At 38.6% G+C, this 66,089-nt stretch overlaps 1 protein-coding gene across 1 annotated transcript; it reads left to right on the top strand.

The window, feature by feature from the left end:
• The first annotated feature begins 5,483 nt into the window (after window positions 1-5,483).
• Window positions 5,484-51,019, top strand: cntn3b (contactin 3b). Its single transcript, XM_020632735.3, has 23 exons — window positions 5,484-5,884; window positions 11,734-11,869; window positions 13,831-13,966; window positions 22,333-22,508; window positions 26,226-26,324; window positions 28,536-28,739; window positions 29,740-29,842; window positions 30,142-30,326; window positions 30,756-30,892; window positions 31,424-31,553; window positions 32,152-32,302; window positions 35,118-35,245; window positions 36,650-36,825; window positions 40,079-40,196; window positions 41,289-41,447; window positions 41,740-41,889; window positions 42,993-43,063; window positions 43,454-43,688; window positions 44,088-44,197; window positions 44,983-45,169; window positions 45,817-45,929; window positions 46,028-46,193; window positions 47,643-51,019. The coding sequence occupies exons 2-23, from the start codon at window positions 11,779-11,781 to the stop codon at window positions 47,732-47,734; spliced, it is 3,117 nt and encodes a 1,038-aa protein (XP_020488391.1). The 5' UTR covers window positions 5,484-5,884; window positions 11,734-11,778; the 3' UTR covers window positions 47,735-51,019.
• The last annotated feature ends 15,070 nt before the right edge of the window (window positions 51,020-66,089 follow it).

The raw sequence follows: 66,089 nt of genomic DNA, 5'->3' as shown, positions 1-66,089 counted from the left end.
GGCTAGAAGTGCACATGGCTTCACTGCAAGAGTTCGCCCAGCAGCCTTTAGTTGTCAAAAGAAGCCAGTTAGCCCGTCTGGGTACTGATACAGTGGCTAAGGCTAAGAGACGGTTGCAAACTGGTTACACTTGTCATCAAATGCCCCTGCAAATATGACCTGTCTCACTGCTAATGGGCAAGCAACAATCATTGTCTTTGGCAACGTCTCATGTTAAGCAGCTTTACCTGGTGCAGAAAGTCCTTTTGTCCAAGTTGTGTCTCAAATTTGTATACAAATAAATAACCACTAGAGAGTGTAGTTAAACTACTAACAGCAATATTTGTAGCGGAGTTACTGTCCCACACTGCTTATTGCCTTTATTTCTATTATACATTTTTCTCGTCAAGCTGTCGTTTTTTTTATTTCTTTTTACAAGACCATTGTTGTTGTTGTTTTTGTTCAATATGGTAAAAATAAAAAATAAAAAAAAAGATTCATACATTGTTAATAAAGCTGCAACAATGTATTTCCAAAGTACATGAGTGATCGCCGCATGCAGATGTAGTAATACGTTTTTTAATCAATGAAACATTTTTTGAACACATTTTCTCATACAATAAATTGTTGTGTGTTGATGTTCAGAATGCCTAAAACAACGTAGTGGAGTGCACTTACTGTGTTAAATTTGCATGACATACATGTTTCAACGTCTATTTCGAGCATCTAGTGGCTTTGTTGGAGTAAATAAGTAAGTATAATTGCACTTATTGTACAATGTATTGAAATATCACAGTAAAAAGCATGTCACCTTGATCCTCATGCTAAGAATTCACCTTGAGCGAGTGAGAAGGGGCGGTCACATTTATTCCCTGCGATCGGTGCAACGATCTCTGTGGATGTAATTAAACTGCTGCATTATGTTTTCTGCTCAGCAGTATGTTCTTCACGCTCTTTGGTTGACACTGTGATTCTGTCGAACTGCACGTAGAATTGGTATAAAGGCAAATATTCCCATTATAGCATCATATAGCAGACTCCGTATGTCTTGTGTCCCGCTGCCACCCCTACCATCTGACCGAGATAGGCTCCCGCTGTAAGGTGCACGTGAACAACCAGGTCAGGAGAATTTCAGCAGCAGTCCTCCTGACATTCTATAGAAATTTTCAGAAGTGCTTGTGTGAAATTGGCTATGCAGAGAAAGGAAATTGAAATGGCCGCTATAGTTGGGGCATTTGCGGCGGCTGTGGCTCAGTTGGTGGAGTCGGTCGTCTCTCAACCGTAAGCTCCTGCAGCAGCATCTCCGCTGGGTCCTTTGGAAGGACACTTAACCCCAAATTGCTCCCGCTGCTTCGTCGGTGGCATATGCATGTGTATGAATGGGATTAGTTACTTCTGATGGTCTCACTTTACATAGCAACCTCTGCCATCAGTGTGTGAATGGGTAGGTTTGAAATGCGGTGTAAAATGAGCTTTGAGTAGTCAGAAGACTAGAAAAGCACGATACAAGCTCAAGTCCATTTACCAGAAGTCTGCAAGCAATTATTTTTACCCAGCAAAGAACACTTCCAGCATTTACCTCATTGCAATGTTGTTGACATGACAACCTTTTTATCAAGTTTTTTTCATGTCTTCTGTGTCAATCAGGCAAACTGAATAGGATCTTTGTGGTATCAACTTTTGATCACTTCTTGGCATGAAGACAATGCCTGTGTTTCTCAAACTCCTCCTTTGAACAGATCATTATTATTGTACAGTGTGGCTCAACTTAGCTTTGTCAGACTGTTAACAGTGGGTTGCTTACATGTCAGCAAGTCATATTTCTGCTTTGTAGCTCTGTCAAATACATGGATATGATTGTAAATTGTGGTCATGTCGTTATAATGCTATCATAATGCTTAAAAATAGTGTTTGTTTTTTCTTATATAGCTATAGCCAATGTGTTTCTTATCCTGATTCAAAAAATAATGTGTGTCATATCAGTCTTTATAAGATTATGTTTTTAATACAAGTAAAACTCAAATGTACCTTACATTGTATCTTTTTTACATTTAAACAAATATAATTAATTTCTCCAGCAGCCTTTGCAATGGATTGCGAGCACCGTAGAGTACATTACACTCTTGCTTTCCTTTTTCTTTGTTCTTTTACATTTTCCTTCTTTTTCACTTGTTCCACCTTGGAACAAAGTTCACTGAGAGCTGTTACCCACGTCTCTCGGTTTCTCTGCAGCACAGGCCCAAAGTGCACCAATAAAACATAAACTGGTATTCTCGCCGGTGGATGTTGTTATACCTCCAACTTTAGAGAATTGGCAGTAACAACAATGCGAGCAGTACTGTATACTGCCAAGCCTGAAGCTCTAAAAACTCACGGTCGCTCAGTAAAAACTGTGTATCTCACTGGAAACCACTGTACACCTTTGGGTAAATTTCATCACTTTCCTCTGGTTTTTCTTTGCCTTTTTCACATAATGCAGTTTTCTTTCAGAAGATGAGTTTTAATTAAAAAAAGAATGAGTGGACCTTGATGATTAGACACACTACATTGTTTTTTTTTTCCTTCTAAGAAATGTTGTCTCTAAAATGGCAATATAAGAAATGCCCCCCCAAAAAAACGCATTCACATTTCTATCAGGAAATAAAGAGAAAAAGTCCATAGTTCAGTGCTTTATCAGTAAAGAGTCACACTCTTTTATGCCTTAATCAAAAGTTTTACTTTGACATTCTGACATTTACTTTAAATGTGGTATTCCTCGGTGTGATTGAAAATAGCTTTGAAATACACAGGGCTTCAGTTTGATTGTAAAAGAGCCTCCATTGTCTTTTGAGTGTGATCCACATGAGGCCAGGTCAGAGTTAAGATTTAGCAATAAAGGATCCTGGCTGACCTACAGTGTCTTGGTCCAAGATTGTTCAGTGGGATTTCTGCTCGCTGAACTGATGCTTAAATATACAGAAACGTCTCAATACTCATTTTTGCACCTTATGAATGATGGTGTAATATCTGCAGTGGCAGTGAATGTGGTACCCTTACATCTTTGCTGACCTTGAATTGTCATTTTCATAACACAGACCCCCACTCGTATACCCCCCCCCCCCCCTCCCCCCCCCCACAACCAATATGATACCGAATGACCTTAATTAATTACATCTCTGTATTTCCATCTGTCTATCTGAAACCCCCTCTGGAGTTATCTGCTGCCCAGAAACATTAAATATTCATTTCTTCATCATTTTAATATTTAAGTCAATCAAATGGATTGCACCAGATAAAACTAACAGCAATTATCTATGCAGTGATGGGGATATTTATGTAGTGTGATGAGTGACAGTTGGTGAAATATGAGGCTGAATGTCTGCCGCTCTACCACTTCTTTGACAATTTTTCATTTTTGTGACAACAGTGCGTCTGTCAAGTCTTCCCTTAACTTGAAAGAGAATTGCTGGCACAGCTTATGAAGAGTTTTACAAGTGAGATATCCACTTCTAACAAAAAATGACACAGACCCTTCAACGTGGCTGACAACATAAGATTTAAAAGATGTGGTGCTACAAAATATAATGCTGTGGGTAAAGTGGCTAATGAAGCTAAAGGAGCAGATTAATATTTGTATTGAGAATGAACAATACTAAGCCTTTACAGTTTTGGCCTCGATGTTGTGTTGGCTACTTGGATGCCATCTACACTTTATAATCCTGAATAGAGGCTAAAATAACTCTGAATTTCTGCAAATATTACAAACATAGCAATTGTTTGGCACTTCCTCTGTTTGCAGGAACAAGTAGTACGATACATCTATTGGAGAAAATGTCTTCCAAGTTTTCCAGATGATCTGCAAAAAAAAAAATGGAAATCATAAATTCTCTATAATGATAAATTGTAATTATGATCAATGTTGTAGTTGCTTTACTGATGCTCAAAGGTTTGGTTTACTTTTACCTATAAATCATTTATGACTTGGTAGAAATAACTGTGGTTTCAGGGGCACTGACTTCTTCAGATCCTCATTATTTATTTTGAAGATAAAGAAAAAACAACAATATCTGGCATCATATTTTACTCAAGAAATGTATTTCTAGCTTAGTCTGTCATAATGAAAACACAAAAGTTGAAATTAAACTATAGCAATGAGCAAAGATGCTAAAATTCTCCATATAGCTCCAAGAGTGACAGGTGACAATTTTGTACTTTTAAACAATCAGAGCACTATTTAAATAAAACCTAGATTAAGTTCACAAAATATATCTTTCTTCATCCATGTGCTTGGCAGAAAACAAGACTAGTATCTAAAGAATTATGTATCATATGTGTAGTAATAACCATGTGGCTGTGGGAAAATATGCTTAAGTTGGCAAACACTCGGCAACATTCAAAACCACTAAATGTAAAGAAAAACCTGTAGCAATTTCAGAAACGATGCAAATTCAAAAACCACATGCAATAGTCCAAAAAAAAGCAACTTCTGAAATGTGCTGCAAATGAAAAAAAAGAACGTGCTGCAAAAGGCAAAACAACTCCATTCACACCAAACATGCTGCAAATCCATAAACTATGTATAATCACAAATATTCAGAAGACATCTGCTTTAACACAAACTCTGCAAATCAAGTTCATTATTAACAAGAGAGACTGACGGGGACAAGAAAGGGATACCATTTGTTAGATTGGGAAAATGGCATGCTGACAACTCTATGAGGGTAACATTAAATGTACAGCAACTAAGAACTTTAAAGCAAGTCTGAAAAAAAACATTTGAAGACTGGATTTATAGTGTTTGTCTTTTTGCAGTCGTATTCTGAATAAGTGTGTTTTTGATTATGCATCATTCATTTACTTGCCTCGTGTTTGGTGTCAATGCGGTTGTCAACTTTTTCAGTTAGTAAGTTTTAATTCAATACTTTTGTTTTGGACTTCAGCATGTGCTTTTGATTTTGCATTGTTTCTGAACTCTTCTTAATGTAACTCATTAAGGCCGTTGCCGAGCCTTTACCCTCATTGGCCACTGTACACAAGTGCACTGCAAAGAGCTGCAAAACTTCCACCAAAATACACTGATTTCAGGCGGTTGCATCATGAATACAATTAAATTCCAATTAAGTGACTGACGCTTTATTCAAAGGCTTAAAGCACCTGCATGTGTTGTCTCTTTGCAGCTGTCAAAGTGCAGTCTTGCAAAAGGGTAACCAACAAAGGCTCAGACTCGCTTTAATCAAGTTGATTCCAGATTGCTTGATTTGGAGGCATAAACACCTCTTGTGATCCAGTTCTGTGCATCACATTTCATTTCTGCACCACCTACTCTCATCTTCTGCGGTCGGTTACTTTCATTTGGTCTCCGCTCTTCATAGCATGTAAATATCTACAAATCAAATGTGCATTCACTAACGCACTTGGAATGGCAGGTGCCCATAGGCTGGTGGTGCATTACTGTGCTGCGATGGGTGTTTTCACGCGTCACCAGTGGGCGCTTCTTCCTGCGCACAAAGAGAGCAGAGCCCGGGGATGCGCACAATGTGAGCCTCCTCTCAGAGGCACCGCGGGTCCTCTGTGCTTCTGCTCAGTATCTTGTTAGTGTAATGCGAGGAAGTCGAGTAAACAGCACGTTGTAGCGTGTCGTCCCCAAACAGAAAACTCGTTGATTGTGGAATATACCGCGAATGAGGATTACGTTTATCACATCCTTAAAGACCGAGAGGCGCGTTTCAGACGGAGCAAAAATTAAGGGCAAACCAGCAAATCACTGCTGGAGCAGAGAACAACCTCTTCTTTGGCTCATGAGAGGACAAGAGTTGCTTTGAGAAATGTTATCCGCTCACTTGAGCCGGAAATAACACAGCCCCAGGATACTGGAATTACAATCAAAGCAGTTTAATGAAGAGGAAAAAAATATATTCTATTACAGGTAAGTAACCAATCATTAGACGTCTCTGGCGTGCAAACTCCTCATTTTACTTTTTTTTTTTTTTTTTTTTACATTTTATTATGAAATGAACTCTTAAGTTTGTCATCTTTATCTTGTCAAAAAATGTACGCTAGCAAAAAAAAAAAAAAACTACATGTGTCCAAAAAAGAAAATAATCTAAATTAGTAGATGCTGTTTCTGTTACAATTTAAGAAAGCGGCAATAACACAGCTTGTATGCTTAGGTGGGTCACACATGCATGATGCTGATAATTGCGTTTCCAGATGAGCCTCAAATTGTTTGAATGGTTCTGTTGGGATTTCTACTGTTGTGGCTCATTTACCTCATCTAGGACAAAGTCCATATGGTGCTGCTGTCTTCTGTCCGGATGAAAAAACAGCATCAAGAGCCGGCCACCTGAAGAAAGGCTCTCTCTCTCTCTCTTAACTTACTAGAGACAGAGAGCTTTGTGCTCATTCTTATTTATTTTATTTTTTTTAAGAATCTGATTTATTTTTTAATTGAATCTGTACTGTGAAAATCTAAATTGTATTATTTGTAATGCATTATTTTTTAAATCTTGCAGGACTTCAATAGCTGTGAAAAAAAAAATAGAGGAGTGTGAAAATAAATGAATGAAACAGCTCAGGTTCATCAATTTTTTTTGAAGAAAATATTAGGCCCCCAGCGGTCTGTATGCAAGTATTTGTTTTCCCACCCAGACTGTAAAAGGACAGACCCAACAGAGTGAAAAATACCCAGAATCCTCAATCTTCAAAGTATCCTACTGTTCAGCAGGGACTGGAATCATTCTTCCCTCTATTCATGTTTATTTATAGATCCTTTGCACATATTTTGAGCAATAGCCAAATGAGAGGTGAAACACATCTTTGAAGCCATGCAGTGAATTATTTTATTACACAGCAATATCCAGGACTCCAGTGCAGGGATGAGTTTGTAGCACCATTTGCTTCAAAAACCCTTCTTTTTTTTTTTGATTGAACCAGAGTGGCAATTACATGCTACAGCCAGTTTCTCTTCCAGGGAGGCGGTGAAATGGATTCATAGCACAGAAAATATGTAAAAAGCCTGCCTGAGTGTCTCCTGCTCCTCATCCTTGACCTCCAGTCATGTATTTGTGGCTGTATCTAGAATAAGGTTGAATGGATGTGCCTGATGGGGGTATAGAGAAATGGATTGCTGCTCCCCTCTCTTTTAAGTGCACTTACTCTCCTGCCCCTGTGTTAGGCAGCAGCTGAGGGATGCAGTTGTGTTTAACGTTGAAGGGAGTCTTTGGGGGGGGGGGGTGTCCGGCTGTCTTCCAGGGATTCTATCATTTTACGCATGAAAATACACAGCTGTATAATGTCTAGAGAGTGTTCTGTCCAGATGCTTATTTCTACGGTGGTAAACAGATATTTGGAATGAAAAAAAAAAACAGGTTGAAATAGGTTACCAAAGAGTGGGAGAGAACAGATTGCATGTGTTTGTTTAAATACCTCACAATGAACTAGAAACACTAAGAGGAGTTTCACAGGCAGATATACTTGTTCACCCTTTTATTCATAGCTGTGTGTTGTCCTCAAGCATTCCAACGTGACCTTAGCCTCAGTTCTAATCATGCTTCCTTATTCATACATGCAGAGTGACATGTCAGTCACATGTGTGAAGTGTGTTCTTTTTTTTTTTTTTTTTTTTTTTTAGTGTGCAAGGCTGTGCTTGAAATGAAGTGAAATGAAATGGGGGAGGATTGAGAGAATATGCATTCAAGCAGTTCTTTTATGAAAGTTAATGTAAAAGGATTTGAGATTGGATTTATAGAATAATAACATGAAATGTCCTTGTATTGGAAACCTCATTAAATGTAATTTACCATGGGGGTCATTATATAGGCCTATACTCTAACAAGATTATGCAAAGTTACTGTACAATCAATAATACTGAAAACCCTCTCCTACTTTGCTTCTTATGTTCATTTCACTTTTTTTTTTTTTTCTGTAGCCCATGCCATGAAAGGCAGACATTGAAGACGGCCTTTGTTTTGTTTATAACTCTTTTGAATCCTTATTGGCTCATGTGAAATGGACTTTCACAGTCAGCCAGAGTAAATTAGGAGGAATCAGTGCACAGTTGATGGTGAATTCTTCATTCACTTGCCGAAGCAGCTGTGTATTCAGATGGAGCCCGTCTCTGGTGACTGATCCTGCTCTCACTGATTCATTTAACGAAGATGGCAGCAAATGGTGATGAGGACGATGAATTGTGTAAATGAATGTATATTCTGTTTTGCATTCCATTGAGTCTAATCATGACACAGAGATGTGATATATCTAGATCTCCCAACTCTGTGTACCATGTGTGATCTGAATACAGACCTTAAGCATGCACACCCCCCTATGATACTACCTCTCTCCTCCCTCCCTCATTGCAATTATGCTGCCCTCGCGGTGGGGAATGGATGCCTTTAACCACCTTTCCTATCAATTATGTGCCAGACAACAGCCCCACTAAGCAAGAAGTCATCTAATTTACTCTGCAATGTGTTGAGCCAATGACTTTTATCAGGTTTAGCGTCTTTGAAGGGGAAAGTGTGACGCCTCATTACTTTTGGCATTGCATTTTGTTGCTCATCATTTAGGTTGAGAAAGCCAGAGAAAAGAAAACACCATATCACCTTCATTACCACAAAGCCCAGAAGATTTTTTCAGTGTTTCTCTGTGTCTAGGTTTTTTTTCTTCTTTTGCTTGATGTAGAACTATACAAGGCATATACACGCCCTTAAACTGGTGCTGCTCTTTTAGGGCTATAAATGATACAATTCTGTCTGGAATTGTATTTGTTCTTGGCTTTTGGAGCATAATGAGACACTTGAGTTCTCCCCTGACAAGATGTCCTGATAAGAAATTCTGCAATGTAAAACTGTCACACCCTGCCTACACAATGACTGCAAAAGTGGAGAATAGTGTGCCTTTTAATGAGCTATCAATTCAGGAACTAAACCGACAATGAGGAAAATGCAAAAAAAGAACACATTTACAAACTCCAGAATGAATGTGCTCATTCAAAAAAACACCCATTATATCAGCAGAGACACTGTGTCATTAGCAGTACTGTATAACCCAAACTTGTAAACACGGTCTTTTTGAGGAGATTTCACTCTGGAGCATTGAGGCTATTGTACCATTAGGGCTGGTATACCGCTGTTGGATTGTACAGAACAAGAATGACATTTAATACTGCACTAAAACTGAAAAATGCAGCACCTATTTTATTTTGCTCCAGTAGAATCCCAAACCGTGTAATCCAATGTGATGGGTTTTCAGAGTGGCAAAACGCCCCCTAAATCTTGAAAGACACAAGAAATTCCACTCTGAATCACCTTTTGCCTGCGATTACGGAAAATGAGGAACAATTACAAGCAGCACAACATTCAGGCTTAACCATCTCTGGCTATTAAGTTGTGATAAGGAAAAATAGGTTGATTTTTGCCCCCTGTAGTTTTCTTCTTTATGTCTGCTCATCGTTATGACGCTGCTTCTGCCTCCTTCATTTGAGACTGTTGCTATGCTTTTTACGTAGCCACATTACCACAGTTACAAGTTGCTGAAACAAGTAAGTGGTTAGTATTTAGCTGTTTCAAGAGTTCCAAAGATAGCCCTGGGTTAATCCACATAGCAGTGTTCTGTGTAAGGATGAGAGATTGGGATGAATTCTTAATCCTGAGAGGCGTATCAGTTTCCATTTACTGTGATGTAGGTCAAAGCTTGTGCAAAGCCCCTCTTTTGCCACTGATACTACAATTACAGTCTTAAGGCTCTCCATTCCATCCCTCTATCAGAAAAGTTTTAACGGGGTTTAGGTCGTTGCTCACGCGTTGGATTAGGCATCTTTTGGACCGGTATATCTGTTTATGTTCAGTCTTTATTTCCAAAGAGTTATTTTTGGGCTTTTTATTTCTTTATTTGAGAGACAGGTCAGAGGACAGAGTCGGATTAGGGAGAGGGAGAATCAGGGAGAGAGAGTGGGGGAACGACAGGAAAGGAGCCGCAGGCCGGACTCGAACCCAGACCGCCCCTTATGTGCAGTCTTGAAGTTTAGATGCAACTGATACTAATATTTATGGGGTGGGAGACTGTTGGAGCTATGAGAATAAAATCACAAAATTCATTAATACCAATGTTGTGTTGTGCCATCGAGATGTCTGTCTTTTTGGCTAGGCAAAGGAATTGAATACCTCAACAAGAATATAAGAGATATTCAACAAGAAGATATACAAATACAGAAGTCTGCTCATGCAACATGGCAACTTAGAATGTCTTCATAAGGCTGATATGAAAACTGTTCTCCTGCAATCAGGTACCATTATATGATTGCATTCTCAAATGAACTTGGTTAATTAGTATTGTTTCTCCAACATTAGCATATATTCTACTAAAGATGGTAACAATATCTTTTTGTTTAATGCAGTGTTGGGAAAGTTGCTTGAAATCGATTCATTTATTCTAACTACTCACTGAAAAGGTCATTTACTTTTTTGATTCTTTTTCTTAACTCAACCAAGAATCTCCAACGAAATAACACACGAGTCAATTGATTTGATTTGTAATTATAGTTTTCAGAATCAATGACCCACTTTAGCTCTATCCGTGTATTTATTATCTTCTCAGCACAGCTTCTAGTTTTCTCCATTTTATTTCAACTAAGAGAACAACAGTCTCGTTAATTTGAATAAAAAATAAAAAACCGGAACAATTTTTGATGGATTAAGCTGGGTCTCTGTAATGAAACAATGACTAAGGTCTTTTACCTGTTTTTTGTTTCTCAAAATTTTCTCGAAATTACACTTGTTATGAATTGGCACTATACAAATAAAGATTAATTGATTTAACTGGATAGCTTCCCTTCTGATAAAGGCCAGCTGCCTCCCCCCTTGCTTTATCCTTTAACTTAAAACGTCAAAGACTTATATAACAAACAAGGCCAGCCTCATTATGTCAAAGTCTATCATTTTAAATGTAGTTACTGATATACAAAATATAGACCTTTACACTCGGCGTTACAAAAAGGAAGTCATAATCACTTTGTAAGGCTTGACATATTTTGTAAAGAAGACATTTGACTGTTTTCAGAGGCTACAGGAGTTTCACAGACCCCAAATACCAAAGTGCTAAACTTTCTTATATAGAATTGTTTGTGTCCCCCATTTTAAATAAATAACATGGTTAAAAACATTAAAGGATGCAACATACATATATCATCTTACTGTAAGTGAATAAACAAGAAAATACTTCAATTCAGTAAACTATACAGTATTCTTTAGTCATTTATTTTCTATCTCTGTTCATCTAAAAGAAGGATGCAAGATAAAAAAAGCAGGTTTGCTAAGATTCTTTTTGCCTCCAAATACATTGTTAAAGTTTAAAGTGGCATTTTGTGGAGTGCTAGAACAGAGTCTGTCAGCTCCTTTTAATAGTCAAATAAGAATAGCAAAGTGTCTTTTGAGGTCAATCATTTCCTTCCTCACTTGTCTTTAAAGCTTCAGAGTTCCGCTCATTAGGCAGGATAAGAAGTGCATATCATTTAACAGCTGTTTCTCTTTTCTGTGCCACCTGAATACCGCACTGCCGATTTGGGTCGGCAGGTTTTTGTGTCGGCTGCTGTTTTCTCCCGACTGCTCTTCAGTTTCCAAAGACTCGCTTCTTCTTTACATTAACTTCAAATACAACCACATAACATGAAACAACTAGAAACTTAGCCGTTTAATGATCATGTGTTTTTCTAATAAGTTGCTTGTCTCATTTTGTCACAATGTCATATTATAATGATTATTATGCTTACTTTCCCTTCAGATTTTAAATCCTGTATTTAAGGAGGAGCATTCCATACACACACAAATGGATGAAAGTGTTACTAGCCCTTGGGACCTAAAGATGATGTTTCCATGGAAACAAATTGTTCTGCTATCAATCACTGGATGCCTTGCAGGTAAGATTATTTGAACTCACACATTAAGTCTCAGATTTCTTTAAGTCATTGTTTATGTAACGACAACATTCCTCCTAAAGTTGTATTTTCTATTTCATATATTTTATCACAGGAAAATGTTACCGCTATCCTTTTTGGGTATGAATGCACATTTGTAAAGCTTCAGTTCATTCATAGCATTGCTATATTATATATAGCGCCATCCATTAGTGAGGAAGAGAAAGAATCAGCGTACTGTAGTGTCAAATATCCTCAGAAAACCCTTCTTCCTGACCGAAAAGGTTAGACTGATAAAACTGCAGCAATTATGTGTACAGCATTTGCGAATGTTGTCCCTCAACACCCCCCTCAGGCAGCGTCCAGCTGCACATTTAGAGCTCAGGGACAACTGGGAGTCCGATCCGATTCCTGTTTATGGTCTGTCCAGATCATTATCAGGACCCATGCAATGAATACAGCCCTGCATTTTAGCACAATCTACTTGCCACTGGGCTTCATTCTGCCCTTGCATGGACCCCTGGGATTTGAGCAGGAGAAGCAAAGACACTATACCAGAATGTCAACCGTTGTTCAAATTACATTCTATATCTCCATGAATGCTATTCAAATTGGCTCATGGGTATTTCACACCCAGTACTCAAGGGAGTAAGAGCCAAGCAGTTTCACCTTCATAGCGGACAAGTGATTCTAAGCGGGCCTTGGTTACTGCCTAGAAATGCAATTTCTTATACAGTGTTGTTATCGTGTTCTTGAAAACCCTAAAAAATCACTGAGGTTTAGAAAGCAATCATTCAGACATCTGAGGTATGTTCTGTAGATGTCACTTACAAAAGAGACCTCAGCTGTTTGTGTGGAACTAAAATCCAATTTTGCAGTTTAGTTTGAAACTAATTCCAACTTCTCCATAACTCAACTAAATTACTTACCATTTATTTCTCAATCTGTCACAAAGACAAATTTATAGTATAAATGATATATGTCTATATTTCTATTCTGTCTTTTAGTTCAAGTTTCAAACCAGGTGTAGTCAAACCTCCACATGCTGAAATCTGTTAGCTGCAGGATCTTCATTAGGCCTACTCTGGGTCGTCTGTTGGCTCAGCCTTCGTTTAGTACCAGATTGTGTTCCACATCCTTTCCTTTTAAGCTGCTGGCAGATGAGTACATCCTTATGGCCTCAATTAACCGGTGCATGCAAAGTATGACATAGATGGTCTGAAAATAGATCACGCTGCCTTATTCATCAACCCTGTAACTTATCAGAAATCATGAAAGAATAGTTGCAACAGTTCATTTGTTTCCCTTGAGTTATCTGCAGTTTTGCTGTGTTTTTAAATCTTAAGGTTTAAAGGGACAATATGTAACTCTCACACATAGCATTTAAAATGAGTACTGAGAGTCCAAAATCAAAATATTGGAGAGAGCTGTTTCCCCCTGCGTCCTAGAGCCGATGTGCATGCAGGTTGCCACTGAAGCTTCAGTGTTGAGCCAGCTCTGCATCGATCTTAAAACATTTCTGCGTTCTAACCTCTCTCCATTTTTCAAAAGGATTTGCAATGTTTATCCTAGTTTGCCGTGTGTCTGGTCGTGGAGCTTATGAAATAAATGCCAAGGCTTTTTAGTTCGGCTGGATCAGTTATATCTGAACCAGTTCACTTGCCAGCTTCCATAGCTGCAACACCTGTGATTTTGCCGCTTGCCGAGGGGCCTCCAAAACGGCTGTGTGAGGGTGTCCTTAAACCGCCTTTTCTTCTCTGGTCAAATCAAAAACAAACTTAGAAGGAGGACATACTGGCTACTGCGTTGTTGTGAGAGAAGCTATCCCTTCAACATAGCATGTTATCTTAGCGTCTGATGATATATAAGGTCATTTTATGATTTAATTCAGTAGATATCTTACATAATGGTCCTTTAATGACATAGTCCTTTGTACTGCCATACACTTTCTCCCCTTTCCCCAGCCTGTACAGAGGATGTCATATTCCAAGGGCCAAGATGGAGGACAGAGCCAAGTGACCTCATTTTACCAATCAACACCCCAGACCAGCAGGCTACAATCATATGCGAGGCAGAAGGGAGCCCTTCTCCACAGTACAGGTAAATTACCACATCAAAGTTAGATTTCCCAAAAGCCTTGGCTTGTTTACCGGTTTTTGCTCAATACCAACATCGCATGGTTGAAATCAATTGCTGCTTAATTGCTTGTGCGAATCTTTATGGTGTTTCCACTGAAATCAAAGAGGGAACCAACAGACCTGATTGCTGTTAAGTAGGTTAAGGAACAACCTTTTCTGGATGTTAAATGAGCTTGAGAGACATTATGCACGATCAAACTGAGAGACGGGCCTCAATGAGCAAGGGTCCAATTAATCATCTCTTTTTTTATTCAACAAGTATTGAATATTATTTTCCTGCGCGATGATGTTGTTTTAAATCATTATATATCTGAAATGTTTGAGGTCAACTTTAATAATAATAAGATTTAAGCCACTGCCCATACTGATTCTGTTAATGAAGTCTATAATGCAAGGTGTAAGAAATTATAATGGGAGAAAAGGAGAAGCTAGCAACTCATTTACACAACAGATCCTTTGATATCTCCCAGGCTATTCCCTGGCGGTGCAGTGAGCCTGCCTGAAAATGGCAGCTTGCGGTGTTTTTTGTGGTAGATTGTGTTTCAGAGCTTGGTCAGCAGCATGTAGATGCGGAGCAAGCAAGAGAGAGAGGCAATAACCTTGTGAGTGACATTCTGTTAAATGCGTACATTTCCTATTATGTGTCCGCGCTGAAAACAGGGTTCAGGCACAGCAGGGAAGGGGGGGATGGGATTGGGGTGGGATAGGGGTGGAGATGGGGGTATCATTATACTTGTTATGCAACCTAAGCTCTCTCAGGATGAAGCTGAAACCGTCAGATGCATTATTTCACATTTAACTTGAAACATTCTGTTGCTCACTTATAGAAAATAAAGTACTTATTCTTCTGTGTGGTGTAAATGCAGAAGTGGAAAACAGTGTTGTAGTCAGTGTATAGAGTACCTCTATAAACAAAGCATGAAAGGCACAGAATATTCTGCCCTAAAATGAATCAATAAATAAACATAGGATGAATTTACTATGTGTAGCTCTGCTGTCCTCTATAGATATATAGTGTTTAAGTATCCTCCACCTCACTTTATATGTATATACATATATATATATATATATATATATATATATATCTGGCAGCATCATCATTGTTTTGGTAAAGGCCTGTTACTTGGAACCATCGACCCTACTGTAGGTCCCGTGGCATCAGATGGAAGCTTTTTTTTACTACAAAAGTCTGATAAACAGAATTTAGGCAGCATTCCCAGCACTCACAGCTGACACACTTAACTGGCATAGTCATAGCTTACATAGCACTCCATTGGGGGGAGGATCTTTACTCTCTTTTAATGACGAAGTTTTTTAATAAAGGCGTAAATTACAATTCTTATCAAATTAATCGACTACAGCCAGACAGATATATATATGGATGGATGGATGGATGGATGGATGATGGATGGATGGATGAATGGATAGATAGATTGACAGATAGAGTTTTATTTTTTATGAAAACAGACTATCCAGCTGCTTGCTTGTTTGGAGGTGATGTATTTCTTATCTGATAATTGTTTATATGCACACAGTTATCCCCCTGTCCAAACAAACAGCTGGATAATACAAGTGGTAAATTAAGCACACAAAATAAAACAGATCTTACCAACTCCTATTGAGGTAAGAGCAAAGCTCAGATAGTTTCTCTGACCTGTCTACCTACAGGCCAGACGGCAGATAATTAGATAATTCAAATCTCTGTCTGCTTAAAGGATTTAAGTCAGAAAACATACGTTTGCATTTGGTGGAAATATTTATTGCTTTGCTGCAGCTGAACATCGTTTATGTTTGCCGTCTAGGCTCTGACCCCATCACTCCTGGCAGTGATATTTTACAAGCAAGATTTGAGGAGTGATGAGATGATATCCTAAACCCCCAGTCTGAGCCTACGGGGGGGGGGGGGGGGTCAGAGCTGCAGAGAAGAGCAGAGGGATAGACCAGAAATCTTGCAGCTTTAATAGACTGCCAATCGAAAGGAGGTGTTGTCAGGTGTTTGTGGATAATGACGCAGTGTAAAACAGTGCAGCTCAAGTTGTCTGCCTGAACTAGCAGACAACGATATCAACAACTATAACAACAACAACTATATATATATAGATATATATATAGATATACTTCTTATCCTGCCTAAAGTATATCTGGTAAAGAATTGTTGCTTTGTATTAAAAATTCAAATCCGATATGACTGACAGATTTCTGGTAGATATACAGCGTTTCTATTGCTATTGTTTAACTTCATCCTACTTCTCAGTCTGGTGAAGCCCCACTCTGAAGGTGTTTTTCTATAAAACACCAGTTTTCTTGGAGTTGTAGAACCTGACATGCACAGATTTTTCTGACATTCACAGTTTTCCAGAACAGCTTTTGTTTGTATCTCAAAGTCAAACACATATCTCACCATAATTCATACAGGTCAGTAGTCTTCTCTTTGAGGTCAGTTCTTTCAGTTATGATTAAAAGTATGAAACTAGGTTCAAAGGAAATAACTGATGTTTGAGTAAGCAAACTATGACTGCTGTGAACTGGCTTTTCTGGCTGTTTTTTTTTTTTAAATCCCTTTCCATTTCTACCCTTAATTCTACTTGAGGAAAGAAACCATTTTGCCTAATTTGGGTTGCATCAGTTTTTCTGACACTGATCGTCCTAGACTTGTTTCCCTTCAGGCAAGGAGAGGACTTTTTGTCCTGGTAATAAAATAAAAAGCATAAATTCTGTGTGTGTGTGTGTGTGTGTGTGTGTGTTTTTGTGTTTGTGGTTGTGTGCGTGTAATTTTCTGAGATGTAGATAAACTGCTCATGTTCAAACTAATTAAGAGACACCCAGATCCACCAAGTGACCAATTTTCTCATTTATCTGTTTTTACCCCTTTTTGGATAATGAAGCTCTAGACCAGAGGAATACAGCAATATGAGGTGATGACAAAAACATGAGATTGAATTAAACATTGGTTGGGTGTTTTTCTGGAATCAATAAACAGTAAAAACAAGGATTATAAATTGGACTGTCAATCTCACAACAGTCCTCATCACTTTGCACTGATGCTCAGGGACCACATATAGCCAAATCCATCATCAGAAAAACCCATCAGATCAGAAATGTTTGATGGGAGAAACAAAAATATATCCTGTTAAACATTAAAAAATTACAGTATGATGATACTGAACAGTAATGTAGAGGAAGATAAGTCAATTAAGATTCAGCTTGACATGTTTGCTAATTGACTGAAAGGCTAAAAAAACAACAACTAGCAGATATATTTAAAGAAGTGCATCAGGTTTTCATCTGAGTTTAAGTTTTCATCCTATTGAATTTTGGTTCAAAGATTGTGGTGCTACACTGAACCTCGCCCACATAGTGACACGGTGAATATATGAACAATAACCTTGACAGTTCATCAGTTGACACATCCCGAGTGTAGTGCCACAGGCAGCACACTTTCGGAGTTCAGAGCTGTGCTTTATAAATACACCTGTCATTGTGTTTACTATGAATCTGCTGTAAGACAGGATCAAGGGCAGAGCAGTGATTGGAGAAGGGGGATAAAATGCACTCCTACTGGTGTCTACTCTCATATAATGTTACTTTAGGCATTGCATGACTCTTCATCTGTTTACAGGTCATTGTAGGTAGGAATAAGTAAAACTGGGAGGGTGTGATGACAAGGATTTATTTTTTGTTGTTGTAATAAATGCAGTCGGAGATATAGCCACAAACAAAGACATGCACAAAAACACTCACAATGACACGTGGTGGTTTTCTGGATTTACAGTATATTGTGCTACAATTAATTTGAAGGCTAAATAAACAACAATTTATTAAAAGGCAGCGTCCATAGCAAAGTATCCTGGTCAGCAGTTAACTGCTGTTCCATTATCAGCTGTGAATCGTGTGTGTGTGTGGTTTGTGTGTGTGTTTTCTGCTTGTGTGTGTGTGTGTGTGTGTGTGTGTGTGTGTGTGTGTGTGTGTGTGTGTGTGTGTGTGTGTGTGTGTGTGTGTGTGTGTGTGTGTGTGTGTGTGTGTGTGTGTGTGTGTGTGTGTGTGTTTTCTGCGCGTGTGTGTGTTAGTACAGTATGTGACTTCAAACAGTGGTCACTGCTGTCTCTGTGGGTGTCTGGCCTCGAGGAAAGCTAGGTGAGCCAGTGCTGCAGTACAATCCCTATAGTCTATTTGATGAGGAGACCTCATGCAAAATTGATGTGAACTTCAAGGTCATGGTGAGTTCATTCAGAGCATGCTCAGATCAGGCCGAGCCTGCAGCACAGCACAGCACAGCACAGCGCAGCGCAGCAAATAGGGAATGTTCTTCTGGACACTGTCAGACTTACTGTAAGCTGCTCTCGGCCTGATGGTGTGGTAGATTCAATATGATCAACTTTTACTTGAGCTAACATTAAGACTTATCCTCTGTTTGCTTCACCTTTGTTTTACTGTCGCAGCCAAGGCATTATAATGGAGAAGGAAGGTAACGTCTGTTAAGAAATATTGCTGTGATATATTGTTATTAGTAGTTAGTAGCTAAATATTTATGGATTATTGGCTCTTCAATTTGAATATCCCTAATCTAAATGCATGCAATTTGTGTAATATGGTTTACTTTTAGGACATGACCACTTAAAATGAAGCAATGCTTACTTGTGAAATCCCATAAAAGACCTTGGTATGGACATGATTTGTCAGCATTCACTGAGGAAAGATTTCCTCTAAAAGTTGTTATTTAATTTGCTGGAATTTTGACTGAGATAGAGAAACATCTACAGTATTGCCAAAAGACACAGCGTTACTCATATGTTTTAGTTTGGCAGGACCATTCAGGGTATATCATGGTGGGTTGGTAATCATTTCAGTATCTTCAGTAAAGTAGAGCAAGTGTCCTTAATCTTCACTTTTGTGTTACACTGTCCTCTGGTTAGAATTTGGGGGATTTCCTAGTGTGGTTTGAATGTATTCAGAGATGAATCACCCTATTTTTTTTTTTTACCTAAATGACTCCAATCTCTAAATAAATATTCAGCAAATAGGATTAATAAGTAACCTTTTTTTAAAATGATGATCTTAAAAAAAAGCAGCTCATGCTGAAAAAAAGTTTTCAAGAGTTTTATGCAAGAGTGAGAGCCCCATTTACTAAAGGTGTTATCTCGTTGCAGACTATTTGGACTTTGAAGATGGCAGGCAGCACATTTGAACAAAATCCAATAAGATCTGCAAACAGCTGGGAAGAGCACAATGTTATAATAACGCTATATTTTCAGAATGATTCTATTCAGTGTCATTAGAACCCAGCTTGGTTTCTAAAGATGTTAGTTGTGCTGAAGTTTCTTCTTCTTATTTTGCCTATGAAGGCTCCCTTTTTTTTTCTCTTTTACATTTGCAGGTTAAGGCGGGACTTTACCTGTGTTACATCTGGCTCTTAATGTACAGTAAAGGTTGCAGAGGCATATTGTTAGAATAATTCCTGTGGCTGAAGTGGCATCAGAGGTATAACCAAGGCTTAAAGGGGCGAAACAGTGTCACTGTTAATGTTGGAGCCAGCAGGGTGAAACAGCACTGTGTGTGTGTGTGTGTGTGTGTGTGTCTGAGTTTGTGTCTTTATGTGAAGTTCCTGTTTCATTGTATACACACTTTGCCCTGTCTTTGGACGTTAACGGAAACTGAATTTACCGGAAGTTAAAGGTTTCGCTAATGGTTTTTCAAATTAAAGTCCAAGTTAAAAAATAATAAATGATAAATTTGCTAATTTGTATTGTCAATATACTGTTATCACACCCCCACTTACAATACTGACCCTACTGACATTTAAACCTCATCTCTTTCGCAATTGAATTTATGTTTCTGTAATTGATTCGGTATGATTTAGTGTCAATTTGGTGTCTCTCCCTTTATTTGCCTATTGAGCAGGTCATGACAATCAGGGTGTATGTTTTTTTATATTCCTAGAATTATAAACGTTTTAATGACAAGTCTTGGGCATTCGAAAGGAACGCCATTGTTCAAACCAATGGGTAGAAAAAAAAATGTCTGTGACAAATCCATTCTCATTAAATGATTGGCAAAGACTTGAACTGAATAATGCAAGCTACAAAATGAAAGACTGTGCCATTTGTAGTCTGTCAGGTAGGACACCTGGGAGGTCATCACCGGCTTCAAGACTTCATGAAGCATCATTTTGACTGCCTGTTAGTTTGCCTGAGAAGGAAAAAGATGATACAGATTTTTACCCTTTCCTCATGTGAAATGTAATTTTATACTCCTTAGACAAAAACTCTATATGGCATTCCAATAAATATTTGTTTCTTAAATCTCATACTGAAAAGTATTTTTCCTTCTACAGTCATGATCTGAGATAAAGTCCTGCAAACCTTCAGACTCTCATGACTCTGCTTGCTTCTCTTTTAAACAGCTCAAGATCCCAGTGAACGTAAATGTCCTCTTCTTGCAGCATAAGCATTCTCATTTTGTTTCTGTCGGGACTGTGATTAACTGCTTTCGTTACCTGATCTGAGCTTTCATAACTAAGTATCTTGTGACCTTTCCTTTAGGGAAACGGTCTGTACACAATGCAATATAAAGGTGTCAGAAAGCAATAACTTAGAAACACAGTAGAACACACATAGGCTAATTAGAAAGCACTCAGAGAGTACATTACTCTGCCACGGCTGTAGTCCTTTGCATATGTAATTTCACTTTGCTGCAAAATATTGAGGTATTTTTAATCAGCTTCAAAATGCTTCCAACCATACGTGAGTAAGTTGCAAATATATTGAGCAGATTGGTGTGCTCATTAGGATGTTGATTTTAAATGGAGGTGTAGGCTGTTGCATTGTTGGGACTTTTCTTTCCTTTACAGCAGAAAGCAATTGTGCCCTTGACAAACAAAAACCTAATATAAACTCAGCCTAGTGTCTTTCTCCTATGTAAGAAGAGTGACTTGTTCTGAAAGGTGGACTCACTCTGCTTGTTACATCTGCAAGGCACACAGCAGCATGTCACATTTCAGTTCACTTTCGCATTGAGAGTCAAAATATAATGTTTATTAACTGAGAGGAATTGGAGGCTTGACAAAAACTTTCTTCCAAACCCTTATCTTACATGCTTTTCCCTGCATGCCCGTATAGGTTACAGTCCATCTAACTTTTTATTTGAATTTTTTACAACTCTACTTTTCAGAGTTTAATATGGTATGCTACCTTTTATTACACAGTTTGCCTTTGGCAGCACTGTTCTGCTACTACTAACTTTACAAATAATATAGTTATAAAACTTTTAGTAGGGCACATTTTTTCAGAAGTATTTTCATTATTTAACTTTTAAAACATTCATTTTTAACCAAGACTTACACCTGTGACATTTTTTCCATTTTAAATTGTGATTTTGCCTTTTAAATGGTTTTGATTGGAAATATTGCTGATAGATCATAACTTTTTGAAAAAGGTATTTCCAAATTAAGGTACTGGACAAGTGAAGAAATACTTTATACATTTTTTGGAAAACAGCCAATTTTATTTTACTGAAAGGAAAATGTTACTGCAGTCATCTGAATACATCAGAGGAACAGGAATGCGACTTTTCTATTAAATGAATCAGAATTGGCTAGAATGTCAAAACTTTGACCAGCTGTTTGTGCGAAATGCAAATATTTAAAAATAATGGGGATTCATCCTCTGGGTAAGGTGAATTGCGGAACCAAATTTCATGACAGCATCCAACAGCTGTTAAGGTATTTTACCACAACAACTACAGTACTGTCAACCTTGGTAAATGGTAAACGGACTTGAGAGTGTATAGCACTTTTCTAGTCTTCTGACTAATCAAAGCACTTTTACATGGCAGGTCACACCTTCACATTCACAACCGGTTACACACTGATGGCAGAGGCTGCTATGTAACCTTGGGAAAGTACTGACAGGAAAATTCAAGAAAATAATTATTGAAGTCAAAAATAATTATCCTCTGCAAAGTAGGAAAAAATCAATGTCAACACAGTAAAACTGGCTAAGCTTTAGAATATTGCTTTACTCAATATGAAAGAAAAAACACCTTAAGTCACACTGTTTAAAAACTGGAGCTATAACTCTTCCCAGTTTGAAGAAAAAAAATTTTCTTCCTTGTTTGCTGTAAGGGAAACTCACAAAATGCACCTTTTTTATTAATACAGAACCCTACTTGTACTATATATATATTATATTATATTGTATTATATATTGTATTGTGCTACTCACCTTCTGTCTTTCCAGCATGTTGTGGGTGGACTGATCATATTGATCTCTGTGAGGAACACACAAGCAACTCTAAAGCGATCAGCTACTGATTGTGTTTGCGTTTTTCCAGATGGTCACTAAACGGAACACTCATTGATCTGGGGAATGACTACAGGCGTCACATGTCTGGGGGCAGCCTGATCATTAGCAACCTGGACAAGGACCAAGACACCGGGGTGTACCAGTGCACCGCCTTCAACACACAGGGGTCCATTCTCAGCCATAGAGCCAGTCTGCAATTTGCATGTAAGTGAGGCTACAACGGATTCATGTTTCTGTTTCGACTCTGGCATATTTCAAACATTTTGCCATCTCTTTGTATTTGCTGAAATATCAGTTTAACATGTGTGTCATGAGCCGAGGCCAAGGCCTTCTTTTTTAATGTACAGTTTATCATTTAACTGCCTTGGAAGAGTTTCAGGAATGTATACGATTCTGAGGGTTCAGATAGTGGCTATGACAGTTTTCTTCCTGCGTCTCAACACAAATTATTCTCACAGGCTCTGATAGCATCAATACTCAGTCCAATGTGAATGATAGTTTTGCCAAATTATATGCTTGCTCCTGTTATATAAACTTTAGGGGAGACAGTGGCAGAAGTGTTTGCAATTTTGTGATCATGATTATTTTTTTCTTTTCTTTTTTTTCTTTATTATATATAAAACAGACCATGTTCAAATGAGGCAGTGGGTCTGTTTAATGGGTTGGATAGTAGTGCTGTAGAGTGAGGTTCTACCTTCCAGACAGTAACTCTATAGCCAACCTTTCCTCTCCTGATCAAGTCTGCTGACTATTGATCATGTCCCAAGGATAGAGAACCTTTCACTTCCTCTCAGGAGATGGATTGCTATTATCTTCATTACCCAGTAATGAATCTCACTTGTGGGGACCGGGTGAAGAGCAGACCTGATTGACATTTATTGTCTTCACTAATGTAAGTTAGGGAGGTCTAGGATATCAGCATGGCTGATTCTTAGTTTTCTCCATGTAATGAGGCCACTGCCCTATGATAGAACTGTCATGCCTTCTCTTCCAGCTGCACCTATACACTTACATCTCCCCAAACAATACATATGTGCAGTATAAATCACAGCACCTGTCTTAAAGGATCAATATGTAACTCTGACAAGTAACGTTTAAAACAGGTACTGCAGTCCACTTCAAAGCATTGAAGAGAGCTGTCTCACCATGAGATTCAGTGTTTAACCAGCTCTGTATCGATCTTGAAAACTTTCTGCGTTCGAAGCTCTCTCCATTTTCTCCAATATTTATTCTAGTTTTACCACGTTCTGGTTGTGTAGCCTATTAGAAAATGCAGAGGCTTGTTAAGTTGAGTAGATAGTAATATCTGAACCATCGCTTCAACACCTTGGTGTGGTTTGCCGTCGTATTATTTATTTCAGCAGATATCTCACATATTGTGCCTCTAAAAAAATAGTTAGTTTTATACTGCCTTAAAAAATATTTCATAGAAACTGGCACTCTTTGTTTCATGTTTCATGATGACATAGTCCTTTCATCCTGTTCTATAATAGTAATTTAGAAAATTACAATATTGTTAGGCCACAATTTGTTATAGTTATTGTTTCGTTTTTTTTCAAGTATCATGATTGGCCATTGGGGAAACTCGCAGTAAGACTAAGGTGGGGTGCCACTTTGGCTTTCTCAGTACATTAAGTTAAGAGGACAACTTGGTTACTTCATTTAGTTTCCAGGTGTTGTCATGAGCAACATTCTGGGTGCAATTGCAAACAAATGGACGTCATTAATCAATGGTTTACATGTACGACATGTCAAATTAGTATTTTTGAGAGGTGAGAAAGAGGGAAGTATGCATTGCGATGCAACTTCTGCTTGAAATGTGTTGTTTTATGGCCCTGGAACATTTAGTTAGAGTGCTCTGAACAGTCTTAATTCAGTATAGTTCTGTATTTAAGAAGCAGTGTGAGCTGACTGTTGGGAGGGAACCACTGCCCAATGTTTTCTCTCCATGATCACGTTATAAAAGGTTTTGAATCATGTCACATCGTGTTCATATTTTTTTTTGAGAACGACCAATTCTCATATTTTTGGAAGGAATTTCTCTCACAGTCACCACAGTGACCGATCTATCCGCTAAAGGAAAAGATTATTGTGAAGTGATTACTGTTTGTACATTCTTTGGTTGTATTGAGCAAAAATATCAAATGAAAGATGCTTGGCTCTGATACACGATGTTTAACAAGGAAACTGTTGCCAGTACAAGTGACCATCTTATCAGATCAACCACGATATCAACTCTTCCAAGGTGATCATTTGTCAGTGTTTGTTTAAAACGTGTTTAAATCCCCTCATAGTCAAAAACAAACCCGAAACTAGTTCAAAGTAAAGTGTCAACAGCTGATTGTTGTCCTTTTCCCCAATGTTCAGCAAACACGTGCCTAGTGCAGTGTTACAAACACTGGAAAAACATGATATGACCAGGTTTTAATATAAATATCAAACACACAATAAGGCTGCTGCATTTGCTTGGCTTCTGGAGTGGGGACAAGTGGATTTGCTTAAGAGTTGAACACAATATATAAGAAGGGAAGTTATACTGCAGCTCTATTGCCCGGACCAATCATCTTTGAAATGTAATGGTAGCTCCCTGTAATCTCTAGTCCAGCAATTCTGTTATGGCATAGGCTGCTTCTGCTTTCAAAGGAATCACTGCAGCTACAGTGAGTTTGGCCTCTAGCTCACAGAGTTACAGTGTGTGGTCAGTTCACTCCAGTGCTGCACATTATTCTTCTACTCAGAAGCCAGAGAAGAGTATCCCCTGCAGCACTCAGCCCAGCTACATCTCGACCCTCTTCTTTGCCATTTTGCACTTTCTTGGTGAAGATTACATTCTTTCCATATCCAACAAGAAGTTATTGTGAGCGCTCTGATTGACCTCCTGCTCCGTCAAAAACATTGCAGTTATAGTAATCTACTGCTTATTGTTCTGCTTTTGAATCAATCATATGTATTTCCCTCCTGCACCTCTGCCCAGAATCACAAAAGCATTCTGGAGATGAAGTCAGTGGCATCCTGTTGAGACAAGAAGGACATCACATCTGTCTGTATTTCAAGTCAGCCATCTTCTCCTGTGGCCTCCTCTGTGTCCTACCGTGACTTGGCTCTGTTTGATTCCACTGCGGTCATCAGAGAGCAGCTCATTAATCTTACCAGCACTCTTTCCCATTTCTCTCCATAATCTTCCCCCTCCTAATTTCCCTTATCGGTCACACTGACTTTCTTTTGTTTGTGTTTGGAAGGCTTACTCTAGGCTGGTAGCCAGAGGGTGCAGACTGAGTACAGATCAGACTGCGGCAGCTTCTCTTCATCGGTCATGAAGCCAGGGGTGGTTTATCATCCCAGGTTTGGGTTTTGTCTGCCAGCATCTGCTTATTCAGTTGTGTGGGGATAGATTGTACCGAGAGTATTGATAGGAGAGTTAATGCTTTTAAGTGCGAGTTTACACTACATTTAATAATGATGTTACTTATTGCTGCTGGCACGGTAATGTGTTATTTGTCATGCAAGCTCCCTCTCTGTTTGCACAGCCTGTTTGAACCTCTCCGATTCATTTCCAGTGTATGTCTTCTTTGCGTGCAGTGTTGCAGGGTAAACATCACCAAGTCAGGTCCCTCTATTTCATTAGCAACCCAGATGCCAGTGAAGGCTTCACACGCTGTCAGGACTGTCCAATGGCTATCAGTGATGCCATATTACATTTCTAGTGTCTACAATGTAACATCAAAAATATCCTGTGAAAACACATGAGGGAAGTTTGGGGGAAATGATGTCTAATATTTTCACGACTTCTTTTCAAAGAAACCATCGAGACTTCAAATTACATGAAAGCACAGATTCTAGTTGACTTATTTCTGTTTCATTTTTTTTTTTTTTTTTTTGCTGCTGTCTTATTCTATCTCACTCTGTTTTTGGATTTATCAGATCTTGAAAACTTTAAAACTCAAACTGTGAGAAGCTCTGTAAATGTCCGCGAGGGCCAAGGTGTGGTTCTGTTGTGTGGACCACCAGCACATTCTGGAGGTAAGTTTCATTTTTGTTAGTTTGCCCCTTTTGTGCATGTTGTCTGTTAGAGAAAATTACTCTTGACATATGAAAACTGTGTGCATGCTCTTTATTATCACCTTCTTACCTTTAAAACACTAAATCCACACATTATCTGTCATTTGTGTATTGTTTAACTAAGGGCTGAAAATATGTGACAGGAAACAGATGGGAGATTAAGGAGAAAAATAGGTGCGCCACACTTCTTTCAGAAGAGACAGAAAACTGGGGACATGGACAATTGTTGCTGTTGAGCTTGTCTCACTCTTGATACAGTAGCTTGCACTTCGGAACAATCAATTTCTTTCACAAGAGAACAGTTTGTAGTGCAGTGTATTGTGCCGCTGGTCTTTGGGATAATGGGTCAGAGTCCTGTGTGTGAAATACAGTTTGACAGCTTTCCCCTTACATAGCCTTATACACAGTTGGCTCTTGTCTCCGTAGCGCTATTGTGTGTTTTCATATTTTCAGAAGTGAATGAAAGTAAAGCATCTCGAGCCTGCTATCCCTTTCTTCATTTCTTGCCCTGTTTTTCACTCACCCGCTTTTTTTCACTCTTGAATTTAAACCATTGATTTGCTACATAACGTTGTACTCCACTGGGCTTTATTCTATGGGGTATTCCTTTTCATTACGCTTCATTGACTTTGAACTCTGCAAAAGCTTTTCTACCCACAACCACATTTATTATCACATCACTCAGATTGTTACTGTCTGTGAGGACGGACCCAAGTTCAGACTCGGGTGACAAAGAACTGGTGAAAGAAGATTTATTGCAAAGTTCAGAGGGGAATGATGATAGCCGGCAATGGCAGATGGCAGAAAAGATGAATTGGGAGGACTCAGGACACATGGCACGGCATGATTGCAGCTAGCTGGAAACAGTCGTGGGCATTACAAGCATGCAAGCCAAGCAAAGCAGGATAGTGATGCTGAAAGTGGAAGGGGAAGTTTTGAAAAAGCATATACACAGAGAAAAATAGTTATGAATGAATGACACTGAACAGCTTATGTTTATATCCTTCCAACCTTGGGAGAAACATCAAACTGGTGATGTCTGGATGGAGAATACGAGAGTACTTTTTAAGTTGATGAGTTGCTGTGCAAACAAGAGCTGGCAACTGAAATGCTGCCATCGCATGCAAGTTCAATCTGAAACTGTATGCCCCATTTAGCTCCAACATGGAGGTTGAAGACATGCAATTTTTTAAACAGTCTGAATTGGGCTTTCAGATATGTTTCCTCTGATTTGGTTGATTTGTTTAAGGGTTTAGCCAGTCAGCAGTGATGTTCAAATAAACCCATACATTTGAAAAGGCAGTCAAATCAAATGCAATTGTGTCACTTTTAGGATTTTTTAAATTAAAATAGTTTTTTTGCCATAAGTCACTGTTTCAGTTTCAAACCCCTTGCGTTACCACTCCTCACTTTACTTTAAATTCTGTCACAGTTCATTACAATACGTAGTTCAAATAAAGGTTAGGCTGTCTGTGGCTACAATGCTCATGCTTGCCCAATAAGGAGCTTGGTGTCTACATCACTGCCCCCAGCTCTCTGTCCCATCCAAAGCTCAGGACGCTTGGAGATATGAGGGTCATTGCATACAGCTTTTGTCTTTGAGCCTATCAACTCCAAAATATTAGATCACACAGAACATTGCTTTGCTTTTGCAAATGTGTGCAGTGATCACTCAAAAAGATGAAGTAATTCATAATGGCATGCCTCTTCTTTCTACCGTAGACATATCACTTCGAAGGGGCTTAATAACATATTTCTACTACCATACTTCAATTCATCCACCCTTTAATCCATCCATCCATTAGTTCATGCCTCCCATGAGGCTTCTATGTCACCCAGGGACCTGGGGAATGGAGGCCATGTGTCAGGGGAGAGCCACTGACGCACTGTAATCCATTTTGTTTCGCTCCCTTTCCTAAGGTCCCGTTTCTTCTGCACTGTTAGCTCTAACATTTGCACTGGTATCGCTTCCAAAGGAAACAGAGATAAGGAAAGAAAAATTGTGTGATGTGCTTATATTTTTAGGCCAATGTTGGGTATCTTCCCATGCCATACAGGTTGATTTTCCTTATACTGTAATTACCGAATTAGTCATGCTCAGAAAAAGGTAGAGCAGTGGAAAAACACTCTTCTAACTTGAATTGTTATGTGTTGTATGGTTGTGTTTTCCAGAGTTGACATTTGCCTGGATCTTTAATGTGTACCCATACTTCGTTCAACAAGACAGTCGTAGATTCATCTCTCAAGAGACTGGGAGTTTGTACATCGCAAAAGTGGAGCCCTCAGACGTTGGCAACTACACCTGTGTGGTTAACAACACTGTTACAAAGGAGAGGGTGCTCAGCTCTCCTACACCACTGGTTCTCAGAAGTGATGGTAAATACTTTAAATGACAAGAAACGTCTATGCTGTACTTCAAATCTTTATCTACTGATGTTTTTTAGACATTTTAATGTCACATTTAGTTTGTGACAGTAAACAATGACTTAACTTTTTGTTATTTCACACACCACTCTTCATTTAGATACATGTTGGACTTCCATTAGAAATAATCCTTCTTAGTTTCTTTTTTATTTTGGCAAATTCAAAACTATTAGTGTTGGCAGTTTTTCTAAAATTTCTAGATCAAAAAGCGGCCTAGATTTGTCAAAAAAAGATTAAAAGTTAAGGGCTCAATTTGGTTGAAAAAAAAAACATTATAACTGTTTTTAGATAACCTAATTGAGCAATTTTCATTGTGGTCAATTAAATATATTCATAAACTGCATTTATGTTCTGATCGAATTTCACAAGTATGTTAGCTCATTTATGATATTTTTACGTGGTTCAAACCAATCAGTCAGAAAAAATAAATCACCTGACTAGACTTACCTATTGTTTGTAACGTATTTAGTGCTGGAGCCCACTTCTTCCAAAGATTTTCAAACGTCAGGTATCATTGTCAGACTGTGAAGGGGGCATTAGGTACATAAGCTGTTTAGTCATAATGAAAAGCTATTGGTAAGGGATGACTAACAATTTTTCGATATTGGTTTGAATGAAACAAAAAACGTTATAATCAGAAAACTACTTATTATTCTATTAGTGCTGTTTTTATTTAATTTTAATTTTAATTTTAATTTTAATTTTAATTTAATTTTTATCTAGGCGCTATTTGTGCTGCTCTCTACAAGGCATCCCTTAAGACTTTGTTTTTTTTTGTGAAATACAGCCTATACATTAATGAGTCAATAACAGACATGACAGCATAGATGATGGCTCATTAGTAAAGTGTAATACAGTGGCAAAATGACTCTTCTGATTCTTTAATCTGTGTAACATGTTATGTTAATCATTCATTTAAAAAGCTTATCATCTGTTTGTTTTCCTTTTATAGGAGTGATGGGTGAATACGAACCAAAAATCGAAGTTCATTTCCCTGATACAGTTCCAGCTGCCAAAGAATCGTTGGTGAAACTGGAATGCTTTGCTCTGGGAAAGTAAGCCAGCCTAATTTAATGTGTGATATAAGCTGTAGGCTCTTCCATATATAGTATTACCCAGGATTTAAGAATCCACAAGTGTTACTATATTAATTCTCAGATTCATCAGATCATTGGGGAGTAAGGGTAGCGGCATGCCAGGGGAGGAGAAACCCCAGTTCATTTAAAAACTTTGGAACTTTGACCTAAGAAAGTTTGACAATAATTCACAAGTCACTTGTTTCAACTATCTTTTTTAAGCTCTTAAGTTCTTAACCAAACTATGATTACTGTCATGTTTTGTCCATCTATTGCAGCCCTGTCCCAGAAATAAGCTGGAGGAGAACCAGTGGTATCCCATTTCCCACCAAAGTTCAAATGAAGAATTCAAATGCAGTCCTTGAAATCCCTAATTTGCAGCAGGAAGATGCGGGGACATACGAATGCATGGCAGAGAATCGGCGAGGGAAAAACGCTGCACGGGGTCGTGTTTCATTCCATGGTTAGTGTACCGTTTCAGATTGATTGACAGTGAACGCAGGGAGAGGTAGAACAAATGTGTGTCTGCAACGGATATCACTGAATAGAAAATATGTGTGACCAACAGCTGTTTTCTCATTTGTATGACAGAAAACCAATTTGTTCATAGCATGTGGGCCTTAATGAGACTATGAAATGATAGGGCAGGCCATGGTTCCTGGATCAAAATGGAAAAGCGTACTATGAAACAGATTCCTAATTATTTTAAAATCATCAGTATTCAAATCTGCTGAAAATCTCATTGTCCTCATCAAGTTTACAAGACAATCGTTCTGATGACTTAATGCAAGGTTTTATTTACAGCTTTATATTTTTATTATACTAATCTTTACTGATTCACTGCTTCTATGGTTTAGAAGACTGAAAACATAATCTTTTGATTCATCCAAAGCTAAACCTCACTGGATCCAGACAATAACTGACACAGTTCGGTCCATCCGGGATAGTCTTTTCTGGGAGTGTAAGGCCAGTGGAAAGCCCAAACCATCCTACAGCTGGCTGAAGAATGGGGAGCCAGTGACACCTGAGGTATGGATGTCCACAAGACAAAAACACAACTTTAAGGTTTGTGTTGTTACTCATCCCTTCGAGAGTTATACACTTGGAGAAAATCACTAATGGGGCCTGCTGAGGAGATAAGATAAAGTTCAACTTGGCGTTATATCACTTCAGGTGATGTTTAGGTCCAAAATGTTCTAATAACTCTCAAGATAATAACAAGAAAATACTGATGAGATTTGTTAACAGTTAAAGGTAGTATTGTCATGGAAGTAAGCTGACTTGGCTCATAACTTATATGTTCTATTTGGAGAGTTCAAAGTTCATGCTTTCCACATGTGTCTTTAATTGTAAGTAGCTGGTGTTACTAAAGCTTTGAGCATTACTTATTGTTGCATTACGTTAAAAAGTAACTGAATCATCTTCCATGCTGTCATCACTGAAGTCATCTATAATTTCTTCTTTCCTCTCCTGCCGCCCTCCTCCCTTAACGGCGCACCAATAATTGCTGCTGTGCTTTTAGACAATGAACATGCAGAACTGTTTCTCTTCTCTGTGCAGTTCCGGGTGCAAATTGAAAATGGGGCTCTTTCTATAACGGAGTTGGACCTGTCAGATTCCGGGATGTATCAGTGTGTGGTTGAAAACAAACATGGAACTGTTTATTCCAGTGCCCAACTAATGGTGTTAGGTAAGATTGCATTCCTCCCTCTGCTTTTATCCTGTTTATCTGTCTGCGTGTTTGATCACCACCCAGGATAGGAGTAGACTGCTAAAGCTCTCTTCAGCAATCGTTCATAAGCACATCTGATCTGTCACTGGGCTCTGCCAGCAAAAATATGAATCAGAGAGAGTGTCTCACGTCTCTCTCAGTTGTATCATCATATTGATTTGAAGACTACAAACACATTGCTTTTCATCGTTGTGCATACTAGCTCATGCAGATGTGGTATTGACTTATTTGCAAAGCTTTATTACGTACATCTGAATGGTTCAGTGAGCTATCCGACCCCGCCTTGATACATATGACACTTTCAGGTACAGATAAACAGCTTACACCTATTTGAGATTTGAAGCTAAGGTTGGATATTGTGTTTTAAATTGAGGTGGGGTGGCAGGTGGAACTATTGCCTTCAGCTCAATAGGTTTTTCTGCTGCGTTTAAGATAAGATTTTAGCTGCTAAAGCTGCATTAAAGTCAAAGTCAATATGGCATGTCTGATCAGCAAAGATTCAGATTACTTTACTTCAAAAATCCCATTAAATTCTCCGCTTCTCTCCCCCATGCAGCTTCGCCTCCCAGCTTCTCCAAAACTCCATTAAAGGCCTTGCTAAAAGCTCGATCAGGCACTGAAGTCACTCTTGAATGCAAGCCTGAGGCCTCACCCCCAGCAATTAGCCTGTGGAAGAAAGGGAATGAGATCCTGCAGAGAACTGAAAGGTAGGATAAAAGTTCAGACGCATATTCCTAGCAGCTTTTATTCAGTTGCACTGCAAGACGACTTGTCTGAATATTGTATTTGGCATTTGTGCAGGTGCATAGAATAAAAGGCTAATGAGGAAAATGAGCACATGGCACCCACGGGGGAAATTGCACATGGCTAACATGCTGAAGATGCTGTTGTATCAACACTGCATGCATTAAATATTTAAGAAGATAAACAAATGAAGCTGCTGCTTAAGATAAGTCCATCTCCTTTCTGAGATAAGGAGGTCAAAGAGTCAAATGATGTTTGAGGAGGCCCTGAAATCTAAAGACACTTAAAGATTCTACTCTGGTTGCCTTATAAATGAACCTTTTCTCAATGATATAATCAAATGAACAGTGTAGGTCTTTGTTTCTGTAAGATCCCCCAACATTACGGAGAAAAGATCTAGCTCCAGGTAGAAACTTGTTTTGAGCACATTTTTTAAACCTCTTCCCAAAATACAGATACAATGTGACAATACCAGAAAAGTTGACTGTCGGGTGATATACAAAAAGACCAGTTTTCATCTGATTTTCTAATACCGCAAATATTTAACATCTAGCCAGAAAGTTATTAATTATTTTCATTGACAGTACCTTGTGATTGAGTCAACAACATCAAACCAGAAACTAATTCCCACGGTATAAGGCAGTCTAAAGTATCCTCCCTTTAAGGTACTGTATGGAATATTTCCCAAAGACCGGTGTGTTAAATAAAGGTGTTTTTTTTTCAATTTATGTTTTGTAACCATCTTTGATTTTTTGTTTTATTGCTGGCTGACAAACTAACATTTTAGAATCGCAATCCTTTTTTTTTGCTTTTCAAGTGCATTTTAAGAGCAGAAAACACTTGATTTAAGAATTGGAGAGAACAAAAAGTTCCATCCATTTCATTGAATTGGTTGTAGTCCATACGTTTCCCCTCTCCATTAACAAGGTAATTTATATACAAAACACCCTGTTCAAAAAGACTCTTCCAGAAACAGGCTTCTCCCTAATCACAATATTTTAATTAAACCATAAAACCTCCTGCAATACCTAATTTCTTCCCTCTGGACGGTTAAATTGAAAGCATAACCAACTCTTCATTACGTATTTTTTTTTAAGAAGTGAATTTCCCAGTAACTTCTCAACTAAACCCATGTGACAAAGTTGGATTTGCCAAAACTAAAAATACTATTAAAAGGGGAAAAAAATCCCAAAGCAAATAAAATGCAAGAAATGAAACATCTGAGCAATTTATGATTTCTATAGACTTTTCCACTTTCCACACACACACACACACACACACACACACACACAGGCAGGACAAGACTAAATTGAATCTTTTCAGCCAAGCTTTTGATTGCTTGATGGTCCGACATTGTCCTCTTCTCACAACTTTGTGTCACAAATGATGTATGTGGCATTGGTATAGCAATTAATCATTAATAATTATCTGAAACTACTGACAATAAAAAGCAGGAACCTAAGAGGCAGTATATAAACTAAATTACTTAGTATGCAACAACTTTACCAAGATAATTAAAGCTGAACAAGGCCAAAACTGTATGTGTAGACAAGGTCTTAAATTGGGGTTTGAGAATATTTACTTTTTCAGCATCCCTCAGATAGGCTTTTCCAAAGGTGAGGACCACTGCAATAAAAGGTTGCTGTTCTTACTTTAGGGACTGTTAAAAGACAAAAAAACAAAATACCATGGGGATCGTGTGCACTCAGGAAATATCTTACTGATGGACTGAACCAAGACCATTTACTGCTTTTTAAACAGATACAAATACCTCAAAATCAATAATAAATTAAACAGAGAGCAGGGCAGACACTTCAAAACTGAATGGTTGTCTGCCGTCTTTCATCATTTGTCTACACACCTTCAGTGCAGAGAGCTACTCTTGTTAATCCTGTCGGAAAAGGACTACACAAATCTTTCTGAACTCAGATGCTATGTATGTATATATATATGTGAAAACTATTATTATTATAACGAAGGATTTATTCACAGATGATTCAAAGATTTAAGTTGTTAAAAGATATTTAATCCAATGTTTGTGGGTTTGTCGCCCTTAAGCTCACTGACAAGGTTCGTCCTAGTAGCCGAGCTATAGCTAAAGGAAGTTCTATTCAACCCATAACACAATATCTATGTTGGAGGTTAAAGGGCATCTATAGGCCGTACACATTAGAAAATTTGGAAATTCCAATTGAGTCAACTTTGATTATTATCACGTAATTTCCAGCGGTGGCCACAGTAGATGAAACAAAAAGTGAGTTATATACTGTAGCCTGTTTTCACAGAGCAAAGCCATTATTTTGATCTAGTTGATAATTAATGGTACAAGAAATTACTTTAATCAATTAATATTATGGATGGTATAATTCAATATCACTTACTTTAACACTTTTTGCTGGATAGCACAACCCTTACAGTGCCATGTTTTATGGGACAATGCTTTTGTTTATATAGTACTGTATTGCGCCAAAGCTTCTGAATTTTTGTATTAAATTATATATCCTGCTAGTCAAAGAACTCACAGCACGAGAGTGTTCTTTTCAACCTCGCAATGCAAAGCCTGTAGGGCACATTTAATCTACTCATTAAATGATTCTGTGCTACTGTTTGTAAAATAAGTCATTATTTATTAATGTGAACCAGTGCTCTTGCCCACCACTGAGCCAGTGTGGCGTTCACCCTGCCTGCTGCTTACCCACAACAAATAATCTCATTTTTGGGTTTGTTAATGGAGTCCACATAAGTCAGTACAGTAAAAGTATGTTCTTCTTTCCTCAGGATTATCTTGCTTCCCAACGGGACTTTGAAGATCGCCAATGTGACCAAACAGGATGCAGCCAGCTACACATGCTTTGCTAAGAATATGTTTGGGGCAGCAAGCACAACTGGGAGGTTGATTATCACTGGTGAGTCCGTCATTCAAGTCAATGGCCATCAGACTACACATACATAGTGCATTTATAGTCTGTAATCACTCAAACTAAGCCCTTGTATACAGTGTTTCTTTAATGATATACATTTATGATCTAAGAGGCTGCTTTCAGCATTTTAAATTTCCATGTGCGCACTAACACTGCAGCAGCTAATATCATGGAACAGTTTAGATAAACCTGACAGGACAGAGGAAACTCTCCAGAGGAAACAGAATTACACTTTAAGCTGCTTAGATTGATATTTTTACACGGTGATGGAGCTCTGGATCCATCGGGAAGATGACTACTCCAGGTGCTTCTGGTGTAATTGTGCAATCTCACACTTCTTTCTGCTGTTGTGAGATCGTTGCAGGTAATATTATAACACAGCAGTGACATGGTGACAGTTCGTTTTATTGCCAGAATCGCTCGTGGAACATAGTGAAAATGGAAGATGCTGAAACGATCACTGCCGTATGTATTTACAGCCCATCTGGTTATCATGGTGCACTTCTCAGTGCTTCTGCCTCCCTGGCCTTAGATGGAGTGAAATGATTCCTTTCTATCTCAGCTTAGTTAACAGTTTTTGTATAACTAACATCTAAAAGTGGGGGGACTCGGTGTCCCCCCTATTCCAGCGCCAGTCACAGGCAGTGGATCTTAACACATTATAACTGAAGTGTTGGAGCCAGGCTAACTGTTTCCTCCTTGATCAAGTCTTTGCTTTACTTCATTAGCTGGCAAGGTGATATCATTAAATAGGATATTTCCTCTGTATTTTGGTAAATTGTAAATAGACTCGAGCTTGTCGAGTCCTTTTAAAGTCTTCAGATGACTCAAAGCACTTTTTACACTGCAGGCTACATTTACATACTGTTGGAAGAGGCTGCTATGTTATGTGTACACATTCATGCGCTGCGGACGTAGCAACGGGAGCAATTTTAGGTTCAATGGCACTTCTTTATGTGGCTGAAGGAGCTGGAGATTGAACGCCTTACCTTCCTTGTGGAACATGACTGACTCTACCACTGAACCACAGCACAGTTGTTAAATCAAGATCTCAATCTATTTATCTCGTAGTCTAGTTAGTTCTAATTTCCGTCATTAGGTTAGATTTCTGCCATTTATTCCAAATCTTGAGAAATTAACTCTTTATCACAGGAAAACCTGCACTGTTATCCATAGACAACAAAATTAAAGATTGACGATTTTAAGAAAACAACCAAAATCGTGCATTATCATGGTAAAACTATGTGAAATAAAATGAACTGATGTACGTCCACTGACTTAAATGACAGTGTTTTGAATGAGCTGTGTTTAAGTTAGATGGGCTCATGATGGTATAAAAAGGTTTTAGGTAGAGATATTAACATTCTTTGTTGTCATCTGTTTGGCCAGAGCCCACCAGAATCACCATGAGGCCTACAAACATGGAGATTATTGTTGGCGAGAGCATCGTGTTACCCTGCCAGATTGCCTGCGATCCAGCTCTGGAAGTGTCTTTCTCGTGGGCATTCAATGGACAGCTCATCGACTTCCAGCGAGACAGCGATCATTTTGAAAGAGTGGGTGGGGTGAGTCATCTAAAGCACTAAGCTCAGCTGCTTTCTGGCTATTGTGGGATTAATAGGGATATACTGTGTTATGCTTAAGGGTGTGCTCCTCTGCCTTGATAAGGGATCTTAGACACCAATAATACCCAAGAAAGGAAATTTATGCCAAAATTGGTTCATTTAAAACTTTTCAATGGGTCAATTGTGAATTAAATATTAAAAAAAGATACATATTCACAAAGAATTAAACTCTAATTATTTATTTTATATGCCATTAAAGCCTCAATGACTGTAACTATCAAGTCAGGGTTCAGGATCCTTAACTTTTAACTGGCTGCATGAGTGCCACATGTTACACTTTTAAAGATGTAATTGTGAAATGCAGGTTCAGTCATATAGAGGGTCTTTATTCGTAAAGTATTTTTATTTTTATCCATTGAACCTTAATTTACCTTACCTCAAAGGAGGACATGTCTTATCTTCTCCCTCCGCCATACTTTAATTTGCATTCCTTTAAAGATCTTGAGCCCAAAAATAGTTACGTAATGAGCTGACTGGCATTCACCAAGGGCATGTCCTGGTACCAGTCCATGTTCATTTGAAATCCTTATGCTCTGAGATAAAAATGGATAACAATTCATCCTGAAATATTTGTTCCATTTGATGAAGGGCGAGGTCAGTTGTTCAGTTATAAAATCACTTCACACCCTCCTTTGTTTTCTTGTGCCATTTATCTTCCTAGGCCAATTGTCCGATCATTGTTGTTCTTGTGTAAAAGCCTGATATCATATCTGAACGCCCTTGTGGCGTTGTGAATGAAATGTACATTGTTGTGTGCATAGGCATATACTGAGATAAAGTTTTCACAGAATCTGTTTCCCCTGTCCAGAGAGATTACCAGCCCCATGCTCAACAGCTTCTGATGAATTAATTTACATAATTAAAGCAAATCTGCTCATCGCGTCCTTCATGCCAAGCAGGACGCCTTGCTCACAATTGCAAGCTCTCAGGTCGACAGGTGGTGGGTGACATTCAAGAGAGAATCAAACATGGAACAGCCATGCGTAAAAAAAAAAATGTCAGGAGGTGTGAAAGAAGTAAAAAAAGAATCAGAAGACGAAAGATAGCAGGATAGGTCGTCATGCATAGAGGTGCCATTACGCTCAGCTCTGCTTTATCAGATGCTCCAGCAAGGTGGACATCAACAGGTCGTCTTTCCAAGTTGCTGCAGATTGAAGCTAGGATGATAAGCTGCTGAGGGATAGTAAAATCTGCTATGACTGCAGTGAGTTCTGCCTGCCTTAACCCTCTGGTGACTTGCCTCATTCTTTGTATGGGTGTTCTGTGACAGCCCACTTTAACAGGGGGCTTTTAGAAGGTGGATGCAAAGTCAGAATGAGAAAGTAATGATAATGTCTGGATCTGATGTGTTTTTATACATTTTTAATTTGTTCCATGGCATACATTAAAGGTTGATTTTGATGGTATAAAGGGTTTTGTGTAATGCGCTTGGTGCACGGCGATTCGTGTCCACCTATATTTCGGTATTTACGCAGTGCAAAGAAGATGGATTATGTAGCTTGATTATACATAGGTGTGTTTTGGGTGTAACATGAATCAAACCAATCGTTGTCAGATCCCATTTCATTTAAAAGCCACATGCGCCCCTGCAGGCTTGCACGTTGCTATATACTGTACACAGCAGAATTCAGTTTTTATTCTGATGGATCGAACTCCAGCTTGATACTTTAACTTCTCTGCTTTCATTTTACCCCTGAACAGATTAAATAGAACAAACACAGGACAGTGGAATATGATTATGACGGACTGAGGTCATATTTCACTGAATTATTCCCACAACACCAGAAACGATCAGATAGACACGGTGAATATTTCAGCATGAGGCACAAAAGTATATCCTAATTAATTATTAAAATCTCCAGACACGGCGACAGAATCGTACAGGATCTATGTTAACTAATGTTCAGTGTGCTTAACATCAAAATACATGCAGGCTGTAAACCTGGATTTACTTCTTCTCTGCTGGAATGCTTGGCTACATTATCTAATGCGTGGGTAATGAACAGTGTCTACATGAAGATCTGTGGTTGTCTGTGGTATTTATAGTTATGTATAAGATGTATTATGAATCTGACTCTCTGCTGAACTAGAGTATGTGTTTCTGTGTGTATTAGACAGAACGCACACTGGAAGAGTGTACAAGGGACGAGAGCTTGGAAACTAACAGAAATAGAACCAAAAGCGCTCCACAGCCATTAAAAATGTAATTGGAATGTATCAGCAAATGAAATGACGTGTGTGTTTGAATTAAGCTCAGGAGAAATGTGTGGTGAACTCGTATGCCCATTTATCTAATGTTTCCTCTTAATATCAGAAACATGCTGTTGCCACAGACTTTAAACTGTGGACCAGGTTTAGGTGCTCTGAGGCGCAGTCCTTTTCTGCGTCCTCAAGATAGGAACGCCCCCAACTTTTCAAGTGACCTCACCTCATTTTAAAACAAACACACCCCTGGGCGCTAACAGGAACCCCCGATCATTTGCTATTTAAACAATGTGAGCGCTGGAGGATTTGCACTGGGCTTACGATTGGGCCCTACGTTGTTTATGTCACACTATACGTATCAGGTTTCACAAGCAACCAAGATTTAGGCAAATTGTGCGTTACACGTGGTCTTTCATTACAGCCACATTGTGGCCGGTTAGCATTGATAGTTATCACAATCATCAACTTGTGATCCTCAAAATTAAACTTTTCAAATTTTCCTTAAAGCAACCACACCTCTTCAGTCAGGAAAGTTGATGAAAAATCACCTTATTATGTTTTGTTGTGTTCCCTCGTGGACATTACATGCAACAGCTTATGTTAATTAATATTTGAAATACACTCATATCTTGCTTGAGCTTATGTAATTACAGAATAATTAGGAATGTCAAAATGTCAAATTGACTGGCCTGTGTTTGTGTTGTGTGTTGAATGTTTAGCTGGTAGCTGTTTGTATGGGGGTTGGGGTGCTGGTTGCTTGGGTATTGCCTGAAGGGCAGCCAATAGCATTGTTTGTGCAGAGTACATCTGCCATGTGTATTTTTACTGTTTGAAGAGGAGAAAAAAAAAATCAGTGGCCTAAAGATGATGTAATTGCGCAAAGCATTATAAAAGTGACAACAACCCAGAGCCAAAGGAGAGTGATGACATAACTTAGCATCTCTTACCAAGCCTTTTTTTTTTTCTTTCAAATATACATTTTCTCTAGAGCATATCAGGGGATCTGATGGTTCGAAACATCCAGCTGAACCATGGAGGAAAATATGTATGTGTTATTGACACTGATGTTGAGAGCCTGTCCACGTCTGCCATCCTGGTTGTCAAAGGTAAGAGAACCTTTTGATTTCAAAAGCTTGCTTTTATATGCTCCTGCATGATTTGATGTAATGGATAGTTCTATTTGCATTATTTCCTTAGAAAATGAACTGTACGATGATATAGCATGAAACATTTGTAAAAAATGTTCAAAGAACACAAGTTTAATAAAAATAAATAAAAGAATGAAATCCCCTGAGCCTACCAATCATTGTCTTTGCAATGTAGACACAAGGATACTGTTTCAATCAGAGGTATGAGTTGCTGAATTTCACAAATGTTCCACATTCACACTGGTTAGTGTGACTTCTGGCCCAGTTGGATAGTGCTTATGATATGCTCTGTTTTTATCCTGCTTACTTAAGTGTATCTGGTGATTTTCATTAGTATTCATGCCCTTAACGAACTGTAATAGCTGTCCCTGGTGCTTTGAGAATGCAATGTTTATCATAGAAAATGATTATAATTGGCTTATTTACACATTGGAGAAATACCATTGAAAACATTTGAATAATTACAGCAAAAAATAACCAACGGACAAAGTCAGAACATGTTACATGTTACAAACAAATGCATTCCCCTTTCTCTCTCTCTCTCTCTCTCTCGCTCTCTCTCTCTCTCTCTCTCTTTCCCTTTTATTTTTCTCAACATTGTCTGCTCCTGTGTGACACCATGCTTTATCATAAAAGATCCAACCCGGTGTCTGGTCCACTGCTGATGAGTCATGTTGAGTTGTCTCTTTGTGGCCTGGCATATCCACACACAGTGAAAGAAAAGTCCATGAATGCACACATATTAAAGATGGCTCTTAAATTAAAGGTACAGAATGGGCTTGACAAGTCATAAAGTGTAAAGAACGTAGGGGGAGCTGCTCATGTAGTGACCATCAGCAGGTGACTGTCATGTGCGAGTCTTCGTAAGAGAGTCTATGTGCTTGTGTTTTTTCTATAAGTCTCTTGTTTTCACCTATAGCCGCAAAACAAATTTCCCCTTGGAGACAATAACCCTGAAGTTGTAGATTTTTAGTTTGAAAAAGTAGTGCACTTTGCTTTACAATGATTGAGCACCTAAGGTTAACCTATCTCATTGTCTAATTGATTTAGGTCCGCCAGGTCCCCCTTACAAGGTAGCAGTGGAGGAGATTACAGACAGCACAGCCCAGCTTTCCTGGAGTCCAGGAATGGACAATGGCAGTCCCATCACTGGCTACATCATTCAGGGCCGAACACCTTTCACTGTGGGCTGGCAGGCTGTTGACACAGGTATCATTAAACATTGCTCCCTATTTATGAACTTTTGTGTGTTTTGATATTTAATTCATGTCCATATTTTAATGCTTTATAAGTATGAATGCCATTTTAATATTTGCATTTAAGTGTCAAGGAAAATACAAAATTCTGTAAAGTTGATGGAGTCAAATGCATTTTTAGGTAAAATAATCAGTTACATTTTGAAATATAAAAGGAAAATTACAATACATTTTCAAATATTACATTTTTCTAACCTGTAGTGTAACAACTTATTTTTCTAAAGAACCAGTTTTCTGCTTTACAGTGCCAGAGGAGATCAGCGGAAACATACTGACAGCAACAGTTGTGGGTCTAAATGCCTGGGTGGAGTATGAGTTCAGGGTGGTGGCACGCAACACTGTAGGCCTGGGGGAGCCGAGCCCAGCCTCAGCCAAGACCAGGACAGAGGATGCAGGTAGTGAAACTCTGTACTAAAGTGCCCGCTCAAATACTGTGGAATATATATGAAAATAGTGTTGAAAGATTTGCTACTGCTTTGCACTATTACTTACCATGAATTACCTTTCCTGAGATTTTTCCCCCATATTCTTGTGTTACATAACTGACCCAGAATGCACTGTTCATTTACATATACAAAGTCCATAAACTGTCTGTAAAAACTTGGTTTTAGTCGACAGCTCAAGACGCAGTAGATGCCGAGTTGTAGAAAAGAGAAAAGGAGAAAAAACACAGCATTGAAAACAGATTTTATGATATTGGAGAATATGTGTGCTTCTCTGTAAAAAAAAAAAACAAAGAAAATGTTTGAAGTTGAGAAAAGTCTGCTGCTAAGATAATAAGTACGGTAACTATATTTGTAACCTTGGGACTGCTTTTTAACTTCCTTTTATTTGGCAACCCACTGCGTAAGAGAGAGTGAAAGCACAAGACTGAGTGTGTAAACATCAGAGAAAGATGCCATAGAATGATTTGAAATCACATAGAAGTTATATAACTTAATCATATGAAGCATTTGAAGGCCAGTATATAGCTACGAAGATAGCGTGCACGTGTTTTTATGTTTTTCAAAAGAGTCAAACGTGAAAAACACTGTAAAGTTCGAGGTTCCCACATGGTGATGTGCTGTACACTGTTACCAACATTAACCCCCCTCTTACAGCCAACCATGGGAATCAAAAATTAACGCTGCAACAACACATTAAGTGTAATCCTCCACTTATTAAAGGATACTACATGGACATGAATGAGTACTCCCCACCTACAGCATCAGTTTTGCCATTACTTTGCAGTGCACAAGCAGTAGAGTTGGAATAGAAATGGAGTGGGTTGAGTCAAATGTCATTTTCTAAAATACTACAAATCTTTGCTTAGTGTTTATGCAAGGAGACATTTGGCAAAAACACTATTTCAGTTACACTGAAATGTAACTGTTTGCATAAAGTGGAGGAGTCGTGTGGTGTGAAATACAACACTTTATTAGTCTACAAGTATAGTGAATACTTGTACTTGGGCCTTGTATACTGTGTTCTAATTGCCTGCCTCTGGACTTTGCCTCAGTTCCTGATACAGCTCCCACTGATGTTGGAGGAGGAGGCGGCACAAAGTCTGAATTAGTGATAACATGGGAGGTAAGTCATCAGTCACATTTTACTGTTCTCTCCGTGGCCGAGTAATGGTTTTGCTTAATTGTGCTGAATTGAATGGAGCAATTCTGAGACCCTCATTAGAGCGAGACACCTCACCTCTGACTCTGCCTCCAAGTGCCATTTTATCCTTCCAAACGCAGGGACAGAGAGCACTTCCTATGAAGAGCTTTGCACTTTGGCCACAATTACATAGCAGCGCTAGAAGGAAAGATAAGGTAAAAGGTGACTGCTGAGTGTTCTGGGCAGTAACAGCAAAGAAAGGGGAAGTGTCAAATCACAGAGACCCTGGTCAACACACTGCAGAGACAGGCCTATCTATTTCTTTGTCTGTATGCCTTTTAATATCACTATAGTTTTGTGTTTTGCTCCCAGCCTGTTCCTGAGGAACTACAGAACGGAGAGGGCTTTGGCTACATCATCGCCTTCAGGCCTTTGGGCACAGTCATGTGGACGCGAGCCGTTATCTCCATACCTGGCGTGGCACGTTATGTCTTCCGCAATGACACCATCTCACCCTTCTCGCCTTTCGATGTGAAAGTGGGGGCGTACAACAACAGGGGGGAAGGGCCCTTCAGCTCGATTGCTACAGTTTATTCGGCAGAGGAAGGTATGGGATATACTTCATCGTCTGCAGCACAGAGTGAGGCTTTAATAAGCTATAATCTCTCTTTTCACACCTACGACCTTGAATAAAAATGATTAAATGAGTTTTTTGTCATACTGTTATTCCCCTTTCCCTCTCATGCTGGGAATGTCAACTTGATATTAGTTATCATGCTGGTAGATTACAGGAAATCCTAGAAGACACTTACTACACTGCTCTGTCAGGGAGGTATGCTGTTAATTGAATTTGTGGGGCAGATAGTCTTCCTTTATGTCATTCACAGATCCCATTAAAAGGGAGCAGGGGGAAATAGCTTTTCAGTGAAACTACAGGTCTTTTTGCTATTAGTGTGTGTGATGGTGCTGTCTGAGTGTCTAAGCTTCTGGGGCTCTATTTCTGCAGTTCCCAGTTTGGCTCCTACGAGGGTTATGACCAGAAGTGTGTCTGCAGACCACATTGAAGTGATCTGGGAAGCTCTCCCTGCCATCCCTGAAAGAGTGCTTGGATACGAGGTATATTGTAATTTTGTTTTTTCAAATAACATGATCATTTATCTTTTTCGTTGGGCTACTTACAGCTACCATCTACCCTTTAATCAAAGTTTTTCTCCGTGGTTTACTCGTAGCATTTTACTTTATCTTTGCATGTATTTCTGTGAAGGTTTGTTTTAAACATTATAATGACCTCAACACTGTGGGTACACCAACACCAAACTCAAAAGAGGAAAATCAAAATTCCCCGAAACCTTCCAAGAATACAAAGAAGGCTGTGTTGTTTTTTCCCCCTCCTAGTGCTCTCACAATATATGTCAACTCTGGCCCAGCAGTTGCCATAGCAGTGGCCACATTGTTCTTCAGAACACATCTCAAAACCTGATCCTGGACTGGTTTTAAGCCACTGAATCTCAATAGGCCACAATTTGTATGGATCCAGAGCAATGTATGTGTTGTAATCATTCCTTAATTATATGTTCTCAGGTCTACAAATGCAATCTATTTTCAGTTTCTTGAAAACAATATAATTGTGCTCATGGTTCACAAATTTAACTGACAACAACTTTGAAATACAATAATCAATGGGCAATGGAATAACATGATTATTTCTGAGTGCACACTTTCCATTTCAATTTAATTATTTATTATTTAACTAATTTGTAACTTTAGACACATGAATATTAAAGATAACTCAAAGCAAGTGTTGAATTAGCACCTTAAATGACATGATGGAATTTCAATTCATATGAAGTAGATCAACAGAAACAGGTCTTTTACAGTTTGCACTATTTTGTTGCCAACAGGTCGTTTACTGGGAAGATGACACAAAGCCTGACAGTGTCGGAAAAGTGCGCATATCTGGAAACTACACACTAGTTAACATCACTGGGCTGAAAGCAAACACAGTTTACTACCTCTCTGTGGCTGCTTTCAACACAGCTGGCCCTGGGCCACAGTTGGCGCCCATCAACACCACCACAAAGAAACCACGTGAGTCTGTCCCACAGGGGAACTTGTTTTTTTCAAATGGTTGTCCTGCGTGAAATTAGTCATCCCCTATTAAGTCAAATTTGTATTGTCAGTATGAGAAGAACGGCATTTCTTTCGTTTTGTTGATAAGGCTGTGGAAAATTGTTCTAACAAGAGAGCTTTCAGTTTACCTTAACAAAAAGAAAACCAACAGAAAAACAGATACATCCAAGGTTGAGTGGAAAAAAGTAGTGTTTGAGTAGGCTATATGAATATACATTTGAGATATGCTGCCAGAGACCATGCAATGTTGCAATGTTTTTCTTAAATTAGTTGTGTTTTCTCACTTGGCCAGATTTCAAAATGTGCCTTGTGTCATAAGCATTTTTGAACTGTGTTTTCTTATTGTGTTTTGATCTCTCAGGGCCACCTTAGAATTAATAACTTTATAAGATGAGATAAGATAATCCTTTATTTGTCCCACAATGGGGACATTTACATTGTTACAGCAGCAAAGAGCAAAGAAGGGTCCTTATAGGGTGCCTTGCTGCAGCTCTTTCTAATTGTAACACTTAAGTCGAGCAGACATTCTATTAATTGTTCTACAAACTGAACCAGCATTAGAAAAGCTATTTTTAGCATATATTTAACTGAGTCTTTTTCTATAGCTCCTGATCGGGCCCCACTCAACATACAATGGACCATGATTGGCTCCACACTCACGTTGCACTGGGATCCCGTAGTAGCTTCGGAGACGGAGTCAAAGGTCACTGGATATTTGGTAGGTCCCAATTTGCTGCACCCACATATATCTTCAAAATGAAGAATGGCGTTTCTTGGATAACGAACCTTTTTTTGCATCACCCTCCGCTGCTTCAGGTGCTGCTCAAGAGACATCGCTACAATGACATCAACACCATCTTGACCGACAAAACCACTGTGGAGCTCAACCTCTCTGCAAATGACAACTATCTCATTCAGATCAAGGTCATGAGTGATGGTGGTGAAGGCGTGGGCAGTGAACCTATCCACATTCAGAAATTGAGTGAGTTCAATGTTGTTTTTAAGTCTTTGTACCATTTCCTTTTGGTAATTGATAACACTTTGGACCTGATTCCCTAAGAATGGATTGCAGACACTTTTTGACTCGAGGTCTAATTCACAAATGATTTTGGGCACAAACATGCCCTTAAAGATGTCCTGTGCAGTTTTCTGTTGTTTTGCATCTAAACGTGGAGAGAAGTATATACTCCTCCACTCTGCGTGGAGCTGCACTCTCATGCTGAAGCAGCACCATTTTGTTGGCATACTGATAATGAGCTGGGAAGGAAGGGGAAACTTTTCAAGTTCATTGAGAGACCAGACTAAAAAAAATAGTGTATGGCTTTTATCATTCCAACAGTTTCTTCCTTGTTTGTATCAAGAGGAAAAAACAACACTTGCATTTTCGACAAGCTTAACAGCTCCATAGTGTCTCCACAAATTTGGAAGAAGTGTTGCCGCTGACATCCCCGGAGTACGACGGAGGATTAGGGCTATGTTAATTTTTTTTATTTTGAGATTAAAGTCGTAAATTTACGAGAATAAAGTCATAAATTTACAAGAATAATCTCGGAAAGTAACGACTTTATTCTTGTAAATTTACGACTTTAATCTCTAAAAAGAAAAAAAGTTTTAGCGTGGCCCTAATCCTCCGTCGTACAGGAGTGATTTTACCCCTGGTTATATTAATAATAGTCATGTCAAAGTAATTTACTTTACTGACATAAAAAGAAATCTGAAGTCACACAGAGGTGAGCTTGTCTTCCTGATCACTGGAAAGTTTGAAGGACATCTCTTATAAATATTTTAACACAGTTATAACCTAGCCTCAAGAGATGGTCATTTTTCCATTCTAACTGCGCTGGATAGTGGCCAGTGGGAATTAGACATTTTTTTGCAATGAGGCCAATTTGCATCAAAAGAGGCAACGTGCATAAACATCACCTGCTCACAGAGACGTTTGCTCTGCAGCACAGTTAGTGGTGCATTTAACCCTTAACCTGTAGTATGTGAAATAGACAAGTGTCTGTTTGATTCATTTGCACAGGTTAAGCAACACAAAATACAAATTTGACTTTAGATCACCCATTTCACCCCTGATAAAAGCAACCGCTTTTATTTAAAATGTGTGAAAATTGTCATCAATCTCTGCCATTGGGTTATTATTCCCTGCTGACTTGCTGAATAATGCTGTAGAATAGTAAGCAGCTCTGTGCTATCGTTTAACATCTGGGCAAAAATTTTGAGGCAGCTCAATTTGCAGCTCTGCCCCTTGATGTGATGTGAACTTTGTCTGATAAATCTGACTTTCAAGCAAGTCATAATGTAGACATTTAAAACTATCAGAGTTATCTATGATTTGTGATGTCTTGTCAGAAACGTATCATGTGTTTCCAGGTTTTACTCTCTTGATTCTTCAGAGTTTCTTAGATGTTTTTTTTTTTTATTGCAGGTATGGGAGCGCGGGGCTCAGGAGCGATCCGCATCAGCCCATGGTGCCTCTCTTCAGTCCTCATCAGTGCACTGCACTTCTCCATCTGGTGATGATGTCTAATCAGAGCCTACAGAGAGCCCTCCCTCCCCACTATCCCCTCAGTCAGCCTGTTCTTTGTTAACCGTCAACTGGACTGGCACGAGGCCCGGGCTACAGATTCAGGGCTGGGAAAGACTGAAAAGGACTGAACTCTGCAGAACTCTTACAACATGACCATGTTATTTTCTTTTCAATCATCATATAGAGATGTGACGATATGTATGCATGATACTTTTTTTTTTTCACCATTTTACCAGGGTCATTAGTGCCACTGGCTCAAGGTTTTACTTTAGTTATGATGTCCACATGAGTTATCTATTTTGGTATCATATGAGATACCACTGCCTTAAAACCCATTTTAGTCCATACCAAAGTAGGTGACAGAGGCTGCTTGCATTAAAAATGTTTTCTTTTTTTCGAGAAAGGGAACTCAAAAGAATGAATCTTCTAAAAGTCAACTTCCCAGCTGGTGATATGCCTATAGTCAATGGTTGCATCAATGTTTAATTGTCTTTAAACTAAACCAGTTCCATTTATAAAACATAAAGTGGAATCCACACTTATCTACACAACTTTTTGCAAAAAGAGAAATCCCATTTGGGGCTTAAAAGTTGAAAAAGCTTGCATCAGAAATGCATAACATATTAATCAACTCGAAACTCAGATATTTCCAAAACTGATATTACATCTACTTGGGAGCCACAGGCTACATAACTTTAGGCTTCTCAGTACTGTGGTTGTTCTTGGCCTTCTATCTCATCCTACCATAAATAATGCATATTACACACCACATTCTTGGTCTAAAAAGAGAGCAGGCAATCTAGAGAATTGAGACATTTGGTTTTTACCAAGTCAAACAGATCCCATGTTTAATGTTGGTCTTTAGATACATATCTCATATTACTAAACATGCAAAGTCACCACCCCTGATGACCAGCAGGCCTACTGCACAATGACCTAAAGAATAACAGTGCCTTCACTAGAGCTCACACCACCCCTTTTTCCTTTCCTTTCCTTTCCCTATAGCTTAAGAGGAGATGAGACATTGTTTTCTTTTTTAATACATCAGACAGGGGTTATAAGAAACTTCAAATGTAGAGAAGGAGGTCAAAGACAGAAAGGCAAAGGGGGAAAGGGTCAGAAAGGGTTGGAAGCTTTAGGAAAGCTGTATGTGTATATATATATTTTCATCTGTGGCATATTTTTCAGCTACAAGGCATCAAAATGATTGATGCTAAAACCACGGTGGTGGAGCCCCTGACATGAAATTGAGTGAAATGAATGACTGTCACTTTACTCCAACCCAATTACCATCAATTTGAAACATACCACAATGATGAAGAGTTACAAAAGAACACTGCTACTCTGCTGAAGGAGCTACTTTTTGCTCTTTTATCGTGCGACTGAGTCTTTCGAAGCCACCTGAGTAAGAGTTGAGGTGTGATCACTGCGGTCCTGTAGATGTGGAAGTATACAGTCAGCTGAAATGCTACACATAACTGTGCCTTTGATGAACATGGGGCTGGGTAGGTCATACGCTTTGGAAGCTGTCATTGTCTGTATTTTTGCACTGCCTGCTCCCCTCCCCTGCTACCCCAAAGTCGAATGAAAGCACAACGACTTGATGCAAGGTGACTGCGTGTCCTCACTTACATCTGAACAGGTGTGCAGACCCCAGAGGCCTCATAAAAAGTCCAAACAGCCGACATAAGAACATAATAAGGCTGTCCTATGTGCTGCTCTTTTACTGGTTTCATAAAGCTCTGTGCTTGTTGATTAGACTGCTGCAGACAAGTCAATGGGATATTGATTTTCCTGTCCCATTATTACAGCTGTCACCATATAGCTGCTTGATTGACTAATGACGATGTTCTTATTGGACTTGTTTTGTTGGATTATAGTCAATGATGTTTCAGATGTCCTTCACTGCTATGACCTTCAAATCCAATCTTTTTCTGATGTTTGCCTAAACGAGAAATCCCACTTCAGCGGCTCACATATGTTTATTTCTATGTAATTTAAATTGTATCGGTACATGGTGACTTTTGGATTACAGCACTGACCTACCGTTGATTCTTTGAGTTGTATATCAAACTGTACTGTAGCATAAAAGCTCAGTCACACCAGCAATTAGAATAAATGAATTGCTAAATCAGTTTGTTTAACTGCTGTAGTTAGCGGATCACGTATATGGAAAAGAAAATCCATGTCAAATTTTGCATTGAGAACAATTCATTTGATTTTTGTTGCTGTCTTGCCATTGCTTACCTGTGAAGGAACTGAAGAAGCCAAAATTAGGCAAGCTGGCATAGTTTATTTGCTTTGTTGCATTCACCACTTTAACTGTATCCTTCCTTGAAGTCCCACAACCTGCATAAAATAGAGACGACATGTTTTTAGGCAAATGATGTGTCCAGCTTTGATCCTCTTAAACTTTTAATTAACTCAAACTAAGTGACCTGTTATTAATCAAGTCAACGACGGTGATAACACACTTCTGTATTGATTGAAAAAAATGTCCTTCAATCCTGAGAACGAAATGACTTACGTTATTATGTTACCACAAGCCTCTAGCAAAGTTTGTTTCACAAAGATATGCAGATGAAAATCCTTTTGCCACTTTCTGGTGTGACCAAGCCTCAGAGCAGTGTATGCAAATACTTGAACAAAGTGATGTTAGTATATCTGTTAATATCCAAATAAGGTAACCTTAAAGCCAGATGTCAGACTCATAGGCTATTAAGTAAAAGTGCTTCAATGTGTGGTAGTTTCTCAGAGCTTTCTTGTTATTACACAATAGTGATTTAGCTTAATGTTTCTTACTTCTGGTCATGATAATATAAAAAAACAAACCTATTGTTTTTTTGCCTTGTGCTTCAATAAAATTTAAAGTACGATCTAAAGGACATGATTGGGGCCACCAGCTGAAATGGTTTAGATATATTGATACCAGAACAAAACATATCTATTAATATTCACAAGGTGAGTCTTTTTTTATTGCTTTCTGTGTTATGTTGTTATTAGAAAGGAGTGTACCTGGAACAGTGTAAATAGCTTGCATATATTTTTAAACCATAGCCATCAAAGGCCAACCTTATTGCTCTTATATAGTGTGTTCTCCTACCTTAATACTGGTGTATTAATCAATGATCTCTGTGAGATACTGACATGTAGAATGGTATTTTCATATTGAAAAGTAACTGTTTTGTGTTCTATACTAATGTGCATGTTAATCATTGTTTATGAATTTGTGTTGGGTTTTTCTAAGCTATACCTTAATAAAAATGGTTATTCCAGCCAGCCAGCCATTTGTCTGCAATTGCAAAAATCACACTAACAACATTCATCCATTGCAAATTAGCTTATCTTAAACTCTTATCATTACTGAGGCCCTTTAGTAAGATTTATTTCATATGATTACCATTTGTTTATTATGTGTTTTACATTGTGCTTTTTCCTGAATAAAGTTTTATCATAAAATGATCACTGATACACAGATCATAGGGCTAATATCAAAGAGGCAAATGAGCATACCGCACATAAAGGGGGGTGTTACTTTTCTAAAAATCATGATGTTTTCCAAAAACTATTCAAATTAAAATTACTTAATTGCGTCTGAAAGTTTTCAAATTTGTGTAAAACCCTGTGATTTGAGGGAAACTGTGGGTATTCCGTTTCAGAAGGGGAGGTCACTCAAACTCGAGAAAGATAAAGGGTAAGGCTAACTCCAACCCGTTCCAGAGGGAGAGGTTACTTTATCCCTGAGTCAGTTACTATGGTAACTGTGAACCATTCAGTCCGTATCACGCACGTGTTAGTGAAGATTCACCGTTTGTCTGAATAAAAATCCAGGTTGTTTTAATATATGTTAGGGTGGCAATACTACAGCGTATAAGACTAATTTTTTTTATCAAACATGGCATGTCCTTTACTCGAGCCTCGGTATGAAGGGGCTGCATTAGGCTACTCCGCTGGGAATTAGAGCCTACATTAACATCGGGAGATGTTAATTTAATTAGTTAATTAATCAACTAAACGGGATAAAGGTGAGAGGACATTTAGCCTATGTGTGTGAATACAGAATTATGTTGGGGATAAAGTTAATGCACATTCAAATAGACTCTGAATGAAGTTAACTTTAAATCTATATGAACCTATCATGTTCTTATATTTTATTTTGAGCTGTTTGCTTTTATTCAGCTGGATTGCATCTTCTGTATTCTATATCTATAGGTTTAATACCATTCCACCAGTTTTGACCTGCAATATTATAATTCTGATTAAATATTAAATTAGTAGACTTTACGCGCTGAATCATGCAGCTGTTTTCTCTTACACCACTTCATTCTCCGTCGCAGCGGTGTTACTTTTTTTCCCTTCCTAAAACCTGTTTATATTCGCCGTAGCCTGTGGCCACATGAAGATATTGATGTATTTCGAGATGGTTAAAGTACGACAATTTATTTTTTGTCACCTGTTGCCATGGTGAATCGTAGAATCAGGGCTCCATTCATGGTGGCTTTTTATCGTCGTGGTGCACGCTCTGAACACCAAGTGAACCTACTCAGAGTTGACTTAACAAATTTTAAATCTGCTGATCTGGAACCGAAATCTCAGAGTTTCCCACCTGAGAGTAAATCAACTCAGAGCTCAGGGTTAGACTGAGGGTTTGTTGAACCTTCATTTAGAAACGGGGCCCAGTTCAGCAGAGATGTTATATAAAATGGTGTACTTCTAATAATTGATTTATAGATATAGACATAAATGTGATTATAACGTCTCTGTGCCTGCTGATGAGTGACGAGTCTCATAGGCCTGCCTATAGATGGTATCGCCATAATCAATCATAAAGGCTGCTTCAACGATCTACAATCAAGAGGGAAGTTAGCTTTGTTTCTGTACAGAAGCCCATGTTTCTGTCTTAAGTTTGCCTGTGAGATTTTCAATATGATGCTTAAAAGTAAATGATTCGTCCAGCCAAACGCCAAGATATTAATACACTCTGACCCTTTAAATACTGTTGCCTTGAGTGTGGATAATTGTTAAAATCAATATATGTGGCTTTGGTCAAGATAATGTACTTGGTTTTGCTGGATTTAAGGACTAGTCTTAAGCTGATAAATGTCTTCTGAAGAGTATTACAAGCAAATTGTAGTTTCTCTACAGCAAGTTGTGCAGAGTCAGCAGAACAATGTAATACAATGATGTCTGCCTATAGATGAATGTTACAGTTTGTGATAGACCAAACAACATTGTAAATATAGATTGTAAATAAGATAGGGCCCAGAACTGACCCCAGTGGAACGTTAATGACAGAAACTCCAAATGAATATTTCCAACCGTAATCGTAATTTTTATTTGATTATTTACCACTGATTCCAAGATTTTTGACAGACAGGGCAATTTTGATATTGGTTGGTTATTATAAGGATCACCATTGTCCCCGCCCTATACACTGTATCAGTCCATATCTGCAGTTGCGATGTTATTATATGATTTAGATATCTGCATCAGCGGAATTTGCAATAACTTGTTAAGGCTCATCACTGGGAAAGTCTACTCGAATAAAAAGTTATCTTAAGTTTATATAGGACCCTATCTTACATCTGGTGCAAAGCATTTTGGCACACGGTGCACATGTAAATGATATTTTCCACCCAATGCAGTTGTCGTTTTCTTGCCCAGCGCCCATGTTGTGTAAATAGAAACTGAACTTTAGCCTATTTAGCGCAATCGGGCGTTAATTTACAGGCAACTCTAGGATGTAGAATAAGGATTTGGAAATGATAGTCTTCTGGTCTCTTCAAAGAAATCTGCCATTGTGCTAACTGCATTAAAAACATGTAAATGACAAATTAATGTATACTCTGCATTTAAGTGACAAAGAGATCAAAGAGCAGGCTGGCTGACATCTCAACATCTTTTTTTCTTTCATGGTTACATCTAAGAATTGAATAGTCCCAGTTTCCCTCGATGCAAATTTATTCAGAAGGATTAGCTGGAATATTGAGTTAATTAAAAAATATAAAGCAGTTATCTTAACACAGTCTGTCTCCCATCCACTGACATACAAGAAAAAAGCTAAGTTGAATTAGATTCAGAAATTTTAGGCTAAAGTTGTGGTATATAGATGAGCCACATCTTGACAAGACGCAGGGGAAGAAGAGCTAATTTCATCACATTTTTGGTTTTCATATACTGTAGATTAAATTAGATATTGGGCGTTAAAGCCTTCAAACTTAACAGCATGAGTGGATCTTGATAGTATTAGGCAGAGTCAGGCTTGTACAAATAGTCTGTAGCCATGCCAGCAGCGATGTGAGCAGCTCTTTGGGGCAGCTAACAGCTGTGCTGTTTTTCAGCTAAAGGCAAACCTCAGCATGCGGATGTGTTCACACTGATTATGTTAACGTGCTGATAACTGAAGGACAGAGGGCATTATTTAACAAATGCATAGAATTAGTTCAGCCTGTGTCTTATTAACTTCCTGCAGCTCTAAACTCAAGCTAAAGCAGCAGGCTGATGAGCTTGCTGGGAGCAACAGCGAATGAGTCCTTAAAATCATAAAAACACGAATTCAAGAATTTTTGAACAATACTGCTGTCTTCAAAGCAGTGCTCTAAAAGTCCAGCAATAGTTGGAATTGTTGAAATATTTTCAATTATGTATAAGTAGAAAGCCTATTTATTACAGAAAAATGCTTTAAGCAGTGTTGTTCAATGCCAGGAAAATAAGTAATCATGTGAAGAAAATACTAAAAAAAACTTTGTTTGCAAGAGAGGATAGTGTGTTACAATGTGGAAATTGTTATAAACCTACTTACTGTGCCTCTATTTTTTTAGTATTACAAATATATTGTCAATAAGTATGACACAGATTTGGGCGTATATTTAGAATTGTTTTAACTGTACTGTATGAAAGTGTTTAAAAATAGTACAAGTGTGAGACAATGCAAAACAAAGCTTAGGAGATAGGAGACAGTAAAGACATTTTCAAGATACTTCGACAAAAATCTAGGAAAGAAAAGAAACAAGGTAACAAACAAACAAAAGGATGAAGGTTTGGGTAGTGTTTAGATGACAGGGTTTGGGGCTGCAGGAGTTTTAGGCTCGGAGCTCCACTGCTGGTGATAAAAGGTGGCGCTGTGAGGGGTTTGATGGGATGATTGCTTTGGTTTCAGGGCCAAAAATAGCAGCCCCAAAACCCTTGGAGAGGACTTGCCACCGCAAGTCCTACCTTTATACCTTAATAAACCCAGACAGTTTTAGGTGTACACATGTAGGTATAGGGCCACCAGACTAGAGGAAGGTGCCTCCCAACAACAGCACATGCATGTTCTCTGTTTTTAGTATCATTCTTCTGTTAACATATTGTGTTGTCTTGACCCTCCCTCCTGGACATCTTAAATTGTCGTCAAAAACTAGAAGAGGCAATGGAGATAGCAGTCTGTGTTAAGGGGTTGATCCTGTATGGTTCCTGGTTGGTCAGACGGGAGGGAGTATGCAGGTGACAATATGTGTGAGAGAGAGAATAAATGTTGAAAATAAAAAATGTATCTTTATTACATTTGTGCCTGTAGTCTTTTCTATGAACTTGCCAAATTGTATTTAGCTTAATGTCCTGTGACTAATAGTTCTATTGCCAGTTAAATTGTGCTGCAGTGCATGGCAGCAAATGAATCCAGTACATGGACCTTGTGGTTGACATTGATAGATGATCTTCCTCATGTGTCTTTTTTTTCTATACCATAAAGTATGAGTTTTCAATTAAAACAACTTGAAAGGCTTCTGTCCAGTCTCAGATTAAAAATGCTTTCATATTAAATCCTACCCTGTATCCATGCAAAATAGGGCTGAAACTAACTTTAACTAAATTATAGATGATAATGAACACATTATATTTTCAGCCTAGCGTGGAAGTCAGGTTGCAAATTTAGAGCCTTGAAAGTATTAACCATGTTAGCATGTCCTTTTTTAATATGCCCGTAAATCCAATTAAATGTTATATAAAATGTCATAACAGAAGAAAGCTGTATTTTTAGATAAAATTGACCCAACAAATCTTGCCATTTAAAAAACTGTTGTTAAAGAAAGTTTACATTTTTATCATTGATTTACGTCAATAATTACACATTCTTTTGTAGGTTTTTATTCTTTATTTCCAAAATCAATGGGAGAACAATTGTTCATTTAGAGATTTGATTAGATTTGAAGTTGAAGGAAATTTGCCATACCTTACCTTTCGGTGACAATTTTAAGCAATAACATTTATAAAGTACCGATTTGTTTCATTGTTTTCAGCAGTTCAACAGCATACTTGCTCAGCAATTGATCTAACACAAAGACTTGACCTTCAGTCGAAATAAGTGATCAAGCTGTATATGTATTTTCAGGCCACTTGTTCTCAATACACGAAGCACAAGCAAAGAACAAAAATGTATTTTCAAACTGTTCTGCAAAGCAAACCATGTCTCTGTGCTCCAGTGCTGTTTGCCCCTATTTTACTTTGTTCTTGACTCTTTTCTTTACTTCAGATCAGCTCATTTCCAGCTTTTTCAATCATTCTCCTTTATAAATTATACAATTAAATGTTTCTTAATGAAATCCGATATGATCAATTGTTATTTTCTTGTTCTGAGTTATGGTGGATGAATTATCTATTGAAAAACATGGGTGTGTTTTCATAAAATACTCACGGCTTGCAGTATGTGATGAATATGTGCAGGTGTCCTCTTTAGTCATCAGTTAAAGTGTTTTGTCAGGTGCGCCATCACCGACTCTATTTTCATAATCAAATATCATCACATCATTATGTTTAGACTCAACATGATTGAATGATTCATAAAGCATTTAACCGTGTGTTATGCAGTTGACTAATATTATGTAAACTTGTGACTGTACAGCTTGTAACCGTGTGCGTGCAAACATGCATCATAAGTGCGCTCTGGTAATAATAAAAAGTAGCACTACACCCCTGCATATGGAGCACAGAATTTAGACTTTAGACCAGGGTTCAGGTTTTCTTAAGTGCAATTGTTTTCTGCGTCCTCCTGATAGCAAGAGTTCCAGCTTTGCACCTGACCAAACCTCATTTTAAGACAAACACACCTCTGGGCACTAGCGGGAGTTAACGCTGTGCGTTAAAATGACTGCGTCAGGTGTGAAATAGGAAAGACATTAGTGCTGCAAGCCAAAACGCTTTGCGGGAGCCTCATTAGGGCCCTTTATGTCTGTATCCCTCTTAATGTATATTTTGGTGTCTATGTGCATTAGTTTAATCTAATTTTGTATTTAATCAACAGGTGCACATGTGTAAATTGTGCAACATGCCCACAGAACAAGAAAATACGCTGCAGAGACACAGCACTGCATGAACAATGCTCTTAGGTGTTTTTTTAAAGGTCACTTATCCTTCTAAATTTCTTTGGAAATTAGAATGAATCAGCTGCAGAATCCATCCATATTCATGGTAAGTCATACTGGTCTTCAGCCTGTTTGTCTGAACAAGTTCTTACATGATTACAGAATGCATTACAGAATGCAATGAACATTTAAAGAGTTGACTACGGGCCTTTACAGCTTTGAGGTTTAGTGCAGTAAGTATCTCTATTATGCAGTCAATGCATGATTTGATTTGTCAAATAATAATATTCCCATGACTGTTGAGACTTATGATAGTAAATATGGTTAAAGTGTTTTACTTATTGCATTGCATATCCTGCATATTTATTTATTGCATCATTTGTTATGGCTTGACTGAGGACTCTGCGCACTGATGCTTTTTACACTACTTAAGTTCCTAATGGACATGTAAAGTTCTTTGAATTGAATTGAAAAGGTAACAGACTGTAGGTCACTTGCACAGACTCCAAGTAAATAAAACACTTTTTTGTACATCACAAAAATGAGTCCTCTTAGTCTTAACATAGCAAAGAGGTGATAAGATTTATATTATAAGATATATAGAAGTCATAGGCCTAGGTGTTTTCTATTGTGTAGATCATAATGAGACTCATTTTAGAGCTCAAACTTGCCTGATTTTGCTTTAAGATCAGATCTATGAATGAGAAAACCCTAAAACTAAATCTTGAACATACCTGCACAGTTCCTCCATTGCACATTTTGTGTTTTTATATTGCATTATATATTTTCTAATAGCCTTTATATACTGTCAAACAGTGCTCTGCTGATTTATATTTCCTTGTTAATTGTTTTGCTCCAAAACACCAAATCAAATTCCTTGTATGTGTAAATGTACATGGCCATAAACACCGCTTCTGATTCTTTAACAAGTTTGACTGCATCTAGCACTTGTCTTACTAAGTTGATCTCTAGGTGGAAGACAACCGGAAGACAATTTAAAGAACTTGGACTTATCTAACACTTGTCTAATCTTTTTCTTAGCTGAGATCTCAAAATGAGACATCTGCAAGACAACTAAAAGAATTTATAGCTAAATGTTGCTTAGTACTTATGCTGGATTAATGTTCGGTCTTTACAAACAAAGATTGTTTGAATGATTGATGATTTGTTTTCAGATCCAGCTACATTCGATGTGAAGAACTCCTGTCAGTCATAGCTTTGTCAAATAACACTGCAATGTGTTGTCATGTGCATTTGCATGAGAAAAACAATAACATTTTATTTTTAGAGCGTGAGAATTAATGCACATTCACAAAATAAAACTGCTATGAAAGGCAACACACAGTACCTACCCGTAGTGCCAATATCATGTGATGTGGAGGCAGGGAGAGTGGATCATTAATCTAATTTATAGCATTGTGGCTCTCATGAGAGTTTGACACAAGGCTTCCGTAATCAGACGCCAGATTCACAAGTCAGGACCTGGATTTAGTGAGGCCTGTCGGGTCAGGAGAATGTGAATTAATGTTCAATGTTCTTCGACAGTGCTGAGCCGGTGGCTTCATCTGTTCTGACAGGCTCTTGACTGTGTGTGATGATGAGCGACAGCTCCGGGTTGGTGCTCGACACAGGCTCTTCAGCTGACAATGTGAATTATGGAGACCCAAAGGAGCAAGAGCATGCATCAGCAGACCCCCACCCTATTAATCCTTCAACCGTGGTTTCACCGCAGAGACCCTAGACATACCTCAGCACATGACCCGCATGCTGCAACGACTGGCTCGAACATGATGGAAGCAGTGGACCCAAATGCAGTGTTGACCTCTGTGTCGGCTTCTTGCATTTCTCTTAAATCTCTAAACGATTCTTCAATAGATTCTTTACGGAAAGGGAATGTACCAAATGCCGGAAGTGATAGCTCAAAAACCTTTCTACCAGACTGGAGCAGCAGCATTTTCATACGTTGCTGCTGTGCTCCTAAATCTAGCTGAGCTCTGAATTCAGACATGGCCTGTCTATTAGAATGGCTTAATCAGCACAATCCCTGCCATGCAAAGAGACTTCATCCCAAGGTACCAACCCCCACTCTTCCCCACCTCAAGTACTTTCTAATAGCTATCTACTTGATGTGTGAGAAGCACAGCTTGTGGTAGACCACAAAGCATTGAATCATTGTTCGCTGATAGAACAGCCAACACAGTGAGTCCATCTCCAGAGTGCCAGCATTGACTGCAGATGAGACAGTGTGTCTATGCTGATCAATTTCATTACAGGCAGATATAAAGTCATTGGCCATCACTTATCAAATGTACGTACGGCAGAAAAATGGGTGTATGGTCATTTCCACGCAAAGTTCGGCACTTATCAATTTGATGTGAGCGGAGGGTACGCTCAAATCCCACGCCAGGTCTGTGTCGGATAATAATTAGATCATACAATAACAGTGCTTGTTAAGATGGATAAATAGATGTTCACAGGTTTACCATTATATAAGATATGGCATCTAAAATGTATTTTATATTACGCTCCACCTCAAACGATCTCTGTAGGCTACATTGCTTTTTAAATAATGTTGAGCAGCACGAGCTGTCAGGTGATTTCTATAGTTGTGTGTTTTATTTGATGAATTTTTGTTTGTTTAATCGATTAACTTTAAACATTAAAGATTAGAGAGGCTGCTTTCAGTAAATACATGTTAAACGTTCATGCACACAGGAATATCACTGCAGAAAATACTGAGACAAATTAAAACTAAAAACATTTACTTTAAAAGGACAGAAAACCTTTTAGCAACTTTTAGCCTCTGAAATATGAACTATTTAGGGAAACAGAACTGTCATGATTTGTTCTGTTTAGTTTTTCACAGTTTAGATGGTTTTTATCTTTTAGCTCTCATTCTTAGATAAAGATAAAGATAAACTTTATTGATCCCCCGTGGGGGAAATTTGTGATTTCTTCTTCTTGTTTATTTCTTCCCTGGTGTTTCCCTCTATGTTCTAGTGTTTCTTAATTTTTCATTCTACAGTGTCTTCAGTGTTTCATGTATTTATTTTGTAGTTGTCCTTAGTGTTTCTTGTATTGTATTCCTTCCTCTGTGTGTTTCCCTCCAGTGTGATTGCCCTCATTGTCTTCACCTTCCTTGTTTTCCCACAACCTTGACAAGAACATCAACATTAGATCATAACTAATCGGTATGTCCGGAGATTTAAATAATAAATACGCTGATGTGCCACATGCGTAATTGCGCACAGCAGACGCACATAGGCCAGAGACTACATGTGAATTTATAACAAATAAAGAAAAGGGGCTGTAAGACGGAGTCAGGACCTTCTTGTGTTAAATTATTATGTTTGGAAAGAAGGCTAATCGGATGAGAGGTGCACATTTCACAGCGTTTGATCAAAAATTTTATTCATGTGATGCATGACAGTTCAGGTTTCTCTTCTCTTTTAAAGTCTCATAAATGGTGATTTGCCGGTGCAGCCGACATTATCTGACACAGATGCAGGTTCGCCTGTACCACTTGTGCCTGATATTGAGGCTGAACCGATGAAAGAAGCCATTCGCTCCACGATCTGGGATTATTTCAGGTGGGGTACGGCTGGCGTACCCCACCTGCAACGCTAGGCTACATTGTAGTGATCGTTTGTGACCAGGTTTTTTAAACTAAAGGTATAGAAAAAAAATTATATTATAGCCTATAGTGTGTACGTTACATATCATAAATCCGCTGGAGTTTTTTTAATATTTAAAACCATTGCTGAGATTTCCATGCAGGCGCATTTCTTCTGAAGCTCGCTAAGCCTACATTTCAGGCTGCCAAACAACACAATGTTATTCCTCTTTACTTTTCTGTTATGGTGACACTCAGGTCATATCTCGTTTCTCTTCTTTGCCGTATTATGTGTCGCCATGCCGTAAACTCTGGGGGCGAGGACAGCTGAGCCGTGAATAAATGGGGGCGTGGTATTTAAATGACGATCGTTTCCAGCCGCAACACCCGGTCTTGCGTACACTGTGATCAGCCAGATACGCACGTTTCATAGGTCCCACATGGACCCTGTCGTACGATGGTTTCTACACCCAAATCTGTGCTGGTTTCTGCACCAGATTGATAAGTGAGGGCCAATGTGTTTACTGAAGAGAATGTCAATTTTACTGATTCCTGTTTCCAAGGTTTCATTTCATATTCTTTGAGCCGTAACAGGTCAGGTTTATCAACAAGTAGTATTGGGGGGATTTTGGTTCATGACTAAATGACATTTAGTAGAGACAGGGTTACATCTAGTATAAGGACGAAATGTCACCGCCATGTGACGTTGCATCTTCAATCTGAATGTCGCGGAGGCATAATGAGGGGATGAAGTCACCCCCCCCCCTTCATTGCCTTTGAAGCTACTAACATATGGATTGTCTATTACAAAATCAGTATGTGAGCTGGTTGCATTATGTTGTTTTATTAAATGGATTCCACATTTACACAAATAAATGGATCCCTCTAAATAGTTTTGTGATAGGCTGCCATTACTCTGGAATCTAGTTTCAATTTTTACGATGGTCAGGGATTATTGATCTTGTTTTATTTTACGTAAAAGAGACAATACTGAGATTAATTAAGCCAATAATTGAACAGTGACTTCTGTTAAATTTGTGTTTCGTACTATATGTTTGTGTCTTGTAAGGGAAATTTTGGCAAACTTCATGTTGTGTTTTTAACGATTTCCTGGACTGTCCCCCTGTGACTTAAGGCCCTGACACACCAAGCAGACGGCAAAGAACTAGTGGCGATGGAGGCTGCCTGTGGAATCACCTCACTTCGCCTTATGTCTTGGCCAAAAAGTTGCACTAGAACACACCGCAAAGACTACAGCTGACGGCCAACCACCACGTAAGTTATGCGCATGCGTGAGAGGCAATAACTCTCCATGCAACCAGGCGGCGGTAGTCTGAAATCGTCATTCCAAAAAGAGGAAAGCGGAAAAGGACGAGGAAGAATGCGGATAAATAAACCGCTGTTGTGATACGAGAAGACAATCTTCTCACTGCTGTCGCTCAACACTCGTAATATAGGTACTTCTAATCGAGATTAATGTCTGATAAAAAGTTGAAAATGGCACTGCCGTTGTCAGCAGTCTCCTTAGTGTGTCAGGGCCTTTAGTCTTACCAACTGGTAATTACCATCTTTAAGAAAGGTGTGATTATCTTTAATTTAACTCTTCAGGTAGTGTAGTGTTTTTCATCTTTTTTTAAAGCTTTTATTTTTGGGCTTTTTGTTCCTTTATTTTAAAGCCAGGGAAGCAGATACAGTCAGAAATCAGTAGGAGAGTGTGCTTTTTGCTTTAATCCTTGCTTCTGTGAAGTCTGTTCCTGTGTACCTCTCTCATCACTCCTCAGATCTCCCTCCTCACTCCTCCAAGCGGCTTTCAGAGCTTTGGGACGCTCCTTAACATAACAGGTCGGAAAATACTTCTGGTTCGATCGAGTAGAGAGGAGCGAAGAGAGATAATTTAAAAGACATGGGATGTATCCAGAGTTGCTTTAAAGGCAGGGTGTCATTTTAACATATTTTCACATCATTATCCAACTCAGTTTTTTTTTTCTGTTGTTTTGATGGGATCCCCATGGTGGAGGAAACAACAAAGTGTGTTTTTAATGTGATATTTCTGTAAAACTTAATTAAAGGTGAAAGTCTGCCCTTCAAACACTGCTTGAATGTTTAATTTCAAATTCATTATGGTGGTGTGATGAGAAAAACGCAATGAAAAATGACACAATTTAATTTCTTAAAGATGGCAATATACCATTGCATAAATGTATTACAAGCTTTGCAAATTAGTAGCTGTATCTGGGAGTTGTGTTGGCATTGCAGTTGGTGATTTACCATCTGTTACATTAAATACTCTACTGAGTCTAATCTGTGTTGGAGACTTAATTATACTGTCTGTCCTGTGTAGACAGATCAAATTCGAACTGCTGATTTGTAAAATGGAAGTATACATATTATAGGAAGTAAACAGTAATTTATAAACTTGGTATGGTGCTGAGTCCTGATGGAAACAAGTGCTGGGAGGAGTACAGTAAGTGTCTGAGCCTCAGTGATTTTTAGTGATATTAGTGTTGAATATGACCTCATTGAGTCTGGAAGAAACTGCCTGTGAAGGATAGCTTATATCCTGCTGGAAGATTCAAATGCAAACTAACACACAGGTATAAGTAGAGTACACCAGTATGACTCATAACTGGTGTGTTCAATTTAGTTTTAATTCATTCAGTATTGCCTACGTTTTCAGTAGCACAGCATTGTGCTGTGTTTCACGATGCTCTATTTATCTTGTTTTAATGTGTTTACAATGAGAGTAGAATTGTTCAAAATTCTTGTGGTGGTGTGGACCGTAGGTTACCAAAACCTAGCCTACATATAGTCTATTGGTAACATTTTTCTAAACATTGTCACAACCAGCTCGAAAACCGTGACAAATGAGCGGAGGAGACCAGGAGTTACGTTTAAACAACACAAGTTTATTCACTTGACACAAACTCCAAAATGATACAAGCAAAAGGGAACAGCCTCTCTCCCCAATCTCTTCCTCCAAGTCTTTCCCCAAGGAGGATGTGGAAACAGTTTATATGTGGAGGGAGAACACCGGGCCCAGGTGTTCTCAATCCAGCATCAGCCACGCCCACTCCAACCTGGAAAAGAAAACAACAAAACAAGGAACAGGCTGGGTCGTCACAACATGAAAACATGTTGTGTAGGCAACTTTTTAAAACTCTCGACAAATATAAACTAAAACAACTTGACAAAGACTGCGATAATGTTTTCAGTTTGAAACCTTACCTTTATCCTATTAAAGATGAGTATCACCTTCTCCCAATGAGCCCTTAAATTCATGTATCAACACACATCTAACACAGTTGTATAGACAAATCCTTACAGCTGGTTTGTAGGTGCTGCCATCTTGTGGTGGTGGCCATTACGGTGGAGGCATCTCCGTATCTGCCGCTACCTTTTTATTGTGATAGCAGCTTTTATAGCTGGATTAAAAACATCAGACAGCTGCTGATGTAGGAACCATCTGACATAATAGGCTATAATGACATGCTGATTAATATTTATATCAAATAACATTATAATGTTATTGTATCTGCATTTAATCGTTACATTAGTTGCATTGTGAAATACATTTCTATAGATAGCCTTATCATTTATCACTTTTTTGCTAAAGCAGCTAGTCTGGAATAATTACATTAATTACATTATGCTCTCTAGACGAACATTAAAGGAGATCATTTCATGAATCACCTGGTGATGGATATTAAGCACCACCTACTGATCACTCAAAGAGGACAGAAATGTCTTATAATTAAGGCTGCCAATATAATGTGCTAATTTCGATTAATTAATTATTCGGTACAAGGTTAGGTGAATCTAGAACCTTCTGGACTAACCTTCTCATTCCAGGATAATAGGGTGGATCATATGCCATAACACTACGATGGAAAACTGAATCCCAGTGAGACATTGAAGGAGATATTGCCTTGTCTTTGAGAAACATACTCAAGTCTTCGTCCTCAACCACTTCTTGGCTTTTCTTCAACTTAATCCCTTCAAACTCCTTCCAGTGACTCAAGCAATCCTGATCAGTCAAAGGCTCTCGCCGTTGATGCTTCATGCTCAGAAACGGCGCTTTCTCTTTGTCAATGTCCATATCTGGCCAGGCATTGCTGTTCTTCTTTCCAAAAGAAGTGATATAGATGCCACAGAACATAGCATAAACTTGCTTAACGACGACGGTGTCTAGAACTTTTGCTGCATGCATTTGTTCCCTAGCTTTCTGAGCAGCTTTGATTGCACTGAGATGAGGGTGGCCCAATAATCAATATGAGCACATGTATTAGGTGGTCTAACAGAGAATAACTCCTCAGAGGAAGGGGTCATTTTATGGTTAACAACCCTGGGTATGGTATCAAGGCTCAGCCGAGATTCGATTACATCAGTGATCATGAGCTCGCGGTCCAACCTCAAGACACAGAACACCGGAGTGATAATAACCCAGTGAATCTCCGTATCTGTCGACAGTTTCTTGCACTTGAGATTCCCCACTACCTTGATACACTCTTGATGGTACTGTAGTCCTTGATTGGACTTCTGTTGTAACCTTCTGAGCTCACGCCTGATGCCTTCCCAGGTTATAAAAGGGTTAAGCGGGATCCATGTGGCATTGCCCATCGCACTTTGCATCAGCAAAAACTTTTCTCAGTTTCTCTTTTATTTCCATCCAGACTGCACTGGTGATCTGGTCTCCCTTCAATCCACGTACAGGGAGATTCTCATCAGCAAAGGAGCTATGAAATAGTTTTGCCATTAGCTTGTAGGATCCAATGGTAGCATCATGCCCGCTGGGATTATCTGCTCGAACCATGTCAGTGTACTGCTTGACCTTCTCTGCATACCTGAACCACAGAGATCTGTGAATGTGATGACCCTTGTTGCTCACCTAGGCTTGAATTCTGTTCAAGTGTTCAGCAGAATCCACTTCGATAAGACCTGTGAAGTTTAAAACTGTGTTGACATAATCACGTTGATAAAGTGAAATAGGGCCATTCAGATGAACATCTGGGTACACGCCCCGATTGGGGTCCAGTTCTAGTGAATCCATCTTTGAGTGCTCGACTCGCCTTTTTTTTTGAGAAAATAAAATTCTTTCTTGATTTGGGCGGTGTTGTTGGTGCTGTATTTCTTGATCTTAAGAAAGCTTTTGATACTGTTAATCATAAAGTTCTCCTTACCAAGATATCAAAATTTAATTTCTGTGATGGTGCAATGAAATGGGTGGAATCATATTTACCCAACCGGTCTCAGTCAGTTTCCATAAATAATCATAGATCCAAGTTGGTGCAGTTAATTACTGGTGTCCCGCAAGGATCCATTCTTGGTCCCCTCTTGTTCAGCCTTTACATTAATGACCTTCCATCTATTTGTCCTGAGGTTGAAACCATAATA

The sequence above is a fragment of the Labrus bergylta genome, chromosome 5 (assembly GCF_963930695.1).
Source record: "Labrus bergylta chromosome 5, fLabBer1.1, whole genome shotgun sequence".
NCBI classification, from domain to species: Eukaryota; Metazoa; Chordata; class Actinopteri; order Labriformes; family Labridae; genus Labrus; species Labrus bergylta.
Note: the sequence above shows the minus strand (reverse complement) of the source record. Positions and strands in the feature narration are given on the sequence as shown.

What these genes read in the sequence shown, in the direction of transcription:
- cntn3b (XM_020632735.3), top strand. Translation starts at nt 11,779, where the DNA reads ATGGATGAAAGTGTTACTAGCCCTTGGGACCTAAAGATGATGTTTCCA. An exon ending in GGGAGCCAGTGACACCTGAG is followed by an intron (nt 30,893 to 31,423) that starts GTATGGATGTCC and finishes TTCTCTGTGCAG; the next exon opens with TTCCGGGTGCAAATTGAAAA. An exon ending in CTGGCAGGCTGTTGACACAG is followed by an intron (nt 41,448 to 41,739) that starts GTATCATTAAAC and finishes TCTGCTTTACAG; the next exon opens with TGCCAGAGGAGATCAGCGGA.